Here is a 72,089-nt window from a genome sequence, read left to right as displayed (position 1 = left end):
ACATTTTTAAGCAGCTTTGTGCCATTTGAAAGGAGGTTTTATTTTTATTTTTATTTCAGGCACTGAGCTTGGTTTTTCCAACATGTGAATTCTGAGTCAAGGATAGAAACAGCGAAGAAAAAGTGAGGATGCAGTGGGCAGGCGTTCATTTTCACAAGGTGAATCAAAGTTAAAAAATCTGCAGAGAACACAGGCTACAAGGGCATAAAGCATAACAAATGTGCTCAGTCACTGGAGTGGTGTTAAGCTCGATACAACTGGTTAAGCCTAAAGCCATGGTCTGCTCTCCTTGCCTCTGTACAAGGGTCAAAGTCCCAACTCTTCATTATTAGGAAGCAAATTTTTGGTAAATACTTCCAAACTGGGCTATTATGAGGTACTTCTCTTACCACGCCACATAATATGTTTGTGCATTGAAATCTGTGCTTGGCATTTCTTGTGTCATATCCACAGGGCAAAAGCAGAATTAGACATAGAAGCAGAGGGATCCCTGCGGAGACAGCAGCAATGGCAGAGTGTGAATTCTTTTTGGTATTGCATAGAGATGTGTCATATATAATCTGTAGTTGGAGGCTGTGCTTTTGAGCTCAGATGTTTGATAGCTGATAGCTTCACAAACTGAGAGCTATCAGGATAACATAATAGCTATATGACAGTCATGGTTTTACTGACTTTCAGTCACTGATAAATATTTTTCAGGCTTTGTGGGAATTTTTTCCAACTTTATTATACAGTTAATGAGCACAGAAGTCTATCAAATGTCCATTGTTCTCAAAGGATTTCCTTTGGGAACTCAAGGGATGCTTGCCTGGGTTTTTTTTTTTTTTTGTGGAAGGAAGATAATTAACTTATTGGAAGAAAATCAGGCACATTGGAGCCGGGTATACTTACAGTGTTTCCAACAGTTTGTGGTGGGTTTTCTGAAACATAAATTTTCTTCTCAGCTGCAGGATTGGGTCAGTGACTCCTGATGAAAACAGTGAAGTGACTAGAACATGGTTTTCTTTCTCTAGAAGGTTGTAATAACAAGACAGTATCATCATCTCTATGGCTTGTCTGTCTCACTTGATGTCTGAGGAAAAGGACGGTCCTGGGGCAATAAAAGGGAGGCACTATGAACGAACACAGTGCATGTTTGATCTTTCACATCCATCATGAAACACCATATCCTCTGCACCTCTCTATGTTACCCTGTGTCTAAAGACCTGTAAATGTATGTAAATAATTAGATATCAATCATCTTGGGGAGTTGTTTTTTGGTTTAGTGGCAGAAGAAATGCGGTGCTACCAAAGCATATGGAAAGTAGCAAGTAGGAATGCCTAGGAAGAGCAGGGTCTCCATGATGTGGGAATCCACAGTCCTGATGGGAAAGGGCGTAGGCCAGCCAAGAGTGGATGTCTGGCAGATGTATAAACTGTGTTCTGTGAAAGAGACCTCTCAGTATTTTTAAATACTTCTACACCCACATGAGTTTCTATGCAGAACTGCACTGGAAAGACACTCTGAAGGTCTGAACCAAAGAGCTTCCCCTTTGCTGGGGGAACACTTTCTTTCCATTCTGGTCCCATTGAAGAATTCTATAGAAGCTGCTGATGTGAGTTAAGTATTTATTAGCTTAGAAAAGACTTGTGTAACATAGTCCCTTGTGCTTTCATTGCCTTTTTGAGCTGTTACAATGGATAGCCTTGATACTCAAATCCTTCTTTTGTCTAGAGGAACACTTTAATTCTGCATTACAGAGGACTTACTTTCTAAGAAAGGCTTTGTAAAACGTGGTTTTCAGTCTTCTTTCTACCCTCAGAAGGCTGTTACCATTACTAATACAGATGTCCCAAGTGAAATATCTGCCTGCCTAGCAGCAGCTGATTAAGTTCAAGGACCTATTTGATCCTCCTTTCTACCTTTCTGAGCCTTTGATATATGCTCCAGATAAAGACTTAAACCCCTACTGTGGAGCTCCTGCAGAGGTCAGGAAAGAGTCATGCCATCTAAAGTTTTTGTGAGATGACACGAATGTTCAGCTCCTATTCCTCAGTCTGTGGAAACTGAAAGCCCCAAATGTTGGATTGAATCATCCTTATGGCAGTGCCGTCGGGCAACCTTTGAAGAGTGTGCTTAAGGACCTCCAAATCAAGTTTACTTTCCCTCTTTTCCAGATGTTCATAATCTCAAGTGACTACAAAAGAGTCTGGACAATCACCTTAGTCAGAGATGTCTCCTCTGTTTAATGCTGGGTAAGCAAAGTCCTGCTGCAGAACCTCCTCAAAATCTCAACCTGAGTATGCCTGGTGGTGCTTAGCTCTATTAAATCCCTTTGCCCCTCCGCCCACTCTCCTGAGTGGTGGAAGATATCTTAAACTCTGTGACAGAGTGTTTAGGAAGTTTCCAGCTTCCTAGTTGGAAATAACTCTTTTCTGAAAGCATCCTCTGGTTTTCTCTTTAAAGGATTAGCCACAAAATATGTGTTTATAAGCAACTGGTGCCCAAATACTACAGCCAGGAGAATGGTGGATGACTCCCATGCTGGAATATTTTATGCTAGGAATCCTAGCAGAAATCTCAATTATTTATTCTTAGGAAGACAAGGTTTCTTTAGTTCATTAACTTACATTTTCCTGTGGTATCCATCTATATGAGCTGTGACCCAAAATATTGACCAGAACTGAAAAGAGGTGAAAGAGTCAAAGGTATATATAGTTCATTATCATTATGATACTGAAAGATTTTAATTTTAGTTAGATGGATGAGGCAAATGCATATTACTTGCAGGAAACAGAAAAATTCTAAGTGCTGCTTTATAGAAAGAAATATATGTTTACATTTTTCTCAGGTTCACTCTCAGTTTGGCAAACCTTGATTTGTTTTTAAATGGTTTTTGTATGATGAATATTTTCTGAATTTCTTAAACCTTTCACATACCTTATGATTACAGCCCAGGTAGATCAAAGGAGTGAGTTTTCTTGGGCTGCAGGTCAGGTGTTATAGTTTGAACGCTTTGTTTATAATGCTCCTGTTTGCCCCTTCTCATCATCTTGCTGGTACAGACCCTGGTGAACATGAGCTGCTTTTTCTCTTTTTGTGACCTTCTGATTTGCAGAGTTTTGTTGTTCCTAAACCATAATATGAGAGGGTTGTGAGAGAATTGGATAGTCACTCTATTCTCTCTTCAGAGTCTTACCCAGGTTGGATGGATCAGTATGACAAAGGCTATATAATGTCAGAACTTCTGAATTATTCAGGGATTTTCAAAGGCTTTCCTTTACTGTCTGAATTATTAATCTTGTTCATTTATGTCTTTAAAGAATGATGAAATTAAAAGTTGAGTATGAAAACAGGGACATTCTTTTAATATTTTTCCAACTGCAGGTTTGATTCTGCTTCCTGATAGCTCCAAGTGTATATTTGTACCTCATCCTCAGAATTTCCTGTGGTTTGAAATTCTTTTGCTGACATGAAAACAGTTGTGATTTGAAAAACAGATCAGCATTAAAACTGGTAATACATAAAGCAGTTGAACTTATTAATATGACTCAGAAACAGGATAGAAATAAAAGGTGTCATTTCCTATGTGTAAATGGAAAACCTATGAATCTGAGGTCTGGGAATCTCTTGTGATTGCATTGACAGACTGTGAAAATAGCAGGATCCACTTATATAGGCTGACTTGAAGGACCTGAAGACAAATCCAGTTTCATCCCAGCAGCAAATCTCTGTGAAGTTATTTTGTACAAGGAATTGTTATTGATGTAATGAAATAGTAAAGGCTCCTTCAGGAATTCTCTCTTTGGGAACCTCTTGTTACCTTTAAAGGGATGGATGGCAGAAGAAGGGATATTCCCTTGCTTTTTAGTGAAAGAGTCCTATGACTAAGAAACCTGCATTGAGTGTGCATAGCAAGGTTTTGGTAGCAGGAGGCTGCAGGGGTGGCTTCTGTGAGAAGCTGCCAGAATTTCCCCATGTCTGACACAGCCAATGCCAGCTGGCTCCAGGATGGACCCACAGCTGGTCAAGGCAGAGCCCATCAGTGGTGGTGGTTGTGCCTCTGGGATAATGGACTTAAGGGGGAAAAAACCCTGTTCAACAATCTGTGAGAGAGGAGTGAGCTGTGAGGAACAGCTCTGCAGACACCAAGGTCAGCGAAAAAGGAGGGGATGAGGTGTTTCAGGAGCTGCAGAGACTCTTCTGCAGCCTTTAGGGAAGCCCATAGTGAGGTAGCTCTTTGACTGCAGCCCGTGGAGGGCCATGGGAGAGCAGAAATCCACCTGCAGCCTGTGGAGGATCCCACACCAGAACAGGAGGATGCCCAAAGGAGACTGTCACTCCATGGGAGGTCTACACTGGAGCAGGGTCCTGGCAGGACCTGTGGACCCGCAGATAGAGGAACCCACACTGGAGCAGGTTTGCTGGCAGGACTTGTGACCCCTTGGGGGACTCACACTGTAGCAGCCTGCCCCTGAAGGACTGCACCCTGTGGAAGTTCATGGAGAACTGTAGCCTATTGGAAGGACTCATATAGGAGAAGACTGTGGAAGGATGTCTCCCAAGGGAAGGACCCCACACTGGAGCGGTGGAAGAACATGAGGGGTCTTCCCCCTGAGTAGGAGGGAACGGCAGATGTAATGTGATAAAACTGACCACAACCCTCAGTCCTTGTTCTCCTGCACCACTATGGAGGAGTAGGTAGAAAAAAATGGGTGTGAAATTGAGCCCAGGAAGAAGGGAGGGGGGGGAGAAGGTGTTTTATATGTAGTTTTATTTCTCATTACCCTACTCTGATTTGATTGGTAATAAATCAAACTAATTTCCCCTAGCTGAGTCTGTTTTGCCCATCATGGTAACTGGTGAGTGATCTCTCCTTGCCCTTATCTCAGCCCAGAAGACTTTTATTATATTTTCCCAATCCTGTCCAGCTGAGATGGAGAATGGTAGGGTGGCTTTGGTGGGCACCTGGCAGCCAGCCAGGCTCACCTACTAGAAAATTGTACTGCCTTGAATTTGAACCCTACAAAGACCTGAAGTTTTCTCTGACCACTGGTAAGTATCTCACCCCTTGGAAACCCCTGTTCCCTGTCACAGACAGAGAAGATACTGGACTGGAGACAGCTGAGGCCATGAGAGGCTGCACAATTCAGAGCTCCTCCAAGGGGAGCTACCTCTTCTGCACTTGGGTCCTGGTGCACACTTAATGCTGATCTCTCTGGGGTTTATTTTAGGAGGGAATGGGTATTCCCCTGTGTCCCCAAGCTAGATAGGAGTGCTGATCCACTGGAGAGCAGGAAGGCTCTGCAGAGAGATCTGGACAGGCTGGAGAGATGGGCCTAAGCCAATTTTCTGAGGCTTGACGTGCACAAGGCAAAGTTCTGGGTCCTGTGTTTGGGTCACAGCAACTCTGTGCAGTGCTGCAGGCTTGGAGAAAAGTTCATGTCAGAAAAAGATGAGGGGGCAGTGGTTGGAAGCCAGCTGAACATGACCCAGCAGTGTGTCTGGGTGGCCAAGAAGGCCAATGGCACCTGGCCTGTACCAGCAATAGTGTGGCCAGCAGGACCAGGGCAGTGATTGTCCCTCTCTGCTTGGCACTGGTGAGGCCACGCCTCAAGTGCTGTGTCCAGTTCTGGGCCCCCTCACTACAAGAAGGACATTGAGGTGCTGGAGTATGTCCAGAGAAGGACAAAAAGCTGGGAAGGGGTCTGGAGCACAAGTCCTGTGAGAAGTGGCTGGGGAGCTGGGGTTGCTTGGACTGGAGGAGAGGAGATTCAGGGAGAGCTGTGTGGCTCACTACACCTACCTGAAAGGAGGCTGCAGCCAGTGGATGTCAGTCTCTTCCAGATAACAAATGACAGGGCAAGAAGAAATGGCTTCAAGCTGCACCGGGGTAGGTTTAGGCTGGATATTAGGAAAAATATCCTTGTTGAAAGGGTTGTCAAATATTGGAACAGACTGCCCAGGGAAGTGGTTGAATCACCATCCCTGGAGGTATTTAAAAGATGTGTAGGTGTGACTCTTTGAGACATGGTTTAGTGTTTGGCTTGATAATCTTAAGGGTCTTTTTCCAAGATAAACAATTCTATATTTTATGATTCTATGATTTATGTCCAGAATAAAGCATTTCAGCATTGTGAAAGGAAACAGTGAATTGAAATCTAAACTTTCAGCTGAATCAATTTGTTTCAAAATGCATGTCCAAAGGAAAAATGTTTTTTAAGGGCAAATCAAAGCTTAAAACATATTCAAGGCATACACATTTCCTAAGTTCTTAGGAAATCGGATTTTCTGAGAAAAAACCTTTGCACATCTTTTATGTAGGAGCCTACAGAGCAGCAAATATGAAGATTCCATTGTATTCTCACCTCTGTTGATGTCAGTCAAGTTCAAATCCATTGAGCTTAAGGGATTTAAACTGATATAGAACTTGTTTGAGTACAGAAACTGCCTTAAAGCTTAGAACCATGACAATCTAACTGAGAACCACAATACATTGAAACTGAAAGCAAATCCATGTTTTCAGTAGTAAGGCACAAACATTGCAAAGGCAAACTGTTACAAATAGGCAATACTAATTGTTACATTTACAGAGAAAATGCAACTAACTCTCGTTCAGGGGAGTCAGGATGTATGGTCTCCATTAGTTGTAATACACACAGTTAAAACTAATAAGCAAAGAAACAAACAAATAATTTATCATTGCCATGACTATTTTTTGTGTCATGGCAATCCCCCCACTCCTCCCTTCCCCACCAGTCGTTTATTCCCTTATCATTGCTGGCTTTTTACCTTCTGCATGATGTTCACAGCTTAATAAAAATTGCCTGCCTGGGTTTATTTCCCCAATGAAATGCATAAGTACAAGTAACACAAGTCTAGGACAATATTTGTATTGGTGCAAAATATTTTAAATCACATCTTCTGCCCTCAGTGTCCACTTTTGCACCTAAATATACATGATGTTGTCCTGTTACAGTGGCTTCCGTTTTTCTGATTCTTTGGTGTGGTCCACAAAATTTGTAGCATGGTGTTTGGTCAATATCACAGGATATGCAGCTTAAATCATATAATTCTTCTGTCTTTGGAGGATTATCATTTTAATATTGAATTTGTCTCTCCCACCTTCCTTTTCTTGCTCTCTCTTTCTTGTCCACCTTTGTTTCTTACCTGCTCTTCGCCATTTTTTTCTTCTGATGCTTTGTGGGTGTTTTATTTATGCAAAATTTAATCTTAGAGTCTCTGTTTTTTTACCTGACCTGGTTTGGTATGGTGGGCATAAAACTGGAAGATTTACATCTGTTGTTGTAGGTATGTGTCTGATCTGAATAAAGTTTTTCTTAGTTTTCTTATTGAAAAAATGAGTTGGGTTTTCTTTAAATGGCCTCATACTTCTTATGGTAAACTTTTGCTGCAGGGCCATGGGGAAAGCTGGTGTTTTTGCCCCATTGACTATAACAAGAGGGCAGACATCTGTACATCCCTGTTCTGCCCCCTGCAAGGAAGTCTTTCTAGGTAGGGTTTCTCTTAGGGTAGCTTGCTGCAGCCTGGGGAAAGGTGACAACTGGGGAGAGTCAAACATGAGGAGGTCAGCACCATCTTTATCAAGTTTCCTCTGTGTTGGGGTGTGAATATTGTCATACACCGCCTTCAGAAGGTCTTTAAACCTCATGTCCTGACCAGGCAAAGGACTTCTGGTAATAATTCTATTTTTCACCAGGGACCGTGGAGGTACTTTGCTTGTACTTGGCATTGCTTGGATGTTTGAAAATGGAGATTTCTTATTTGCTGGTGTGGACAGGGATTTCTCATGAAGACATGGTTTTCTGGTCTCTGTCAAGTCTTCAAAGCCATTCTGATTCTTCTGAGATTCCAAATGATAAATGGGCTCACATGGCATACTTTTTCTTGGTGACTTAGGAGGCTCACAGCAGACCAACTCTCTGCCTGCAAACTTGGAAACTAAATAGGATATAGGACAAATCAGATCAGCTTCTGCTGGAATGGTATTTGTAGGAAAACAACATATTATTATCAAATCAGCTTCATCCCACAACAAAATCAGTATTTGTAAAGGCATAAGTAAAAGTAAATCTTGACACAAAATGCAATTTTGCACTGATGATTTCAGGCAGATGGTGATCTGCAGATGGTGATCTGCCAGCAGGTTGTCAGTTTTTTGGTTGGGTGAACAGTCTGAAATGAGCCTCTCCATATAAAAATTGTCTGGCTTAATTTTATTGAGTACAATGTAATCAAGGAATCAAAGAATACTTTGGGTTGGAAGGAACCTTAAAGATCTTATTCCAATCCCCATTCACCATTGTGTAGGTCAGGTTACTCAGAGCTCCATCCTATGTAGCCTTGAGTACTTTTAGGATTGGGGCATCCACAGCTTCTCTGGGTAACAAATGCATGTATGCTTCTGGGGATATTTATCACACCATTTGAAACATAGCACATATCTAAATAGTCATGAGGATGCAATAACTGGAGCAGAAACAAATTCAGATATGGAGTTTGATTGTCCAGTACTGGGCATCTTCTATATTTTTGAGACTGTGGAAAATTATCACATGAATATGAGTACAACCCCTCATTGAGTACAGTGAAGTTGTGACACTTGCACCTTGCTCATGTTCATCCTGAAAATGTAATTAAATGCTCTTTTTTATTCATAAATGTCTGTTCTTGGAAGTGCCTTGGAGGTACTAGTGCTGTCTCAGGGTTACTCATAGAGGAAATAACCTACACATGGACATGGAACAGTTATTTGTGGTCAGTATCTGCAGAGTATGCACTGGATCAGGTGTTCATCTGCTAATTACTTCACCTGATCAAAATTAAATCTATTACCAGATTTGGGCCTGGGAAGCAATTGCTCAAAATACTCATGATTTCAAAACAAAATTCAAAGATATTTCTATAGCATTTTCAGGGATTGTGTTCCCTTTTTTCCTCAGACAGATACCCTTTTGCCCTTTTGAACTAACATGCTGAGACTTATTTCAGAACAGTACCTTTTGACAAGTTATCCTGGTTTTCCAATGCAATTGTGATCTCATCTTCTTGAACAGCATTTGGCACTGCAAGGGTTAATACAGTAGGAAATGCCTTATTGCCATAATTTCTGAGGTTTTCCAGAGTGTCCATTTCAGCCTTCAGGGAAATCTTAGTTTCTGACTCCTTATTCAGCTGTTTATCAGGATTAATACTGTGTTTTTCTGCTTCATGTTCTCTCTGTAAAGTGATCAGGCACCATTTGATATGAAGGGAACAAAAATGCACCTAAACTTTAAAGGAATCACACTATAAGGTGTAATAGGAAATCTTGTCTTCACACAAGCCTTAGTTACACACATCAATATTTCATCTGAACAGACACTAGGCTAGAGGTTCTTCCTGAAACCCAGCTGTACATGGGCTGGCAGACTTTTCCCTTTGCCATGAAGGCTGTAGGGAGAAAGTCTTAATGAAAATCCATTGGGGTCTAGAATGCCATCTTTGGAGTGCCCATGGCACTTCCTTTGAGGCTTATGGCTCACAGAGTCTCCCAAGGTGTGTAAGGAAAGTCAAGGTACCACAGAAACATTACAGAAGGCTGTGAGCCACTCCCTGATCCAGCAGGAAGGTTGTCATGGGCAAGCTGCCATTTGCTGCAAGGGCAAGTAGTCAGCACAGGACTAGAACAGATCTGGGGAGGTTTTGCAGTGGAATTGCAGCAGGAAGACCTCCATGGAGCTGTGGTAACTGGGCCATTCATCCCAACAAGAACATGGGCTTCAGGACACACTCCTTGCTGCAGTGCCACTTCTCTCGCACCTACAAGCATTTTCCATGCATAAGGGATAGGTTCTCACATGGAGGTCACTTGTCTATCCTATGATCTAGGTTTTCAGCTTCCTCACTGTCTCAGCCTCATGCACACTGAGTTTCAGTTATCAAAACCTTGTGAAAATGCGAGGGCTGTGAAATACAATGTTAGATTTAAAATATATTTTTCACAAGGGGAGCATTTTGCAAAGCAAAGAATAGAAGAAAGAAATCCCTTCCTACAGACCCAAGTCCTGTGATGAGTTGACTGCTCTGTGTGCTGCTTCTGTCACAGAACATCTCCCTTAGGTCTGGCAATCCTGAAAAAGAAATTTCTGAAATGTAGGTTTTGAAACCAAGACAACTACCCACATGGATATTCCAGTCCAATACCAAGCTTTTTTTGCTGCTCTCCATATCATCTTCGACAGACCTGCTTTGTTGTTACATGGCTACCACTTTAAGGATTATCTCTAGTGAATTTTGATTTTTTACTGCCATCTCCACATAATACAGACTTATTGCTTCCAGAATCAGAGAGGTAATTAAGTTTACTATGGTGTACTTATCTTTTTCATGGTTTTCTTCTAATATTTGTATTACAAAGTGCTCCCCTTATGAAAAATATGTTTTTAATCTAACATGTCATTTTAAAAAGTGGGTGTAATTTGTGGAGAAAAGGTGCTTTTAATAGGTTGAATTAGCAAAATAGCAAAAATGTTTTGAAAAATTTGAAGGGCCCCAAACCTCAAATTTGTGGGGTCACCCCATCCTTCCTATGTACTTGTAGTACCCAGTCTAAATTAGGGAAATTATTTTAAGATTATTTATAAAAAGAAACAAAATATGTTCAAGTTGACAACATATTGCTAAAACCACACTAGATCAATTGGGAATTTGAGATGTCATAAGTATTTTAGCCTATGCAATCAAATAGTCTCCCAGGATTTTACACACTGCTAGTTAAGAAAACAAATTTTCATCTTACATTTTGCAAGCTGTCACCTTATATACAGTATATCAGAAAACTTGCCATGACTGGTTTTACTGCCAGACCTCTTAAGAGCTAATTGGTTAAGCACCTGGGCAGGAAGCTTTTTGGCAGAAATGCTATTTTCTGCAAGGACTAGCTATAAAGTTCTGGATGGCAAATTGTAATCATTAAGGCTCCCTCTTCTACAGCAGAACACATAAAATGTAAATACATTGCTTGGAGAAACTACGATGCATAAAAGGAGACAGGCTGTGTTTTAAGTTTATCCAATGACTTATGGCTCGAATTTGAACATGGAAAGGATCTTATGCTTTTTTAAGGGTAAAGCTTTCAACAGACTTTTCTAATTGCAGCCAGAAAAATGAGAATCACATCTGTTTGCATCCAACAAAACTATTATTTACATGTTCAACTGTTAACTTCTGTATACAAGGAGAGGGTCCAAATACAATGACTCATACTGGTTTTTCAAATGCAGGGGGTTTGTACATTAAAAGTAATTTCCACAGGCTTTTTTTTTTTTCAGTTTTAGGTTAGAATTTCTACTGAAAATTTTCCCCCACAAAACTGTATGTTTCTTGATATTGTATGAAAAATCATAGCATATTCTGCTGCCTGAAATGGGTTGAATGTACTGTTTTGTGAATATGCATTTGAATTCCAAACAATATCTGGGCTGATTGTGCTGGTAGAATATTTTATTGTATTTTATTCATAGACATTATCATGAATGCAATTACTTTTCTGTTTGTGTTGATATTTGATATGTTTTGTTGATTTGATATGTTTTGTATTCTTTTTGGACAGAATATTCAGAAGAGCCAGATGCCAACTTTTTCTACTAGTCACTTAGAGGAAAAGAGGTTCCTAATTTGCTCAAAAATACCAGAGTATTTTTTTTTACTATAAATTTGCTCTTCTATAGATATTATCTTCCTGTAAATATCTCTTTTCATAGGCAGATAGAAATATGCAATAATCTTTATGGTCCTAGAAAGAAATAGTGTAAATAAATGGCAACTAGTTTTCAGGTTGCTTCATTTTACCTGTGACTCTTAATTATTATTTGTCTGTTTCCATAATTTAGATTTGATTTATATGCAAATTCTAATTTTTTTGCTTTAATTTTATACATGCAAGCTGTCTTGTTGAGCTAAGTGAAACTGTCCATATCCCTAAAGTTAAAGCAGATGCATACATTTGCAAGATCTGGAGAGCTGAAAGGAAATAATGTGATTTAAAGATGGATCACACACTGCTAGTAATAAATAGCAAATAGTTGGCTTTATACAGACTATAGAGAACATCTATCTATGCACTTTGAAATATCCTTGGCATTATTTATAACACAAATATCAAATACCCATGCTGTTGTAATTAAGCTCTAGTAACATCAGAATCTCAAAAAGAAGATGAATAAAAAGTGGGAAATTTGCCCCTTGCATTCAGTTAACAATCTTAACTCTTCTTCCTCAGTTTCAGCTCTCTGTGGCTGGGTGGTCAAAGAAGTGCATTGCAGCCTGCCAAAGAGGTGGTTGAACTTGGCCTCTTTTAGATCAAAGCAGAGAATCCTCCCCACAAGATAATCCCCTGCCAGCTGCAGTGCCAGCACAGCGTGGGCCAGTCTCCAGGGAGGCTGGGGGCTGCTCTTGGCTCTGCCTCTGCCCAAAAACGTCATGCCACCCGTGTGGGGCTCCGCCTTGGCATCCAAGGGATGCATTCTTTTCTTTTCCCTATATACTCTGCATATGCTTAGGGCTAAGTTTTGCCATTGTGCAAGTATGTGCATAAAGTAGCTTTAGCTGAAGAACAGGCCAGAGGATACTGGAAAAATACGAGCATTGATTGAGTAAGAATGCCCAGCTTGATTTCTTAGCCAGCCTTCCTCTGTTTCTTCCCTGTTTTTGCACAAATTCCAGCCTTGCTGGGAAATACGAATATTATTGAAAGTTGGAGAAACTGGTATAAAGCAGTAGCACTGATAGCCATGATTTAAGAGTTCCTGGGGAGGACTGATTGCACAGGTTAATTATCCAAAAGTCTTGAATAAGAAACAATCAAAAGATCATTATTAACTCCAAAAAGTTGCAGAGGCTAACAATTAGAAAGGGAGAAATATTAATTTTCACAATAGAGAAGAATGTAGGAGGGAATAGAGGGACAAAAATAAGAAAAAAAGCTATGTAGAGTGATTTTCTAGGGAAAAAAGTGAGTTTACCACAGTCTTAGATAACAGAATGATCTCTAAACTGTGCTAGTAGAAGGCTTTGTGTTCATGAGTTTAAAGGTAGCATTTACAAAGTTTGTGCTGAGGGAAAAAGGGAAACAAACCTTTAATGACATGAAAAGATGGTATAAATTGGTCTGTTTTAATTTCCTAATTTGTATGTCTTAGTAACAGATATTGGAAGGTGTTATTTGTGGCAGAATCCACTCTGCCAAATTTAGACATTTATCTTGTGCCTGTATTTCAAGTTCTCAGTAAAGATGTCCTACTAAAAGTGAGTCATTTCCCTGTGCAACCATCAAGGGAAGATTCTGTCTGCAATTTTAAGAACTCCCCACATTGAACATGTGAAAATTTGCAGACCGGCATGGTTTTGTGGTGCAGAAGAAAGATCTAGACACCTGGGCGTTATGGGGAAGGTGTAGAAATGGGGAGTTGGGCTATGACACAATTTAATAGACCCCAGGGTGCATATCCAGTTTACAAGCTTAGATGTGTCCCTGCTGAGTTTAGTCCAGCAAGGGAAGTGCAAGTCCTGCTCCTGGGGAAGAGCAACCCCAGGCACCAGCACATGCTGGGGGGCTGGAAAGCAGCTAGAGGTCCTGGTCAACACCACGTCGGCTGTGAGTCAGCAATGTGGCCCTGCCGCAGAGAAGGCTGATATTGTATCCTGGGCTGCAGGAGCAGTTGCCAGCACTGCCAGCAGGTTGAGGGAGGTGATGCTGCCCCTCTGCTCAGCAGTGGTGAGGCCACACCCGGAGCGCTGCACCTGGTTCTGTGCTCCTCAGTAAGAGAGACATGGGTCTACTGTAGAGAGTTCTGGGCCACAGAGATGATTGAGAGAATGAAGCACACACAAGAGTTTCCTTCTGAACATCAAGAAACAGTTTTTCACTGTGAGGGTGACCAAGCACTGCCACAAGTTGCCCAGGGATGCTGATGTTCATCCTTGGAGACAATAGAAAGCTGTCCAGATATGGTTCTGGGCAACCATCTGTAGGTGGCCCTGCTTGAGCAGGAGGGTTAGATCAGATGGCTTCCAGAGATCCCTGCCAACATCAGCCTGTCTGCAATGCTGTGATTTTGTGAAAGTCATTAGTGTTTTGAGCTGGAAGCTGATCAGATTATTTTGCATCGGTACTGGTTTGGTTTTAAACGTTTAACTGAAGAAATGTCAAGGAAGAGAAGAGAAGAGAGAAGAAGAGAGAAGAGAGAAGATGTCACTCACTCCTTCCTTAAACTTCCCCTCTTTTCTCCCTTGCTCTACCAAAAGTTTCATTCTGCCTGGGAAATGTATTTACTAGGACTTCAAACCAATATTTTTTAGCGTTATCAACTTACAATCAGAGCTAATTTAAGGGTCAGTGCTTGAATTCAGTTTGAGTCTCTGCCTTAAGAGGGCTTTTTGGATGTCAGGAGTGGCAGGAAGTATCACAGACCCATAATCAGGTTGCAACTTTATGTACATGATCACTTCCCTCTTCCACCCGGGTAAGATGCTGAAAGAGGTCATACACAACATGAAACACTGCCACTTGCCTGGGAGGCTAGATCTCTGCTGGCTGTAAATCAGCTTGATATCCAGAGGTATTAGAAAGCTGGTCAATAGCCTTCACAATATGGGTCTTTTTGAGTGACTTATGAGTTAGCAGATCCTACTTAAAATCGTAATATGAAAAAATTCGCATATGTGAAGAAAAGCCTCCTCTCCCTAAGCATGCACACACACACTCTCCAACTCATATTTTTGAGTTATGGCTCTGTCTGCAGACACTGCACAGACTGTTGCGACCTTGGGGCTGTGTGCTGGCATGGAGATCTGGATCTGCTCAAGCTCATCTGAATAATTTCTAGAGGAGTCAACTGGACCTTCTCAAAATACAGCTTCTCCAGGGTGAAGGCTTTGAATGGGAGGCTAATCGCTAATGTGTGTGTTTTTGTAGCTGAAACTTTTCCCACTGCACTTGTGTGTTAGAAGCTGGAATTTGGCTTCCTGTCTGCCTAGTTTCTGCCTGAAGCAAAATTTTTATGGCTGAGCTGTGAACCCCTTAGTGGAGACGGTTGTAAAAGAAAAGCTTACAGCCTTTTTGACTAATTGTGGCCTTACCAATGATTACCATAATTTTTTTGAATTTATTTTTAAAATGTTTGTCCCTTCTGATCTCACTCCATGTTCCTCAGTGAGCTGGAGCTGAAGTGTGAGAATAAGGTACGGGGGTAAAAAATATGAAAAAAAAAAAAAGATGCTGGGAAAAGATTTTACAGCTTTCACAGCTTCCCACTCACCTCCCCAGACTTTGGATTAAACCCTCACAGACTGGTCAGAAAGGAAAGGGATGGCGAGGTCACTGGGATGCTAATGCTCCTTTTCCCAATGGAAAAGTAATCTTATATGTAAAACAAAATAATTCTCAATCCCATTACAACCAGCAGCTCATTAAAAAAAATTTCATTAGTCATAAAAAAGATGTATTTATCTCTGGGAATAAAAAAATCTCATAAATTAATCACCTCTGAGAATGCCAGAATGTAGGTTTCTTAAGACTGCACTTGGATCTGCAATTTCATAACTATTTTTTGATGAATTTTTCACTGTTCCTTGGATAACCACCTTTTTAATGTGTGCTGCATAGCTGCTGCTTTGTTCCTTATAAGAATCCAGGGAGCACTTTATGCCTCTTATGACAGTAATATCTTACCTGAACTCTTTTGCAGTCTTTCTGGTACCTGAGCAGTTTCTTCAGCAATAAGCAATAAGAAGACATGGCAGGAGAGGGTCTGTTATTTATTAAACTGTTGATAACTTCTGAAAGACTGAACTCCATAACGTTTGTCATGTAGTTTAAAACGACAGGATTCAACCCACGGGGGCAAAATCTAAAATATTAGGAAGAAGTATTTTAATACAAATGATGCAACCAGGTACAATATCAGAATTTAGAGTAAGCAGACAATACACTTCTTGTGGTGCAGCTGGAGTTGGCTAAGTTGCTTTTACAGGCAAATTATGATACACAGTTGTGCAATAATCTTGTCTGGCTGTGCTAACTTCACTGCTGGGCTGAGGCTCTGTTACTGCATCATTAAACATCCTATTGTTGATATAATTGATTACTCTGAAAGGACACCCACCAGGATTAAGCTTGGAAAATTAAAATCTGGAAAACAGCATTTTCTCATTTTAATCAAGTGTGTGTTTTTCAGTTCTCAGTACAGTAGCCTCCAATGGATAAAAAGGGAGATTTTGTGTGTGTGTGTGTGTATGTAGTAGTAAAGGCAGGAAAAGTTGGAAGGACAAAAGAGAATGAAAGAAAGTACAGAAGGATTCTAATTTTTATATAAATCAGATTCTGAAATAAAGCGTCTTGTTATAAGGATAATGGTTTTACTCACGGGCTTCTGTGAGTAGCAAATCTAGCAAAGGAATTATAGAAATCACCCTTAGATTATAAGACTCCTGAAACATTTTTTCAAACTTCAGTATGAATGAGAGCAGCCAGGTGAGGGAAGAAAGGAGGGCAAAGGCAGGAGCAGTGGGCAATTCTCACAGAAACTGCACATAGGTTTCTAACAGCTCTGGCTGTGACTGGCAGTGGATCACCATGGTAGGAAAACCTGCTAAGTGTCTCTAGACACCAATGCAGATGGTGCAGATAACACAGGCCAAATTGCTCTCTTTTCCAATTACTGTGAAATACTGACCTTTTCAGAACAGTTTGGGAATAAAAGATGTGACCCTTTATAGCTACTTTCAGCTGTGAGTATGATGTAAAAGGTCCATCACTGAATTTAGTCATTTAAAGACACAAAAAGTATGCTTTGCAGCCTCCCAATATGAAAGATGAATAACATCTTTAAAGCTGGCAACATTTATGTGAAGTGTTACATTGCACTTATCTTCAAACTTTTATAATAATCTTAAACCATGAAGTTTTGCTTTAAGAAAAAATGGAGACTAGTTAAAACCAGTTACAAAGATAAATGAGAATAAAAATTATTAGAATAGCAAGAACTTTCATGTAATATAAAAATATTTCTTTAGGTGGGCATGTGAGACCTAGTTTTGTAGGAAAGGATTAGAAGCACACTGAAATTAGTAGCAGCTGTGAAGCATGTTAAGAACAAAAGGATTAATACAAAGGATATAAACCTTTCTATAAGGATGTTTCCTCTTAAATAAATTTTGCCCACAGTTAGAAGTGTTGATGTGGTGTTTTCTGAAGTAAAACTGTCATTTTGGATCAGCACATAGTAGATAACAAAAATCTTCTAAAACAAACAAACAAAAAATCCTAAAAACACTTCTCTCCCAAATCCCCAATCCTGAAATCCCAAGGTAGAAGACACATGTCAAAACTGTTACCTGTTCTTGTTGGCAGCAGCATTCAGCATTTTCCTGGTGGAACCTTCGTTCAGCCATTTGTCTTTTATTGCTTCTTTGACTCCAGGCCTCTTAGCAGGGTCTGGCTCAAGTAGAGACTGCATGAAGTGTACAGCTCCTGTGCAGTATTCCAAGAAAATGGCTTGTTTGCCAGAAATATTTCACTATCTGACCACTGCATAATTTTTCTGTTTCAGAAATGGGGCACTTGCCCTGCTTCCCCACATTGCAAGAGCCTCAGGCAATATTCAGTCTCTAAGGCTTTTCTTTGTGTCTCCTGTTGTCCCATAGGGTGACCCTTTTCCCCCAAGAACAGGGTGGGCAGCAGAGGCCAAACCATGCTGGGATGCCTGTGAGGGACCTTTGGATGCTGCTGTAGATACAGTACTGGAATTCAGTTCCTAATTTTGTTGATTTACCCCAGTGAATGCAGCCAATGATATCAGCAGTAATCTCAGCATTGTGCTCACTCAGCATTTGATCAGCCTCTGAGAAGGGGCACTTCTGTGCCAGCTCATAACACAGTAGTTATGTTCCTCACCCAAAGAAGCCAATTGCATGGATAAAACTCTCTGTAATGAGGGATGGAGATGGACTCCTGTGCCCACAGGATGTGTTGTTCTTTGGCTCCCTGGAGCTGGGGCAGAGAGAGCTCAAACATTCCTGTATGTCAGTCACTCAGCTCCAACATTGCATACAGTCATACAGTCCCTCTCTCTTCTCTCTTTTTTTTTTTTTTTTTTGTCCTTCTTGTGAAAACTTTACTGAATTCTTCCATATTCCTTGGGGAAGTGGGGAAGTTTTGAAAGGAACAAACGGCAAGTGAGTATTAAACTGGGAACATACTGCTCCTTTCCCTTGTAATCTCCTTCAGAAGAATTTAGATCTAAAGTATGCAAAGCCAGTTTATTACTGCTCTCTCACTGAATTCCCAGTGGGTAAGAGAACAATGGAGTTATCCACAATCTTCCACTAACTGTGTGGGCTTTGTAGAAAAGCAGAGATAATGCATTTATTAGTAGAAACTATAACAATAACATAAACAAGAAAAATTAGAAATAAAATAACTGTAACTATGAAGGGATTCTACAGAAATGAAGCTGCTATCTGGCAACTGAACTCCAAAGAAAGAGAAATGAGAGACTAATGCACGGACATTCTTGACAGCTATGGATAGATATCCTTACTCCATTTGCTAGGGGAGAGAGAGAACTTGAATCGCCACATTTTCTTCATACTCCAGACTAGATCCAGCTAGCTTGCTCTGGAACTGCCTGCTGCTTCCCAGTGCCTGGCTGCAGGCTGAAGCAGCAGCCACTGGAGCTAATCCTGGTTCCTAGGATCATTCTTGCCTCACATCACAGCCATGGTGCTCAGCCCCGTGGGGAGATCTGAGCTCCTGCTGGTGGACAGCTGGGCAGGACACGTCTCATTTCCCACCGGGTCAGTGCAGGAAACACCTGTGCCAAGGGGACCTAAGCCTGTGGTGGTCAACAGAGTGGATGCTACTCCAGGTGGAGAGAAAATAGGGATTAAAGCCAGAGGTGGATAAGAATCACTGTAAAGCAGCAGGATTTTGAACTTTGAGGGAGCAAACTTGTACTGCTGACTGAGAGTGAATGCACACCAATGTGAATTCTGGGGTTTAGAGCCGTAGATTGTAATTCAGGCTAGAATTTTCAAGAATTATCTTTCTCAGTTGTCCCAAAAATACTTTGTTGACTGTACCTCATTAAAGTTTGCCAGTAAAAGTAACTGAAAAATGCTAGATTTCAGTTTTTTCTCATGAAAAATATGAACAGGCTCTTCACAAAAATAGCCCTTCCATGTCTTTAATAATCTCAGTGTTGCAGGGTCTGTCAGTAGCCAAAAGATAAGGCCTCCAGGAAAAAATATCTAAGGTTTAGATAACTTATTTGTGGGAAAAACAGGAAAGAATGCCTGGCTGTGACACACAGCATGGAACATACTAAACATGGCAGTGTTCTCATTTATTCTCATTTATTACAGAGCTGCTCCACTTATGTAAAAGCAATGTACATTTTATTCCCCCTGTAAATAAGAACCAAGAATAATGGTATGTTCAAAAGACAACAATGTTATTTTTCTTGTAGCCTGAGATAAAATGATACTGCCACAACCTCAAGAAAGTTGTTTCTAAATGCAAACAAAGCCACTGGAAAAGGTACATCTTAATTTCCAGAAGGCTGTGTTATTGCTAAATTCACATAATTACATGGGTTAAAACTTTTTTGCATTGGTATTTTTTATAAAAACTGAAGTGCTTTACCAGGGGATATATCTGATGGAATAGGGCTGATTTCTCCAATTAACATCTTTTGATGTAGTTGCTTGATATTAAAAGGTTCCACTGTGAAGGGTAATGTGCCAGTTAGCATAGCAAACATGCTCACACCTCTGCAAAAGACAAGACAAACATCAGAGCTCCATATTATGCTAATAAACACTTATTTAAAAATCTCACAAAGCTATGAGTCAGTTTTCAGAGTTGCCTTCAGCATCACAAATGAGGTTACAAATTACCTCCAAGCAGAAATTTGTACTGACTACACATCTCACGCCTTTTTTTCTTTGTGTAAATGCCATTTTATCTAGAAAAGAATGTTGTGGGAAATGTGCATAAAATAGAGTGTACAGTGAGTGACGGGAAAGCCTGCAGTGTTGAAAGTGGAGACCTGCTGTTTATTTTAAAAATAAGCTAATTGGAGTGACAGTGTAATGTACCCAGCCCATCAGAATAAAGCACTTTGGTTTGGAGGCTGAGTGACAACACAGAGCTAGGACTGATGCAATAGATCTTGCTCCAAATAGTAATTCAGTTCTCTTGCTTTGCTCAGATTGCTAAATTAGGTGTGACTTATGCCTAGAAGGCTTTCGTTTGGTAACAGCTTGCTGTTGGCTAAAGACTTAAATCTTTAACTCCTGCAAAAGACTAACAGTCTGCTAGCAGCAATCAGCAAGCTTTGTGAAGGTTTGCCATTCAGTCTGGAAAAGTACCAACATTTGGAAAACTTGCTCAGCTGTCCTGAGTTTGTGAACAGGGAGGCTTCCTTGAACACTCTCCATGGTGCTTCCTTGCTCCAGCTGAACTGCACCACCACAATAGCACTGTTCTTCACCATGGAGTGAGCCCTTGAACCATAGAATGGCCTGGGTTGGAAAGAATCTTAAAGATCATGCAGTTCCAATCCCTCTGCTGAGGACAGTGACACCTTTCTCTAGACCAGATTGCTCAGACCTCCCTCCAACTGTCCTTTACTATTTCTCTACTGTGCTCAGCAGAGACAATAAGTTTAGGAATTCAGGCAATTCTAATTTAATTGACTTGTTGGTACACTAGTGCAGATGATATCTGTAAAACAAATCTGTGATGTGCTCAACTATGATTTTTATTAACGTGTTCAAGCAATTGAAAAACATGAGATGGAGCTGCCGTCTAAAATCTCTTTTAATATGTTACACACAGTTACAGCTAGTAGCCGCTAACACACTTGGTAGTTACTTGTAGATTGAATCTGATGGCAGATTAAACATGAAGGTTTATCAGCCATAACAAACTGCTTCTCCTCTGTCCTATTGAACTATCTGGATTTGTTTGAATACAACAGCTGTTTCCTCAATTCAGCTGTTGCATGAAAGCCAATCACTTTGCAGTCTCCAAAGAACATCCAAAATCTTCTGCACAAAAGCCACGATTAGGCAAACAGGCACTGCAGTTCACTGCTGCATCTCAGGAGCCTTGGCTGTACTGCAGCTGGATCTGGTTGGGTTTGTGAGTGTGCTTTTGACTGACTGGCTTTCTGGTTCCTGTTGTAATGACTCCTTGTCAGCTCTGCTGCATGAAGTCAGTCTATCTGCACTATACTGAAATATTTTGATTCTAGAGCCCCATGAGTTTGTAGTCCTTTGCCTATTTTGTGACAAGAGAAGCAACTTATCTTTTCAACTAATATTTTAGTCCACCAGAATTCCCTTTCCCAGTATGATAATGTGAACAATTACAATTTAAATTTTAAATATGTTTTATGCTTGAGGTGCAGAACCTGTCTGTGTTAAACACCAAGGGCCATATAGATGTTTCATATGGACCTTCACCTGTTATTTGCTGTTTATTAACAGAGTAAGCTCAGTAAATAGTTCTAAGGTTACTGTTTTGCCCTCATTCAGATATCTGAAATGTGAAGTCAGTATTATCCTATTCAAATACTGACAGCATCCTCTAGACCTGATTAGTCTGTGTAAAATAAATTCAGAGTAGCACTCTCAAATGCCAGACATACATTGAAGCAGTTTGGTAGTGTGTGTTCCTTCATCCTTAACTTTGTGTACCATTTACCCTGTAAATTTAGAAAAGCTGCCATATAGGAATCATGGTTATATAAAACCCCAAATACATAGTATGTCTGGCAGAGCAGGTCTTGAGAGGAATAACACACTTCATACATGTATATAAATCCTTTATACCTTTTGAGCATATGGGAAAACTAATCTTCTGTTTTAGGCACCTGAACCAGATGCCTGTATGTAGGTACCAGCAACCCTTTAGAGCAAATTAAAACACTTTGTCCTTTGTGAACACACAGTTTAGTCTTTACTGTTCCTTACACTGTTTACTGAGAACTCCTCAAGGAGCCTCCATATCCTTGCAGATGGACAGGCAAGTGTGACATCCCAGTTCAGAGCAGCTGTGTAAATCCAGGCCCTCCTTTCCTTTTTTGCAGGTGTCCTGAATGAAGTGGTGAAGATCAAATGTAGCATTGTGTGTTAAGCACAATCATGGAATGGTTTGGGTTGGAAGTGACCTTAAACATCATCTCATTCCAACCCCCTGCCATGGGCAGGGACACCTCCCACTAGACCAGGTTGACTAAGGCCCCATACAGCTTGGCCTTGAACACTTCCAGGGATGAGGCATCCACAACTTCTTTAGGAAACCTGTTCCAGAAGCATTGCATTACATCCTTTAAATCAATATGCTTGTGGGGTGGGATGGGAGGGGGCATTTCTAAACCAAAAAGTGCTATTACTCTTAGAAGCCTTGTGAGCTATTTGAAATCCATGGGATTTTATCACTGCCTTCAATAGCTGGATTGTTATTCTAACACTTGTTAGTTGGGATACTGTAAGGAGGTATGGCCATAATTGTATATAAGTGGGAGGAGGTTAGATGAAGGTACATTTGACAGGCCAATTTTTTTCACCCTAATGCTCTAGGCAAAGATTTGGTTTAGTCTATATTACTCATGCTCATTTGCCATGCCCTGAATCATACCTGCTAGAAATTGGCTTAAAAAATATCTCTGAGGTGGAGACCCAGACACCTGGTTACTATCAAAAAGCAGAGGAGAAGCTGATACACTGGTATATATATATATATATATATATATATATATATACACACACACACACAAACGCACATATATGTACAGATAAACATGAACTGCCTTTGGCAAAATGATGAACATGTAGAGCTGTTCTCCTGTCCAGATCCATGAAGATTAAAGAATACAAAAATCAACTAATCGACTTAATAAATCATCATTTTCCCAGCTCCACCTAGGGAAAAAAAGCAAAAAACCCATAACTTGCTTACTAGGACTACAAACTACAAATGCATTTGAAAAATCTAAGATACTTTATGTGAAAAACTGCTCTTCTCCTGGCACCTTCTGCATTCTTGCTTATTACAGGAGATGTATCCTCTAGATGTAATAAAAAAAGGACAATAGAGTCCATGAAGGTTTGTGTCATCTGTGACAGAAAATAACTCCACTTTATTACCATAATTCAGTATGAAGGGCTGCACTAACGTATGGGTGAAGGTCTCATAGCTCTGTTATAGCCACATCCTTGGCCTGTGCATCCCCAAGACTCAATTTTTCTGTATAGATTTCTTTTTTTAGGCAAAATACACCTTGGACAGAAAATGCCCATTTGTCAGTCCAGGGCTTTCAAGGAGTCTGATTCTGACAGAAGTTACTCAGGTCTCAGTTGATACTGCCTGCCAGGACAGGAGGGTAGGGGAGGTCGTTTGAAGGGGCTGATACGCACAATTCTTTCTCTGATTTTTCAGCGCAGGTTCCTATCTACACATGCAGATACCCTACCTTCTGCTGGCTTCTTGTGGCACAGGGTTTCTCCAGAATAGCATGTGTATTGACCATTCATTTTTTTCTCCAGTGTTTTGCAATGGGGGCTCAATTCAAGATACTCTGGATTTTTTTTTGGCAGCCTTTCCCTGACATATCTCTGGTTTTGCCTTTAATGCCCCAAAATTGAATGCCACCAACCCATTTATATCAGTCTTGTCTAAACCAATCCATGCTGAAAGTGTTTCAATAAGTACATTTTTAGATCTACTTACATGGACCAGACATCTACCTTTGGACCATATTTCTTATGAGCAAGGAGTTCTGGGGCAGCATAAGCTGGACTTCCACACTGGGTATGTAACAGCTCCTGGGAGAGACCCTCAAACCTTGCAGTATTGCTCAGTCCAAAATCTGATGGTAACAAAGCCAAAGGCAAAGAAATTTTAGTCTCTTTTCAAATTACTTTAACTTTACCAATTATCTGAAAATAGGAGAAAGACAAAACCAGCAGCTAGTTGTAGCATATATTGATGTCTCAGCTGTGGATGCCAATTTGGGTTTGAATAAACATGCCATGAATTAGCAGGGGCCTTACAGTGAAGTTACCCAGCCATGGACCTGTTTTGGTTGATCTTGGTTTTATTATTTTGGTTTTATTTTAATGATTTTGGTTTGCCTCTGTTGACTGCATGAGCTTAACAACACAGGCACATTAGCATGGCTTAATGAGCTATGACATTGGGCTCAGCTCTGTGTGCTTTAGCCCATGGTAGATGTGGGGGGAAAAGTGCTCACTTAAGCCTTTTTCTCTGTGTATGTGCATGTGTGCAAGGGGGAGGAAAGAGAAAGGTGTGATTGTAAAGGACTGGCTGGCTATAAAACAGGGGTGAAGAGTTGGTGCCTTTTTTTCTCAGAGGTGTTAAGCTTTTAAAAGTTTGGGAAACACTGGGTTAAACATGTGGCTTCTCTAAGATTTAGCATCCCTTGTGGGTTTTTTTCTGTGAGGTTTCCATGGAATAAAATTAATGTTTCTCTGAGCTGTGTTAACTGCTTGGTGCAAATTCTCTCATTTTTATAAATGTTTGCTTCACAGGCCTAGCAAGATTTCTGTTAGTGACCAAACCTTTTTTTTTTTAACACATATGAAATGATGAGGTCTCTAGCTGAAGTAAGACTCAACAGAAACTAATGTGTCCATACCTGTGTTTCACCCCAGAAGATTTATTTCTTTGTCCACAAATCACTTCTGCTAGGAACAGCTTTCTACACATAAAAGCTGTATTTGTTTCTTGGTTCACCAGCAATACACAAGGGAGAACAATATGCAAAGTTGTTTTCCTTGTTCTCCTAAAAATACATTTCAGCCAAACTTCAAATAACCAAACTGTTTAGGTATACTTTGTAACCTGAATTCATTCTAAAAGCTCAAATATATTTACTGAATAATCACAAGCTCACTTGTCAAGTATGGTGTTTGAACAGTAGCTGAAACTGCACATGCACAAAACAAGAGGAAAACAAGTCTCAAAGATAGTGGTGCACATACCAATAATTTTGATGTTGTTGTTCTCATCAAGAAGAAAATTTTCAATTTTTAGGTCCCTGAAATTAAGACAGAAAACAAACTTTAGGATGCCTGATTTCCAAGCTAAACATTTGCAAATAGTTTTGGGAAAAATTTTATCGAAATTATAACAATAGTTCTGCAAAGCTCTACCTACAATTGTAACAAGATCCTTATTCCTTCCTGAAGTTTTCAGTCAGAAAAATGGAAACTGCATCTGTATTTCAGGGAATATTTTATGAATATATATTTTGAATAAAGTATTAAGTTTAGGAAATATCTATTCTACTGATTCAGACTTTTTAAAAATTAATTGCACTTATTTCTTCTTTTGAGAAAAAAAGTTGCATATATTGGACCACAGTTCTTTTGGCTTTTTCAAGTACTGAGCACTGCTGAATATTTCTGATTTCTTTGCAAGTAAATTGTGCCTGGGAAATGTGAAGGATGAGAGAGGAACTGGAAAGTGAGGTTTGCCTCGCTTGAAGAAGAAGGGAGATGTACCAAAGCTGTGTTGGAGACAGCTACCCTGAAAGTGGAGACATCTTCAGTGTTTGTGTAAACAGGATCAACCAGTACCAGCCACCCCCCACCAGGAGGAAGTAATTCAAGCTGCAAGAAGAATGCTGGCTCAGGTACTTGTGTGAACATTTACATATTTCCAAATTAAAAGCAAAAGCCAGAACAGTGCCTCGCTGTGGGGAGTGCCTGCAGTGGTAACTGAAATATTTTTCATCATGGAGGAGTCCTCAGCCAGTGTAATTTCAGAGCTGGGAGCCAGTCAAAGAGCCTGTGATGGATTTGCCTCCCACCTGCTCTGAAGTTGTGAAGAGCTTTTGTGAGCTCTTGGAGAGACCTTGGAGGACAAACCAAAAGAAGTGATGGGAACAAGGAACAAGAACAAGGAACAAGGAACAAGGAACAAGGAACAAGGGCTGGATGGACTGGTGCTGTATGATCAGCACTGCATTGCTGGAGGGGATCAAACCTGGAGGTGGTCAGGATGGGTGGGTTTAGGGCAGCATCCTTTTAACTCTGTGGCTCTGGATGGGACAGCATTGCATTCAAAACCCTCTGCTGCCCCAGGCCGAGAATGGGAATGGGGATGGTTTTAATGATATCTCTTTAATACTTTTTAATTTGAGTAGCATGTTTTCTGGAGTGGCAAATTAGCCAGTGCCTAAAAGCTGGGAGGTAGAATTAAAGTAAATTTGTTCATAGCCTACTTGTGTCATAACCCTTTGCACTGAAATGCTGCAGTTTAAATCTATTTGTGTTTCAGGCTTCTGCAAATCTGATGTCTCTATCAGATTTAGCACCCTACAGTACACTCTGATGATTTTTACTCACTGCCATTAAATAATGTTATGTTGGATTGCTACAACTGCTGTTCTATAGGCTGAGCTGACTGCTCACAGAGTTAATAAAAATGTAGATTTTCTCGCCTGAAAAACCTGATAATGGTCACTATGAAAGTTTACATAATGTCAAAAGTTATTTTACATGAAAGATACATCATGTTCTCTTTTTTTCCCAAAGGAAACTTTCCAAGGAATGCTATAAATTTCAGCAACACCATGATTTCTTTCCTCCTCATTCCCATGGGGACTTCAGAGAGAGAGAGCCTAGAGGGCAGCTTGTGATGTTTCTCCAGGACTTTGGTTCAGTAGGGATTCAAAGGGATATATGACATTTTTATATGAGGGAAGGGAAAATATCCAGGAAAAACAGCCAGGAAAAATTAGGAACTGTACAAACAAGTGAGTTACTGTCACCTGGCAAGCGCCAGCTGCAGGGGTTGGTGGCTGCCTGCGCACGCGCTGCCCCAGTCCAGTTGCAAGGCAGTGGGATTTAGCTTACACATCTTTATTTGAGGTTTCTAAGCTCAGATGCATTACCTCACCACTTGGCCGTGTCCAGAGGAGGCACAGGGATAGTAAGCAGAACTCAGTTGATGAGTGTTAGCTTGTGGAGCTGTTGAGCCAGATCTTGTGCCTGAGACTTCTTATATCTGGCACAGTAAAGTGCTGGGGGTTGATCCTCTGTCTTCTGGGTCATTTTGGTGACTGTGAGAAAAGATCAGCCATGGTCTTGCATGGACAAGAAAGGTTACTACCTTTACTCTGAAATTTAACTCGATTTGATGAACTCAAACTCGATTTAACCTGTAAGGATTTGTTGCATCAGTGCTGATTTAAGTGATCAGTTGGAGAAGCAAAGGTTAAGAAACCAAATAGCTGTCAGAATACAGTGTCAAATTTCTGTTGAGATATATCAATTTGGACGAAAAACAGCTACAAACTTGGCCAATTTTTCATCAAGTATATTGCTAAGACAGTAGAAAGCATTGTTTTTCTGAGATACATGCAGGGTTAAAAGTCAGGAATGCCCATAAGACACTTTTGAGAAAAGTGAATTAAATTAGCACATTCCTAAGTGATGAGTTTGGGGATGAGACCCTACAATCCGCAGACACCTCAGTTATTGGCATAGACCCAAGCATTGGCACACAATTATCCACCTCATGAACTCATAGCTGGTGTCGTTCTACCAGGATCCTCCCCATGGATCAGCAGCTGCTCCCAACAGACAGCTTGAGAACCCTCCTTTCCTTGTGTTAAAGCAGTGCAAGGAGTTGAGCTTTGCTCAATGCTTAGATGGGAAAACCAGACTGGGTTTTTAAGGTAACTTTCCTACTTCTTCACTCATCTTTCTGGAAACATTGATGCCTTCTTTTCAGAAGAGGATACACCCAAAATTATCCTTGCTGGTTTCACCTCTGCAGCGAGTTGCGATAAATCACTGCAGCTGGAGCTGAGCAGGGAAGCCCTTCCAGATCCTTCCCATTCTGCTTCTGGTAAGAGGTCAAGGCCACAGCTCTGAATCTCAAAGCTAGCAGCAGGTCATGAGTTGTAGTACTGCTGACTGAACCTACACCTGTGACTGGGCTCCTGCCAGACCATGGAACTTCATAAACCCTACAACAAAGTGCTGGAGAGCCAGGGATGAATTTTCCTTTGGTAAGGGCAGTTTGATAGTAAATCCAGTCACCAGAGGAGCTCACAATACTTTGTACCTGCCTAATTCCTCTCTTTTGTACCAGCAAAATTCCTCTCTCTTTGCTTTTCCAGCAAAGCCTGAACAACAGAAAGGAAGAAGTAGGGCAAGAAGTCAGGCTAGTCTCCAGCTCACTGTGAAGAATTATTCCAAACAAAAAGATGAGAATGAGACTTCAGAAATTAATGGTGAATGTCATCATGGGAAGAACATGTCATCATCATAAATGTTATGATCATGAGCATTGAAGAAATGCTGTAAAATAGATTCGTTAGGGAACCAGCAAGTCAGGGATGTCAGCCTGGACTAAATGGGTGAAGATCCTTGGGTTTGTTTTCTAGGGTTTTTTGTTGTTTGTTTAAATTCTCTAGGTCAGATACTGACTATTTCTTCCTTGACTATTCCTTGTTAATTGACAAACGCAGTGTAATGAAGTGCTGGATTGCAAGCATTTTGAGTCACAAAGCACTTGTAAATGCTGAGACATCACATTTACAGCATATTTGTTTCATGGTTGCTGTAACGATGGAGTCAACTGGATTACTTTTTAGGTCCTCTGGGCTTTCTTGGTGAGTGCATTTACCATTTAAAATTAGGAATCTGATTGACTGTGAATCATTAAGTAAAACAGAAAAACAGTGGGAAAAACTGTGTCTTGCCTATTCTTCCAGCTAAAATGGAAGTCTCATTCTGCTGCTCTTGGCTTATGTGCCAAGATCCCTGATAGAGGGGAAGATCAACTCTCCTTGTGTGGGCTGCTCAGGTTCCTCTAGCAGTGCCTGAAGTCATGATCTGTTCTCATAATGCAAAAGCCAAAAGGGAGAGTCATCAGCCTGTCACAGACCCAGATCTGCAGGACATGTCCTCATGACAAGCAGTGGGCTGTGATTGCTTGGATTTCTGTTCTGAGTGATGTATGGTTATTTCAATATGTTGTGGCTAACCAAAGGACAACAATATTTATATGCATAGCCACACTGAAATATTTGAATTAGATACACATTTGTCATTAACTAATTCCAAGATAATTGTGGCAAAGTATTGGTTTGTTGTGCTCATCAGTTCTTGTCCCTGGGATAAGTATCTTTTCTACTTTACTGCCCAAGGAGTTCATAACAACTCATAACAGTACTAACCACTACTGAGAATAAAATGTTTTGTTAATATGAGCTGAGAGAACATAGTCTTCTTCGTAATCCCTGTTTTTATGATGGAAAAATAAAGAAGTGCTCTTGGTGAAGAAAAGCACTCTATGTTCTTGCAAGCTTCCTTTTCTTACTGTTGGAAAGAAGAGAAACATTTTACCTGTGAACAATTCCCTGGCAATGCAGGTGCTCTACTGCAGACAGAATTTGCCTGGTGTATCTCCTTACTTCCTGTTCCACCAGCCTCTTTTTGTCACAAATTCTGTCCAGGAGGTCCCCACCGAGGCAGAGCTCCATCACCATGTAATAGGAGTTGTCAGTCTCCAAGGTCTCATATAGCTGAACAATGTTGGGGTGCTGAATCATCTGGTGTATCCGCGGCTCACGCTTCATGTTTTTTAAAACATAGTAATCCTGCTTGGCTTTCCTCTTGTCAATGACTTTTATAGCTACCTAAATGGTGGGACATTTGCAAATTAGCAACAAACTTTGCAACAAGAATTAGTTTTCAGGGGGATAAGGTGACATGGGGGAGAGGCTTTTTTGGACATGGGGTTGATAATCAGAATCACAGAGGGATATGTTCCTGATGGAAGAATATGCTTTTTATTTCTCTTTAAGGCCAAAACAAGAAGGTTCAAGTCTGTCATATCCATCATTCTCATTGCATTAATAAAGATGCATATATAAAATATTCTGAAAAACTAAAATCCCTTCATGTTTGACTTGTAACTGCATCAGAAATGCACCACATTTCTTTCCTAACATGCTCCCTTCTGACTTAGTATAAAAGCCATTTGAGATACTGGCTCTTATGGGCTGGGGTTGGACTCTGCAGTCTGGGGAGCTAGTCAGACAGTGTAGTTACTGAAGCCACAAGAAAAGTAAAAGTCAAAAAGTCACTGAGAGTAACCCACCTTTCCACACTGTGTCTAGTGGTGTGTTATTTTATCCCAACTGAGATATCTGGAGATAACTAATGCTCTCCATGTCCTGCCATATAAATTGCTGTTGGAATGGTTGGCTTTTCAGTCAGTGTTGTCCATAACTTCCATAACTTTTAAGATGCATGGCACTAATTGCTCAATGAGGAGTATTAGGCAAAGCAGATTTGAAATTGTCTTTATGCCAGCATTTTCTCTTTCAGCAGGAGGATATCTTTGTTGTCTATATTTTATAATTGTGAAAATAGTTGCACTCAGTACATATTCACACATGTGATTGATTATACTCAATAAACTGAATTTATGAGGTTAATTTATGAGGATAAGGTTCAGAGGATAATTCACTGAGTAGATTGTGGTTTTCAGATTAAACAGTTTGAATTTTTCTGCTGTAAATTAGTGTGAGGTTACTTGTGATTCCATTCCCCTCTCCTTACAAGCTTACCTTCTCCCCTGTGGGGATGTGCAGTCCCTCCATCACCTTGGCAAAGGAGCCCTTGTTGATCATTTTGCCTACTAGGTAATTCCCGACTTGTTTGGAGTGAGGGAAAGTCTTCCCAGTCTCTTGGAGCATCTCATTAAAAAAAGCAGGTATTTTTATATCCTTTAAGGTTTTCTCCCATTCTGATAATATCTCATCCCAGTTGCCAGTGTCTGTCATTTTGTCATCCAAGCCTGCTTTCATTGCCATGGGCATCCCTGGAGAGCTGGACTTGTACTGCTGTTTTCCAGATGTAGCTTCTGATTCACGGCAGATCCAGGCATTAGGTCTGAACATCTCGTGGTGCAAGTGCCATCCCGCTGATCACAAAGCAACTAATCCTTTTCCCCTGAGACTCCAGGTTTGTCAACTGATCCCTAGTTTGAGCACACAGATCTGCTCAAGCAGAATTCAGTGGTGGATTATTAATCTAACCTGATATGTGATGCCAGTTAATGCCCCAGAGCTGCCAAGTCAGATGATACATAATCCCAGCCTTAGCCTGGAATATAAGGCTCTCTTCCTCCTGCAACTGCTCCCTAAACACATGTTCATTGCAAGTTGCACCAAAATAAACTGAATCACAATTTTCCTGACACGCACATGGCTGGTGCACAAGGACACATGTTTACTCTAAAAACACTGTGGTAGCATGAATGCAAAGCTGCAAAGCTGAGTTATGTACCTGATGCTGCCAAGCACTTATATATTTGCTGTGTAAAACATATAACTATTTATGCACTTGTAGCACATTGAAGTTCTGGTCCAGGTTGCATAGAGGTCTTTTGTGTTTCATGGGATATAATTCTTGTTCTCTCTCCAGAGGGGACTCTATGTGTCTGTGTGTATATGTGTGTGTGAGCTTTTTCCCCTGTACAGCAATGATTGATTAAAAAAAAAAAGAAAAAGAAAAGTATTTTTTCCCCCTACAGCTGTTGTCTATCTATATCTGTCTTCGTCACCTGGGTTCTTTCCAAAGTCATGGAGAGAGAAGAGATCTTTTCCAAAGAGTGCTTTCACATACCTGCAATTTGAGATGGGAGTTGCCATCTCTCTCCACTGACTACAATGTTTGGGACCCAAAGCCCTTCCCAGAACTTAGTGCGATGACAAATCCTTTCTCCACCGTTCATCATTTGGAGTTGAAAAATAAGCAGTGTCCTGCTTGACTGATTTGACTTCTGAAGCTCACTAAGGGCAAAAATTTCCCAGGATGAGTGAAAATTAGAAGGAATTAAAAAAAAAAAAACGTGTTTGTACTCCCAAATGGATTTACTGTTTGCTTTGCAACTCAAACTGTCCTGGGTGGGTTCAGTGCATCACCATCTGTACGCAGCTGCTTGCAGGCACAGGCACTTGTCTTCTAGTGTCTAACTAAAAGATAAAGTCCCACTAGGTTGAACAGGTTGTCACACTTCAAGATATATCTGTTGGATATATGCTTTTAGCATATATCTGTTGTATAGGATGCTTTTAGCTATTTGTTACAGAAAGCCTGAAACAAATAAGACTTATTTTTTAAGGGAAGACAAAGGAAATCATCCCTGATTTGTGCTTACTATTTGCTCTGCCTCTTTCCTGTCTTCCTAAATCTACTGAAAACAGGACAATAAAACTGAGGGGAACCACTGATTAGAACAGAAACCCCATATTTCTGGCACATTTCAGAAGAAAGGAAAAAACCTCTTAAAAATATAACAAACATTTAAAACATGATAGCTAGCTAACTTAACTATTGCTATTTTTGGGGAAAGTCCCAGCCCAACACCTTTAAAAATGTTGAAATCAAAAAGCTTCCTTTCAAAGTTTGGGGTTTTTTTTGGCACAGTGGAAGATTTAAAAAAGGGGAGTAGGGCAGAAGTAGCATAAGAGAGTCCATCTCTCTGTTAGGGAGTCAATGGCTACTGATCACAAGGCAAGTGCAGCTGAAATGCTGGATGAGAAGGGAGCCACCCCCCAGTGCTGATTGTGTCTCTGCTCTCTGGTTCAGCTGTTATGTGATGTGCTGCAATGCAAAGTGAAAAAAGTGTGAGGAGACACCAAACAGAACAGATCTCTGACAGAAGAAAGGTGCCAATAAGGAATAATCTCCAACAAGGAGAAGGAAAAAGGAAGGAATGACCACAGAAGGAATGACAACTTCAGTGGCTTGAATATACAAGCAGCCTTTCTCCCCAAACAAGCCCTGTGGAGTAACCACCTTGCATTCATTTAGGGGTGTGGTGGGAGAGGAAAAAATTCTGTTTCCTTGAGAAATAAAACAAACCAAAGCAACAAACCTGCAGACCTGCAGATCTGCAGTTTTGCTATCAACAAGTAGAAAAAATAAATTTTTTTATAAATTGGAGACTATCTCCATGTTTAAGAAGAAAACTTTTGCTTTATCATTCCATATTCTTTCTACCTTCTACAGAAACTGAAGAGTGATTCTCATGGTACCTGTGCTATGGATCCAAAAACATGAGGCCATCTGGGTGCAAGAGGCCACTTTATGTTAAAGCCAGGCTCATTAAACAGGCTCATTTGGTTCAGCAGAAATTAAACAGCACAAGCAGGAATGTGTCACTTTGCAGCCACCATCTTGGATTTCCTCCAGCAAAGCAAAATCCTGCCTGCAGCTTTTTCCAAATCTCTTCTTGGTTTACATTAGAGATCAGAAAAAGTGGTCCTGGCTTCTGGATTTTGCTGTTGCAAGATGGAGCCTTGGCTTGATGAAAGATTGGGCTTTATTTCTTGGAGGAATTCTTTTTGAAGTCCTAATGTATACTCTAGTGAATACTGCCAGTTTTGTAAGATCTAGTGTGAGATTTTTTGAAAGGGCCAAAAAGTCAGATTCTTAGAGCTGTGAAGTCCCTCTGAATTGATTCAAGAGTTCCCCCAAAACCTGGACTTTGGGGATTGCAGAGCATATGCCCTACCTAGAGATGTGCTTTCCACAGGTACTGAGGTGCGCCAACTTGGTGGAGTCCATATTGCTGCACAGGAGTGATGATGCAGGGGTCTGGGAAACAAGGTTCATTAGTCAGGGGGCAGCATCCTACTGGAGACAGGTCTGGTTAACTGGGAGGCAGCATCCTGCTCACAGGACAAAGTCAGCATCTCCTGGATCAACACTGTTGTGGAGATGTACCAGCATGTGCAGAACTAATGTGAGCATCTCTTTTCCAAGAGTGCTGCTATAATGCACACCAATTCTTTGGTGCTTTGGCAATGGTCCCCACTTCCTTGACTTCCTACTTCCCCACTAACTGGTGCTGTCTGCTGCTTGAGGTATTAATGGTGCTGGCTCAGGTTTTGAGCTTGGCCCACTGTGAAGGTCTTGAAGGTTGTGAACGGTTCGTATTTCCATGTGGCTTAAGTTACCTGGCTGTAAGATGTCAGCTCAGCAGCTCCTTCTAAGACTGAAAGCTTTTCAGGTTTTGTGCTGAGAAGTGGGGATTTCCTCTACTGAGAAGGAAATCCAAGATGGTGGCACCTAAATGTGGTGAATGGAGCAAATAAAGGGGAAAAAATTGGTTTGAAGACATGGTAGGAGGAATTTAATCTAAATAGCAACCGCACAGTCTGTATCATAATAACTCTTATATCCTGGAACCACTTCAGTCTGCGTTTTATAATGTACCTAAGATATGCCCTTATTGCACTGTAACACCTGCCATATTGTAAGTTATTCCTGACTTCTCATACACTTTTTGGCAGCCATGTAGTTTACTTTAGAAGTTACTGCATGTGCAAGTTCAGCAGCTTTTCTGCAGGATTTACTTAGTGCCATGTGTTAAGGAGTTAAGAAAGCATGCACTCAAGGGCAGGTCACACTCTCCCCCAGAATGGAGTAAATCAGGGATTGCTCTCTTTGAGAGTCCTAGTACTTCCTTAGTCAAAGAAGTGTCTGTTCTTCACACCCAAAGACCAGTGGAATCAGAAACATATGGTCTGTTATTTTCTCTGTATCAATCTGGTCCAGCATTCACACAAGTGAATGGGAATATTTCTTTTGTCTTCAGGGCTTGGATCAGGTTGCTAACGTGCAAAAGACTTTATTCTCCATAATATATTAAATTTTACTTCATGTATTTCCAAGATGTCACTTGTCGACATATTTCACTCACACCATCCATACCACTACTAAATTTACATCTGATTCTGCGTGGATTCCTTAGGGTAGTGGTTAAATTTAAAGATGAATAGATTTACTTTGCAGATAGTCTTTGTCATCTGCAATGCAATATATGCCTATCAGATTTACAAAAATTTTGTCATGCATGTTGGTATTTCTTGTAAGATCATTTTCCATTTCAAGGAAAGAAATCTTGCACAATTCATTAATTGCCCTTGAGTACTGCCTCATGGTATATTTTAGATGAACTATTTATGTCAGACGTGTATTTTCTCCAAGTGTGGGTGTCTGTTTTCCAAACATATTGGCGACTTTGGTCTAGTAATCCTCACTTTATTCCTGTAGATAGCCTTGCATTTTCTTTCATGTTTCAGTATTGTGTCAGGCTCTTGCATGTATACATGAATATGAAATACAAAAAGCATCCCTAAGCCTTTGAGCAAGGCCAAAACCAGGTACCTGGAGTTGAGCATGTCAGGTGAAGCATATGTGTCCCCTCTCAAAACACATCCCAGCCTCCAACCACTTGCCACTCCAGGGCTTCCTGTGCCAAAGGTGAATTCTGTGGATTATTTGCAACACTGTTTACAACAGTATCTTTAAACCCCCTTCAAACCCAAACCAACCCTTTTATCCTTAAATTCAACATATTCTTCAGTGTTATGCTATGATGAGAAGTGCTAGTCCTTCATTTGTGTGTGGACCAGGAATGGCAAAAGTATCTCTGCGATCTACTTCCAATTTGGTTTGAAGGGAACACAAGTAGTAGAGACAAGAGTAATTTTCCCAAATTTCCAAAGAAACTCAAATTGTATTTGGCATCTGCCACCAAAAGTGCCCATAGATATGTTTATATTAATCTTTTGGAAATTGAACTGAGACATTCTGCTCTTTTCACTAAGGTATTAAGAATGTGTGGTCAGAGGCATAAGGTGGACTCAGATTGCTGATAGAAGTAGAGAGTATCGAAGATTTTGCTGAAACTGGAGGAGGTTTTTTTTCAGCTGTATCAATTTTTTTCCTGTTATATGAATTTATTTCTACTCCCCAAATAATAAGCATTTAGTGAAGATTGTGAAGGGCTGGTCTGTTGAGGCTTTTTTGTCACTGGGACAAGATACCAAGGTGACAGCAAATACTATAGCATCTGGGTTGTTTTACTTGTTTACCTGATGAAGGGAAGGACCAATTGTTATGCATTCAGAAATGGGGTTATTTAGTTATTAATAACCCTAATAACCCTAGTTATTGGCTAGGATTATTGACTTTTTGACCTGTGGTAATTCCATCTAACTTTGGTGGAAAAAAGTTCAAGAATAAGACAGCTTAACTTGATCATTTACAGTTATGTGTCCTCATGGACACCAGTAAAGGGGGTCTGTTGGTTAACTTTAGTTACTTAGTGGTGCTTGAATTGCTCACAGATATCCTGCCAGCTTTCAGATTCTGCTTAAGACAGACTTGGCTATCCCCAGAGTCCCATGTACATCTGCCAGCCCCAGGGGGTGTCTTGGATACCATGCAGTGTCTTAAGTGGAGCTAGACAGCTATGTTAGACAATGGGACTGATCTTTCAGTGCCAAGATAAGGATAAGATTAATCACTGCTTGGGCTTCTCCAGCTGTACTGGGATCTCCATGGGGTACAGCACAAACTCTGAGCCTCTTCTTGCATGTAGGAATTTCCATGTAGGAAATCTGATCTCAGACAGTAACCACTCCTCAGTCTACTAAGTGTGTGTGTGTGTGTGTGTGTGTGTGTGTGTGTGTGTGTGTGTGAAGATAATCCCTTGCCCTTGATAACCTGCTAATTTAAAGGTGGTTTTCATCACTGCAGCATTGTGAAGTTTTACATGCAACATTAAGATTGTCAGCAGCTTGATGACTTCAGGAGATGAAGTTGCATTGCTGGGGCTATTTATTCACTGATTAGATAAAGTCAGATCTCATTATTACCTTTCCTCATTCATGTCCTTTGGAAAAAGATAACTATGTTCTTTTTTTTGTGAGTTTGTCTTTATTGAACTCAGGGGAAATCAACAGTATCAAGCTGTAACTCTTAATGAACTGAACTTAGAATGAACTCCCCTTTATTTGTCATTTTTTTGTTTCTTGTTTTATATTTGCTTTACTTCTCTGAATATAAGAAAGTGATACTATTATTGTCTGGAGCCTGTTGTAATCAGCTATTTTTTTTTTTCTCCCTTAGAACTCTCAGTGTAGACCTAACATTGTCCTTGCTCAAGTAAAAGAAAAACAACCTCTCACTGAAATGGGAGCAGAATCATGGTGATAAAAAGCCATGAAATCCCACTGAAGATGGGTGGAGATCATACCATTTTCTGATAGACTTTAATGCAAACATATGTTGGACTTTCAATTAATAATGGTCGCTGGAGACCAAGAGGAGGGTGGACAATTAAATAAAAATTCTTAGATATTTTGTTTATGTTCAGAGGTTTAATATCTTGCTGGCAGAAAAGAGGCAAATGGGAGCCATTAGTTCATACATTTGGGAGATTTCTCCTTGTTTTCCTTCTCTCTGAGTCCTCACCATCCAGAGATTTCAGGCATGCAGGAGTAGGAATGATGCCCTCTGCCCAGCACCCAAGATTACTGACATCCGGTACATGTAAAGGTACCAAATTGTACAAGATCAATGCATGTTTTTGTGATGCCAACAATACAAAGAATTACATTACAGTATCCATGTTCTCGGCTGTCCATCTGCTGCTGAGTTCTGTATTGAATTGCATCTTCTGTTTGTTGAATTGTAGTTTGTAAGAAATGTGATATGCTGTTTACAGGTTGCTTTTCTACAGCAGCATTGTTTTGAGGCCAGATGGCCACCACTTTCATGGTCATTGAGAGCAGGGAAAAATGAAAGCTGCAGAGATCCTTGCCTTTGCAAGCTCCACAATTTCTGCCAGGGTGAGTTCCCTGCTGTGATCTTGCAAATTATGAAATCATGCTCAGGTGATAGCCAGGCTTCCACAGTGGTATGATTTTTCAACCAAGCTAGTCTAGTCCCTTTTACCTGGCTGAAGGGTAAGAAGATAGGAGAAAGGATGTATCCCTTGATCTTTCAAGGTTCCTGCAATGGGAAAAGAGTGAGCATCTTTCATGTTTTCTTCTTTCCGAAGGATTAATCATTCCTGAGGGAGACAACTCTTATTGTTGCACCTGCCCTTGCTCCCAGATGAGAAAAGGAGAGATGTCAATACTGCCTGGGTGGTTGGGGGAAAACGTAATACCCCAAATAGCAGCATGAGACTAAACTCTTTATGAATGTTGTGGAGGACACAGCCTTAGTGGAACTCTCCATCCTCCATCCTCTCACTTCTTCAACTGTTGTACAGGATCCTTTTCCTCATTTTGCAAGATCCTTTGTACTGTGCTCTAAGCTTCACATGCATGGATTTGTAATCTCTGAACAATACTAAAATGGTAAAAAAAAGGAAAAATATTAACCCATTCTCTATGTTTTACATGGGTTATCCCCTTAATGCTTTTCCATTAAATTGATTTGGTTTGGATTTCTAAAGTAATAATAAGGATTACAGACCATGTTTACAAGTAAGTTATTTAATTTATTTCTTTATATGAATATCTGCAGATTTTGTACTACAAAGTGAACAACAGGAATGGGCTGCAGAGTAAGGTCTATTGTGCAAACCAATTGACAAGCTGTCAGGTTTAAACTGACTTGGAAGTTTTTATACCATGACAATACAGTGACAACATGACAGAGATGCCCATTTTCAGAAATAGTTACAAGAAAGAAGAGGAACTAAAACCCATTTCTTCAAAAGAACCTGTGCAGAATGAAGTTTGTACTGCCTTCAGGTTCTCATTCCTCTGTGGATCAATAAATTAAGAAGCCCATCAATACCAGATAGGAAATGAATCTCTTCAAAGGACAGCTTCCCACTGTGGCTTTCTGTCTTGCCATGAGAAGTGCTTGATCTGGGTGTGCTGTCAGGAATAAAAAAAAATCTATTTCATCGTCTTTGGGGATTTTTGATTTACCAGCTAAAATTGATGGGATACTTGTTTCTCAGCCTTAATCTGAGATGGTTTGTTTTTATTAATTTATTCCTTCATTAGAGGGTTTGCCTTCAGGTGGAGAATAAATAACACACTAAGTAAATAGTTGGAGTACTTGACTGTCTCTGAGCAGGCAGTGCTAAGCTGGCAGGCAAAAGGCAGATGAGGGCAGGGCAATAACTCCTGTAAGCCTTCCTTGTGCTAGCAGCATTTGCCAGACCCAGACTGCTAAATCAACACTGGATGCAGGATTTTGGAAATGGTTAATTCTCCTCATGGACCCCTCTGTATGGCCTCAAGGAGAGCTGGGGAGCTCTGCTGGGTGTGTGGGGTGCTCCCTGCTGGGCCATGGCAGGAGCCTCCTTTGTTAAACTACAGCACAAGGTTTTTACACACAGTAAGGTAATTCCCCACTGATTTATATCAGGAATCCAGTCTGGGCAATGTCTGGGTGGGGTGGGAGTGCTTTCATGCACATGCACGTGGTTTTGCCTCCTGGAACACCTTTCCTCTGTGCATCCGGAGCTGTGCTGTATTCCTGGCTGCTCCCTGGAGTACATCCCCTGTGCTGTGGAGTTTCCTAGGGGTCTGCACTGTCACAAAAAGGAGGGCAGTGGCTGGGGAGGGCATGGGGACACAGCACACCCCACAGCTCAGGGCATCTCTTTTTCAGGACAGTGAGGCAGAGGCGTGTTAAGCCCACAACCTCTTCTAGAAGGATAATTTTGCACGCTACCTCTGTCAGACAAACAACATGTGCATGTAACACATGCAACAGGGTTGCTTATAAATCAGATAATTAAAGATGTAGCTGACTATAATGTCTTGAAGGGAGCTTAGTATTGGGCAGTGACTTTTATTTACAATTTAACAGTTAAACGTATTATACCACATAAACCTTGAAATGGCTTGATTATAAAATGTGTTTTGGAAAGTCCATGTGCCTTCCCCACAGAGTGCTAAATCTGGTGAAAAATGGGTAGCATCAATAAACACCAAACCTTGTACCAATAAATGTGTTCCCTTCATTACTCAAAGAGCCCAGAGCTATGGAGGTATAAAGGGCCCCATTCTCCCCTCCAGGGGAATAACACATGCAGGGTAGAGGAAACTCAATGAATTTCAGCATGCAGCTTCCTGCTCATTTCTCCATGGGAGGGGGATGGGTAAGGACTTAGTGCATGCATTCTCCTTGGAACAAATTAAATATCTGCCTTCCTAACTTACAGATGCAACATCTTTTCTAGTTAGCTGTCCTGCTTTTGCAGCCATCATTAGATGCCCCTCAGAAAACATCAGGCAAATAAGCTGAGTGTTCCAGTCTTGCCATTAGCACAAGAGGGGTGGCAGCTCTGTGTCCATGCAGCACTCCAGACACCCTGGCAGACCTTCACACCAGCACAGTGTTTGGCTGTAAATTGCAGCCTTTGAGTTCTTGCAGTCCTAGCATGCAGTGTGAGGTCTGCTGTGTTTTTGAATAAAATAAAATTGCATTCTTGCCATAAAGTTATGCCAGATAGGTTAAATGCTCCTGATATTATGTGTGTTTTATGCCTATATAGAGAAAATACACAAAGACAGGCGATGTGTAATTTCTCTCAAGTATCTACTCTACCTGTTAATCTGGTGCAGGTATTGTGGCATTTGTTGATTCATATCACAGCAGCATCTCCCTTTTTCAGCCCATGAACTGAGCTTGGGGACTGTCCCAGACCCATTCCTGTGCACATGAAGGTGTCTGATGGGAGGCAGATGCTGGCTCTGTGGGGGGAAAAGGAGAAGACTGACAATTCAGTCCATGATTTTTGCCCTGATTTGAGGTGTATGTGTGTGGGGGTTGTGTTTTCTACCCTCTCCTCCTCTCTCTTACACTCTGCAAAGATGGATTCCTGAAAGGCCAGGAAAAAATTGTGCTACACTACAGTGACTGTTTCCAAATGCCATTTTTTTGCAGCAAATAGGTATATACATTTTCTGTGTATGTCTGTTGAATGCTTTAAAGTATCTGCAAAGTTATGGCAACCTTACTCTTTTTAGATTATTCCCTTTAGGTGAGGTTTTTTTACACAATGCATATATTGAATAAGGCTTCTCCCATGCAGCTTTAGCCTTGGTCTGGAAGAAAAGGTTGAATTTGATTCAGTTTTTTTGTTTTGTTTTGTTTTGTTGGGGTTTTTTTGTTTGATTGATTGGGTTTTTTTGTTTAATAAGCTTTCTTTTTTGCACCTGACTTTCTGAAACATAAATCCCAAACCAAGCATGAAGACAAAAGTGCTCCCCTCCATGTGTCTCTGCAACCTCTCTAAAAAGGCAAAGTGGGAGCCTCCCCAGACATGACTGTTGTTGCAGATGTATTGCCCCTGTGTGGCAGATGAGAGAATAATCAACATGTGGGAGCAGCGAAATGCTGCTCCAATGCTGTAGCAATGAGCACAGGATGAGAGCCCTGCTAAAACAAAATAGACTTTTTGCCCTGATCTCTTTCCAAGTGCCATAAAATTGCATTTATTTCAGGCACATTTCCTTAACTCTTGCTTTCATTATGCTGTTCTCGAAGATTTAAGCCACTGTATCTGAGCACAGACTCTATGCAGTCCCTTGGATAATCAGAAAGATGCTTATCCTGAAAATTCAGTTGAGCTGCTGAATTTCACAAACTGGCTTTTCCTTTTCCATACCAGGGGTTTCTTTCCCTGTGCTATGGTGGAAGCCAGCAGCTGCTAGCCATAGCTCATGTGTGTTCCCCAAATATGCCAGGAGTCTCTGCAGACCCCCATGCTGCCTCTGCCCCGAGCCCCCCACCCATGCCAGGAGTGTGCTCAATCCAGAGCACACTGTAGTGGCTGTTTCATCCAGGCAGGACAAACCTTCTCCTGTAAGCACTTCAACACAAGTGTGGTACCTCCAGGAAAGGTGCTTTTGTTGCTAAATATCTGACAAAGATCAAAGAACTTATAATTTTGGACTCTGAATCTACTTTGCTAGTGAAAGCACAAGTTGTTATTTTCCCTTGCTGTAGACAGCTGTAACAGTTATAACAACTTCTTTCTTTTGTTTTCCCCACTTGGAGAAATCCTCATTACCTAAACATCACCTCTGACCTTCTTCTGTACTTTCAGCATGCATTTTATTAACTCCTTTTTCACATGGGGCATGTGGTGTCTGCCACTAGGTACAAAGAAGACAAAGTTTGCACTTCAGATGCGAAGAGTGACAGTGGGAAAGCTGGATCCTTCCCAATTGTTTACACAAAAAACCCTAAAAAATTGTGGGGATGGGTGAATTCAATCTGTGCATATGCAGCCAGATTTTCTTTGGGCTTCCTGCTGGAACAAATGTATTGGACTTAATGGGATTCAGCTAGGGAGAGTGCAGAGCATCCTCATCCCACCCTCTGCATGCACTTTATGCAGCGATGATAAATTTCAATCAGTTGCCTGAGGAATTTATTTTCACAGCACCTCTTTACTTCCCAGGCTCAGAAACAAGGCATCCAGCCCTTCTCTGCCAGTAACACTGGAGGTTTTGCATTTATTATACATTTGGTGAAACAGTATACGACAGTGAAAATTTACTAGATGTTGCAGAAAGAAGCAAGGGAAAGTTAAAGCACAGCCTAGAAATAAAAAATGAGTACTGTTTGCATGTACTTTTATTGATTTCTGACAGCCATGCTATTTTCAGGGACAACAGAAGGGAAAAGAATTCCAGTCTTTGAATGGATGAGTGATATACTACCCTCTCCTTTTTAACTAGTCTTATATATTTATTTTTTTGTGCTAGTGTGTGCATGTGCAGAAGAGTGTCTACCTAATTGGCCTCAAGAGGGGATTAAACTAAATAAAATCACGGCCCACAGGGGGCCTCTAAATATGGAATTTTAATTTGAAAATTTTTGTGGGTTCCAGTGTAATTCAAGCTTTTCAAGCTTTATTAGTGCAGAGTCGTTTGTGCAGCTTGCAAGGCTCCCATCTCGGCCAGTTTGATACGCCCGCCCGTGCCGGAGCAGAGCACGGAGCGCTGCCTGCAGCGGGGAAAGGCTCAGCCGCGCAGCCAAAGCCGCGCTGCCAATAAAGCACACGCTCCCTGCAGGGACAGGCCCGGCGCGCCCGGGCAGCGATGCCACTTGAAAGAGGCACTGGAGAGAGGCAATGACAGTCAGCAAACATCCCTGGCCTGCCTGCCTCGGAGGTGCTGTGAGCAGATAGGAGTAAAAACCAGCGATTTTACATGTTCGCTTGTAGTAAAAGTCAAAATATGCAGCTTGGTGTAACTAATTGCTGTGGAAGGAGAATGAACCAATGGTGCTCGTTGCTGTGAAACTGTTAATGGAGAACTTATGGAGAGAAAGTCCAAGTTCTCTCGTCCAAATTGGAATGTGAAAGAAATCTGTTGGAAGGTGATGACAGAAATGAAGTAAAACAGTTGTTTCCTGATCCATGCGCCAGATGTGTCACATACTGTGATAAATAAGATCTGCATCTTGCACTCCAGAAATTGGGGAATATTACAAGCGTTTATTATAGTGAGGTACAAAAAAATGTACTTGAAATGCTTTGTTTCTCCTGGCACCAAGCAGTGAGAAGTTATTGCACAATGCCTGGAGCTGCTAATTCTTTTGTTTAGGTTCAATCCAACACAGCCTATTAAAAGCTTAAATTCAATTTTATTGTTAAGGTATTTATTAACTGATTATGAAAAGACATTAAAGGGCTCATAATTAAACTATTAAAATGTTCCTTACCTTGACGAATCCTCAATTTTCCAAGACTGACTTCCACAGTATAAAATATCAGAGTTTTAATTTGGAGAAGAATGCCTCTCACAGGAAAACCCCTTCTCTTGCTTCAGCCCTTGAGTTGATCCCAGGCTGCCTTGCTGCTTCTCATAAGCCCAGAATATCATGGCAGACAGCCTAATGCATTGGTGGCATTTCTTGGGAAGACTGCTCTGTATGTTTGTGGCATGTTGTCACACATTTGCAGAAATAGCTGCATGTTGATATTGGATAACCCAGTCCTATTACTCAGGAAAGAAGTCTCACTGACTTTCGGCCCATATGCTTTTGAAACTGTGTGCTGTGAACAGCTTGCTAGCCCTGCTGGGACTGAGGGCATGTGCTTCCAGGCAAAGCTGATTCCCAGAATAAGAGGCAGTCCCCCTCAATTCAAAGCCTGGGAAGACAGTGGAAGCTGAGTGACTGGATCTCCCACAGCAGTTCAGCATAGGACCTCAAAGAATCTGCAGACCCTCTGAGTCAATGATTTTATATAGGCAACTGCATTATGGCTTCATCCAGATGGCTGATATTTGGGTAGGGTGAGATGGGTGCAGGAGCCAGATAAGGGAGCTGAGTCTCTTTGTGGTTTCCCTTTGGCAATTGCTCTATTCTTCACAAAGACCATATGTCCAGCACCTGCACCAGGGATAAAAGATTGACTGGGTTGTCCTCTCAGAGCTCTTACAGCTCTCAGCTCTCTCTAGCTGCCTGTGTCCTCGCATAGTTTACCTGCAGAGCTGAAATACTCTTTTTATACAGACTCCACCAGGAGGCTTTTGCCATGAGAACAAACAGAAAATACACGTCTGATTATCACAAGTAGAGATGAAAACTTGAAACCCCTCACAAGTGTGATTTGGGTGAACTTCTGCAGTCCCAGGAAGCTGATGATGAACAGTAATTCCCAGAATAGGGGAGCTGTGTTTAAAAGAGAAAAAAAGCAAGTTGGTCTGTCCCACCTTGATGAGCTGACATCACCTATGACCTTTACTCACATTTCAGAGAAAAAAAAACCTCTGCACCAGTTTTATAATTCTTAGAAACAAATTTGTTCTTAGTTTATGTCTTTGCTGCTGGATGAGTGCTTGCTCACCCCATTGTTTTACCCAATGGTAAAACCCCAATTCAGAGCAGCACAGGTAGCATTTACTTTGAGATAGGTCTTCACTCCTCCTGGGATTTGCCTTCATTAGTCATATGCTCTTTTACCCTCCTTTCCATTGAAATTTCCCAGTGAGATGCTGAATTTAGCAACCCTATTGGAAAACCCACCCTTTATTTTTGGCAGGGAAGCTGCAGCTGTAAGTGTTTATGGGAAATAAAGATATCTGATTAGGATTTTTTTTACACACTAAGCTGCATACCCTCTGGTAACCTTATTGTTTGTTATACTGTTGGAGGCTGTGAAAGAATGGAAAGACTGTTGTCTCTCAGCAGCACAGCTAGAGCTGGCTCACCTTCGAAAATAGAGGTGCTGCTGCTTTTCAAAGATACTTTACTGAAGAAAGTGATACTGTTTTTGACAAAACCAGGCAGAGCCTTACAGAAAGGGCTGGTTAGGAGCCTCAGCAAAATGTTATTTTCATCTGGAGTCATATTTAGCCTTAGGGGACACATTAGAAAAGACAATGGACAGTGGGCCACACTGACAGTTTATGGGAGGAAATAAATGAAAGAAATAAAGCTGCCCATACTTTTGTGAAGCTGACACAAAGAGGGCTGACAAAGGTCAGTACTTTATGGCTTTGCAAGTGGCAAAACTATCGGCTGTCCTGACTTGTCATGGAAAGTGAAAACACCTATGGTGCAGGCTGAGTATATGAAAAAAGAGATGATACTGCAGTGAATGGTCAGTGATGAATGTGGTGACTAACACGTGATGCACATTGCCTAAGCCAGCGAGCAGATCCCCTTGAGGAAGGCAATATTTTTGTGTTGCTTCTTTATACAGTGTATGATTTGTTTCTCCTAAATAGAGAACTTAATACCTAAAGAGTTTAGTCCAGCCACTTTTCCAACTTCACAGGAAGCTAAATTCCCTAGGTTCTTCCCCCCTTAGGCTGAAGGATGCCAGAGAAATGAATGTGGTCAGAAATATCAGTTCTGGGAATGGGATGCTCATCTCCCCACACACACCATCCCAGAAGTCTGCTGTGACCCAGAGATGACTGGAGAAGAGCCTCAGCTTCACCTGAGCAGAATCCAAGCACAGAGATGCAGTGGGGATGAGGGGAGCTCCATCTGCTACCCGAGACAGGGATCAAAACCTGAAATTTGGACACATTCAAGTCAGAATCCAAAGGACTGGATGCACAGGATTCCTTCCAGTGTAACCAGTGACACTATGATTCCAGTCAGGTTCACAGAGAATCTGTGCCACAGGGCTCACAGGTAACAACTGGGATTATTTACATGTTCAAAATTTACATGACAGATTTCTTGGTCTAGCACGTATTTGATCTAGCACAGGTCCAGCATTGCCAAATAAGGTACATTCCCAACACTGGCTAGATAATCCAACTTCACTCTTTCAATCAGAATTCACTGGGAAAACAACATGACTTGGGTTTTCAACAATGCCTGTCTTAACACCAGGTTTATACAGGAGACTGGAGCAGCTCACTCAGGCTGTGGTGGCTTTGAGGCTCTTTTCACCTAAGTCAGGGAAAATGGAGCAGAAAGCTTTAGGGTCCAGGAAACTTGTGAGAACTCTTTAGAATTCTGTCCTTTACTGAGTTCTATGTGGCTCAGTGGCCATACAGTGCCTGCAGCTGCAAGAGGTGCCCAGGGTGACCCAGGGATGGATGTGGGACCCCATCCAGTCCGGAGGGTACCTGGGGTAGTTTTCCTTCTGAATCCATGCCACGGTTCGTCCATTCCTATTTCACAGTTTGTACTGCACTTGGCACTTAGGGAATAAAAGCTGGTCCTGTCTTTGCAAACAGAGCACTGAATGTGGTTTGAGTGATCCCTCAGTGAGAGGAGGGCAGCATGGGGTGCATGAAAAGTGCAGTGTCTCTTGTGCAAGCCTGGGCCTGCTGTCAGCCTGGCTGAAGAAATGTGTGCTGGCAGTTCCTGTCCATATGTGTTACTGACTGACAGATAGTGATGGAGGCAGAAAAATGTCAAAGTGTTAGAAAAGTCAATATTATTAAGACCTTGCTCCCCTTGCTTCCCTGTTCTGAGTAGTTTCTTGAGTATGACCAATTACATTCTTTTTTTATGACCAGTCAGAAAAGCAGTTTTTATTAGCTAGTTTGCTCAATGATTCAAATGTATAGACTTTATTTCAGTCTCATTTGAGTTGGAGGAAAGCATACAAAGATTTTTGCTGGCTTAAATTAGTGGAACTGCCCCTTTGGCTGAATGACAGGGCCCTCGCCTTGCAGAGCACAGCTCCAGCCCTGTCTCTGACTTTTGCCTGTAAATTAGTTTGTGAAGTGGTGTTTATTGCTACATTGGGAGGTTAAGACAGCCTAATTGTATGTTTGTACAGGAGAAAACATCACGCCAGAGCCTTAAGCAATTATTCTTTCCATGTCCTTTCACTGTTTAATCTTGACACTGTTCAGAGGGGAAAGGAGACAATTTGTCTTCACCCTACAGCCAATTAGCAGTAAAAGTGCAGAATGGCTAATGCAATATCCACTGAAGTGCCATCATCCATTCATCAAGATAAGATCCTGAAATAACATGCATCTAGAACCCCTTGTTGGGAATTGTTCTGAGTCCAAGCCTCATCACAGCCAAGGATATCTCTGTGATTTATAACCAGCATGTGGTTTCAACATCTGACAGCACTCTGCACCTCTCCTCCTACTTTTCCTCTCCAGTGGCCACCTTCTCTTTATGGAAAAGCTATTCTCCAGTGGATAGGTCTTTTTAAAAGGCCATTGCTCACTGAAATGTTTTGTCTTTTCTAAGACAAAGCCAGTTCACAGCACACTTTTTCTAAGCTATGGTGAGTCATAGGGAATTACCTTTCTTTTGCAAGGAGGACATGCCAAATATAAGCCAGACATGTAGTGTCCTCTCTGAGTTGTCTAAAAGGCATGACACAGCAAAATTAGTCCTTTGATATGAAAGCCACTCTGTTAGAAAGAAGAAATCTCTCTTACACACTATATAATTTACAGAAATGGCAAATGACTTAAAACCATCCAGGTCTTGAGCCCCACATTTACATGCAAGGATCTTACAGGGACACCGTCAGACCCAAGGTAAATGATGGACACCAGTGGAGTTCTGGTCATGTACAAATGATCTATATTTTGTTCTGAATGTCCAGGATTCAATTTTCTGGAGCGTGTCTGCAGGCAGGTTTTCTAGTTGGTTTTTTGTTGTTTTTGTTCACAAAATACTTCCCCTTAAATTTTTAAAAAACCCACCAGGTCTATCTTTCCTGGGGCCAGCTCAAGAGGGCCCCAAGTATTTTTCACTGAATGCTTAGGTATATACCTGATTTTGCTTTCAGTTGGCAGGGCAGAAATTTTCTGGGCTCTTGCCTAAGAGTGATCCAGTCCTATATGTTTTAAGAGGTTGAATTCAGCCCCTGACTGTTGGTCCAGGTAATTGCATTCCATTGGGAATGGGCATGACCCCTAATTTCACTGTTCACCCATTCCTTAGTGTGCTTCATTATCCTGACCCATTTCGCTGGAGCAAACAAAGTTTTCTCTAAAAGGTGCTGAGTTTTGATACAGGAAAACTGCTGTTTCAAAGAGACTTTATTTTCTGGATGGAATAAAAGGGAGGTGCCAAGAACATTTTAATCAAATGCTCGTTATGGAGAGGATCCAAGAAAAAAAGCACTGCCTGCCCTATTCCTTTCCAAGTCAACAGACTATTTTGAAGGCTTCAGCATCTTTCTAGCTATGTGTACATGCACAAGATGTTCTTAAGCTTCCAACAAAGGATGAGGTGGAGGAGGACTAGTGGTTAGCAAGATGGGAACAGGACTATGTGTCAGACAGATCTGGGAAACATGTTAGACTGTTCCAAAAGCTTCAATTCTGACCTTTCTTCAGGGGGGAAAAAAGTGCTTTCTGTAAAAACCCTCAGATCTTTAGCTTCTCAGAGAAATTTTCTTTTGCCAAGTAACACAGTCACTTAAATTCCATACATCTCTGCTAGAGGGTATGTCCCAGCCTGATGTGCTAATAAAATGGGGAGTGTAAATCTGGCCTGGATGCTCACGCCAGCCTTGTGGATGAGAGAGGACGAGAGACCGGCTTTAAAAGTGCCACTGCCTAAGGACGCGCCCAAGAAGGCGCTCCTGGGTGCTGCAGTGCGAGTGGAAATTCTGCTTCCCAGTGCCCCAGGGACAGGAGAAATGACATCACAATGATGTCATGCTCATCCTGAGCTTCCCTAATGTTAAACACAGCAGCATCTGCCTCAGGGGAGCATTTCTGAGAGAAAGGTGTAAAAAACATGACACTTTCCAACTCCAGTCAGAGTGGGGAGCTCCAGGCAGCAGAGCGCTGATGCTGTGTCCCCCGGGGCCTGAACCAACTTCTCTTCTAGGTGTCTGACTGTCAAATGGGCCGTGGCACGTTTTTCCTCTCTTTCATTTGCTTTATTGAGAACGGCATTGGTTACAGCTGCTTAAAAAATATCTGAGTAGGTTATTATGGGAAAGGACAGAAGAAGTTTTTGCTGCCCAAATGCAAAACTCAGATGGCTTTCTTTGCAAGAGTGAAGATCATTAGTGGTTTTTCTTCCTGGGATGTTTCTGGGGAGGGGAGGCATCTTTGGTGTGAGAGAGCTAGCAGAATGGGCAGTTGGGGATTTTGAAGAGCTGACTGCAGCTCTGGCACTGATTCCCTCTGAAACTTAGCTAAAAATTTCAAACTGGAGTCTCTGAAAGGTCAATAATAATAAGTAATGGGGCTGGCCAGAAAACAAGAATTCTGTTTTGTGAAAAATGTTGCGGTTTCAAAATTTGTTTTCATTCCAGTGTAGAAAGAATATGAGATCTTTCTTCCTTTTTTTTTTATTTTTCAAGGGAGAGCAGAGAAAATAAAACAATGGGCATATTAAAAAGAAGCTTAGTAGTCTAGTAGGGTAGGGCAATGGTTCAGATGAGGAACTTGACCTGACATCTCCCCATCCAAGGTGAGATGGGGAATCTTGGCTTTACAAAGGTGGTTTTCTCACAGAGTAATTCTATCCTAGAGAATAAAAATTTTCTTGAAAACTTTTTTGAAAACATTTGTGTTTCTTTAAAAAGTTTTAATACTATGACTTTATATTTCTTATATAGAAAGAGATTTGGGATATTTCTTGATAATTTCTAAAAGCCCCTTGCAAAAGTATTTTTATTTTTTATAACAAATGTCAGAGCAGAGAGAGTCCTTCATCTCACAGACACTATTCAAATGCTTGTTGAAATTAGGGGAGATACATAATGGCAACACTATTTTGCCATTTACATATAAGTTGTTAAAAATTCTGTTTGTGTGTCTTGTTCTGCAATTTCAGACAGATGTGTTAGAAATACAGGCCTTAGCATCTCTGACTTCACCTCTGCCCCTCTGAGATGTTGATGGTAATACAAGGATTTTTTCCCAGCTGACATAGGTGTTGATAAGTTCATTTAAATCTGCACAGCTCTATGAATATGAATGTGATGAATATGCAGTCCTAACAGCAGTTTAGAATACCTCACCTCAGATAACTTCTGTGGACAAGACAGAGGTGTAATAACAGACACTGTCGTGCAAAAATATCAGAGGAGCTCCAGACTGTCCAGAACAACCCTGCCCAAACAAAGGTCTGGTTGACAGGCCAGCTAATGGCTGTTCTCAGTTTTGGATGTGGTACAACAACAAGGTTGGTTTTAAACAGTCTTTTTTTTTTTTTTAACATTTTATCCAAATTTTTTCATGGGAAATCTTTAGGGGACTCTAGGTAAAGTGAGCCATTATGAAGTACAATGGGGATGAAGTGCAGCTGCAGCTACTACTTTACTTGTTATAGCTAATATCAAGTGCATTAGTGGTGCTAGAGGAGATGAGATTGCAATTGTAGGAAACTGACACAAGAAACAGACTTCTCTGCAAAGCACTGCAGATATTAGACTGACAAAAGCAGCCTGTGAACTTGTAAAGTAATTCCAAAATTCAACTGGGGCTTTTGCAAAGCAGAATAAATTTTCTGTAGGCAAAGTAGATTTAGCACCTATTCTTGCATAGCTGTGAGTCTCCTTTAACTACCACCAATTCAATTAAAAAAAAATCACACTATTGGTATATAATAGTCTGTACTAATTCTCAAATCACAATATTTTTAGCCCAGCAGAAAAAAATCCTTGACAGGCCCATCAATTCCCTACGTAGGGAGTGTGAGATGCCTCTTTGTATTTCTGTAATATGGCAGAGACTCTAGCAAGTTAATCTTTAAAAAACAACCTCCAAAGTAGCTTAAATGGGTTGAAATGGGAAGATGGGGTTAAAAGACTCAAATTTGGGTTTACATGGAAAAGCAACTAAATATGAGAATCTGCAATTTTTTCCCTTAAAAGGCAGCATGCTCTGAGCTGCTTTACTTGGTGGTGTCCAGGTTCAGAATTGGTTTACAGGACACAGGATTTACTCTCTGATCTTTCTTGAGGAGGCCCAATGTGTGTTTTTCCCAACATGAGCACTTCCTCAGTTGCCTGGGGACAGGCCTTGGTTCAGCCCTCTGTTTAGACCTGAGAACAGAAACATACATCTTTTCTTTTGGTGGTCAATAAGACAATAGGTAAAATTAAATAAATATTATTATTTTACAACATCAAGATTTGGGGAAAAAAGTCTGTGCCTATCTTCTACATTTGGAAATTCCTGGACATTTTATGGGCGTTGCAGAAACAGAAGCAGCCGGTCCATAATGCAGGACACACAATTATGCTGTTGAATAAGGGAAGTACATAGAATAATACCCGGACCACAAGCAATAATTGTTCTATTAATACTGTGCTGCACTGAATTAATCCTATTTAGCAGCTGAAGCTGGTCTAGCTGGTATTTAGAATGTGCTGCTATGTCAGGTTTAGGTGCACATCATGATTACAACTTTAATATCATCATTGGCTCAGAAATCTAACAAACAGACTATTTGAACTGTTAATGCTGCAAGAAATAAGCCAAAGGGCTAGGAAAAATCACCACATTCAAGGCAAGCCCCTCCCCACAATACCTATTCTGAGGCCTGGATCTGTGTTGCTGTATGGAAAGTGTGTGTAACTGGGAGCCTCGGAGGGAGCTGCAGGGGATGGGTGGCCCCAGGCAAAGAGCTCTCACAAACTTCTTGTGACGTTATTCTTGCTGCCTTTCTCACAAATATGGTCAGACAAATAAATACATGTATCCATGTGCTAGTAGAGCTGTGCCTCAGGACATATCTTACAGGTTTGACAGGGCACTCAGATATAAACAAAAAATCCGCCACAATCCTTTTCATAAACACAGGAAAGTAACTGAAGGTTCTCTGCAGGGGTAGGGATCTATTGAGGGTGGATACTTACCCCAGGAAACAGAAGATTTGGCTGTTGCCACAGATCCTTTTTCCCAAGATTAAAAATAACACAGAGGAAGAGTTTGTGGAACCAGCTCCTGAGACATTAGGTTTTTGGAATTTGGAATCAAAAAATGATTCTTTTGGCCCACGTTTGGTGAAAACAGTGGAAAGACTAGATTTATTTGAAAGAGAAATTAAAAAAACATGAGTAGTAATAAAAAATAGTACTGACTATGACAGTAGAACAATTTATAATTGGGGGTCAAGTATCCTATTAGTTTGGGGCTATTTCTCTTTAAATAGAAGACCAGTCACAAAGGATTCCTGAGAGATGATATAATCTGAAACTATATTGGAAAAAAGTTTGCTCCTCTCTTAAATTACCAGGGCCTTTTGTATCCTAGTAAAATACTTTATTACTTGATCTGGCTCTAGAGAAACAGTGATTCCATAACAAACCTTTCCCAGGACTTTAATTATTTCCTTTATTATATCCTGAAAAAGGACTAGGTCACTTCTGAAGGCCACAGAAAGAGTACAATTTTTTTTCCTGGGCAAAGTAACAAAAAAAAAAAAGGAATGTGTCTATCACAATACCAAATTGAAGTTAGGTTGGTAGATACCAAGAGTGTAATAGTTCTGCTCCCAGAAACACGTCTCAGATTATATTTCAAAGAATCATCTGAGAATCTTCCAGTGAATCTCTTAAAAACAGCCCTACCCCAACACAACTGTGACTCTTCTTTTCCACTATAAAAATAAGGAGGGCTTTCAAATGAAAGCCCATGTGGCTGTGAATCATTGAGGTGCTTCTATAAAGGCCCTGACATTTGAAGTTCCAGTGATGGACCCTCCTGTGCATCACAGCACATGTTCATGCTTTCAAGAGACTGAGGGGACACCTCATTGCAGTTACAGCTTCCTCCTGAGGGAAAGAGGAGGGGCAGGCACTGATCTCTTGCCCTTGGTAACCAGTGAGAGGACCCAAGGGAACGGCCTGAAGTTGTGTCAGGAAGGTTTAGTTTGGATTTTAGCAAAAGTTTATTCTCCCAGAGGGTGGTTGGGGACTCAATGGGCTCCCCAGGGAAGGGGTCACAGCACCAACCATGACAGAGTTCAGGAAGCATTTGGACAATGCTCCCAGGCACCTGGTGTGACCCTTGGGGATGGTGCTGTGCAGGGCCAGGAGCTGGATTTGATGATCCTTGTGGATCCCTTCCAACTCAGCATTTCCTGTGATTCTGTGAAGTATCTGACAGCACTCGACCAGTTCCCTCTATGACAGCCCATTGCATATATTGGCCCCCTGAAATCTGCCTGCTGACGTGGGCACTCAGCACAGAGCAGCCAGTGAATACCAGAAAGATGTGCAAAAATGTTTGTCACTTTGAACAATAAACAGGCAGCTCAGGGCCCTCCTGTTTGTAATTCTACTGAGGTTTTTTTGTAACAGAAAACTAGAGATTAATTCACATCTCAATTGCTAATTTTTCCTTCCTCCTTCCCTCCTTCCTTTCTTTCTTCATTCTTTTCTTCCTTTCTCTGCTAATTCCTTCCTCGATAGTGAACTGAGAAGCATTTGCTTATCTGCAAGATATGATTTCTGTATGTGCAGGTCATGATTCACTTCCCTGAGAAGAAAAGGAAAAAAGAAAAACCACAAGCCATGCAACAGTCTAATTAAACATATAAAAAGTGACCATCTTCATTATGACTCACATCCTATTCCTCTATCACTGTATTTCAGGGCATTCAAAACCTGTTGTTTATAAAAATACCCTGATTAATGTGTGGTCACGATCTTCTTCTGATAGGGGGAACCACCAAGGTACAACTTGAGGCTTTTTGAATGGCAGAAAAGTTCCAAGACTGAATAATAACCCGGTTATTCAATCTGAGAATATGTTTTGTTATTTATAGCATAGAGAAAATTAATATAGGTTTTTTTCAGGTGAAAAATGACTGAGCAACAAAATAATCACTTCTAATTTCAAATGAAAAATCTGTGGAGTAAGTACAGAAAGAAAGATTAATATGCACATGATGCAAAATTATTAGGGTTTGATTGGAAGGGCCGAGGATGGTTTACAAGGAAATCAAAGGGAAAATTTAACTGGAAACTAAGCTCTTTCTGTGAAAGATATTAGATGACCAACTACTATAGCTAGTCCTAAAACCATAGTAACAAAACCCAAACAGAAAGACGGATTTCACCAATGGCTTCTCCCTCCCAAACCACTTCAGGTCTGTTTTACTTTCAAGCATGTTGTTTATAGAGTTGTCAGAGGCAGTACCCTTCAATATCTCCTGTACTTGTTGCTCTGGGAGTACTTGCAAGTCTGCTTATGCCAACAGGCCTGGCATCTCAAGGGAAAGCCAACAAAGCACTGGTCTGACAGGCAGAAATGCCTGCAGACTTCTGACAACATGAACTCATATGTATTTTTTCTTTGTTCCTTTCAGTGTGTTTTATGGTGGGAAGAAAAAAAGAAGTCAAATGGTCATTACTGGTTATTACTGGTTAGTTGTGAGGACTTTTATAGCCAGTGGTGATTCTCGGTTATTGATTCTCAGCCTGATTCTTCAGTGGACCAATTTAAACTTGTCTGGAGTGGCTTTGCAATCTGTTTACCTGATCCTGCTCTCCCACCATCTTTTCAATACTTTGAGCCTCATTTCCTATATAACAGTTAATAAAAACACACTGGCAAGAAACCGTCTTTCCAAATTTATGAAACTGTTGTCTTGCTGTTATTTCACTTTTTTTTCTTTTTTCTTTCTTTTTTTTTTTTTCCAGGTTTTTCTTGCCTGTCAAACTCATAGAATACAAATATTTTTGAATATTTTAAAAACCTAAGTTCACACAGTAATTGGAAGAACAGTCCCATAATTTCCAACTCCAGGGGGAAGCTATCTTGGAACACAACAGCAAAAAGAAATCCTTGGGTGAAAGAAGAAACCTGGTCAAGATAAAATCACAGGTCATTGATTGAAAATGTAGATGCGATTACTTCTAATAAGCAATGAAGGAAGGCAATTAGAAGAAACTGTTTCCATTTCTGGAACCTTGCTGAGTAGTAATTTTTAGAGTGATGAAGATTTATCCGGCTTAAAGAAATAAATGCAAATATTATGGGGACCTATTCTTTATGTTATCCTTTAGGCATGTGCTTAATGTTGCATCACTGGGGTTTAACTAGTGGGTAGAGCTGAAGGGCTCCCTGATGACTCTGTTTTTACTCCTTCTATGCCACCCTGAACAAGGTGGCATAGTTGCCACCTTGTGGGGTGGGAGAGTTGCTCTCACAGGAAGCCCCACCAACCTTATTGGCAGGTAGTGTGTTTATTGCTCTGATCAGGAAAGCTGACAAAACAAGTGTGGTCCAGTGTTTCCCTTGACAGTGCCTTGCTGGGAATACTGACATTATTCATTCGTAACCTGTCAGGTGAACATCAGTGCTCTTCTCAGCCCTTGAAGTGGCTCTCAGTCACTTCTGCTGATGCCTTAGGATTGTAGCTTTTATATTTTTCAAATCCTGTGTTGCATTAGTGTATAACTCCAAACTCCATATAGAATGTTAGTTAACTGTCTTCACATTTTGGTCAGACAAAACAATCCCTCTAGGCCTGAAATTCAAGGGCACCCTACAGCCTCAGGCCCTGAAAAATAGAAACAAAAGTGAATTGGGAGGAGCAAACTGGCAATATATACCTTCATTACCTGAAGATGTAATTGGGGGATACCTGAATGAGGTAGGGAATGTTAAGGCTCACTCTGTATTTTCTGTACTCAGGAAAGCCAGGGATGTTTTATCCCACATCATCTCTGCCTTCACTAAATGCAGCTTCTCATCTCCAGTCCGTGCTCTGCAGCAGGTAGTGATGAGGTGTTTCCCTGCCTGCAGGCAGTTCAGGATACATTTTCTCTGGCAGAAAGAGGCAACAAAAGCAGTTCCTGGCTGCTCTCTTCTGCTCCCCATTTGAAACTTGTTGCCCTGGCAGTGGGGCTGGCCTGGGGAGCCATGCTGTAACCAAAATAACAATAACAATCCAGCTTAAAAAAAATACCAACACATCTTTTCCAGGAGAAGGTCATTTTTGTTTTCAGTCTAAAACACGCATAGTCCCCACATGCATACTTGCCTCCTCAGGTAAGGGCTGGCAAACAGGCTGCAGAAATGAACAGTTGCACGTAGAGGGGAGCAGGAAAAATGTGACTTGACTGCCAAAGGAAGTGTATCATGCATCAGCTTGGCTACTGAAATTAGACAGAGCAAGTCCTCGCAGTGCGCTCGCCAGGCCTGACTCAAGCGCAAACAAAGGCAGCAGCCCTGGCTCTCCCTGGTCTAGGCTCTATTTTCATATCCCTGAAAAATAAATAACATAACACATACTTCCTACAGAAGGTAGCCAAGGACTTTTCCACACTGCATTGCACATTGTCATATAATCTCCACGTCCAAGGAAAATTATTCCTCAAATTATTCCTCTTTTTTCAATATATGAAATATATCTAGCATATCCATAGATGGGCACAACAATTAGGAAGTACATTCCTATTTGTGAATTACCCTGAGATCCTGTCACACTGTCTGTCATATATAAAGTAAAAGTTTGGAAATTCAATTTAGAGCCCTGAGTTTATTCATTGGCGTAATTCCCCTCCTGCTTGGCAGGACCAGGATTTCACCCAAAGCATTGCTAATACCCAATTAATCAGCTGACACAAAGTCAACAAATGCAGAACTTTGTGAGCACAGGAAAGCAAAATGCCACAAGAATAAAAATTTATAGTGGTCAAGCTCTCTGTGGAGCAGACCAGGAGGCTCACTCCATTCCCCATTGCAATTAGGATCATGTCACTGTTCCCTGTCAAAGGAATGGACCTTCCCATGGCTTTTTCATTTCACAGAGCTGTTCTGGGGATGCAGGAGCTGCTAACAGGCTTTGCTCCAGGTGTTCTCTCCTATTAAGCTGGTCTTAATCTCTGCTCTCTGTCTTGAGTTAAACAGGCAGCTGCAAACTAGAAGAAAGGAAGTGGTTACTCCAGTGCCTATGGGAAAGGCATTGATGTTGCAAGAGGGCTTATCAACAACTTCTATATGTACAAAATTCATGGAACAGCTCCCTCCCCAGGGGCTGGCAAAAGCGAGTTCCCACTTCTGCTGCTTCTGAGACTGACTCTGTGCAGAGACTTCTGCTGATGCTGAAATGTCAGTGTGCAGTGTGGTAGCTTTTAGGAAATGTATATATTGATAAAACCCTCAGTGGAACTACAGCTTGCAACAGCAAAGACAGACATTTGTTTTACAAATGTTGTAGACTGCTTTCTTATTTCAATTCCACCTTCCAAGACAACTATAAGATCAGGGGTGGGGAGATGTTTCTGCACTAACTCCTGCAAACAGGGACATTTGCAAAGTGGCAGCTGCCCTAATAGTGCTAACAGCTGTATCTGCCACGAGTTTATACATATTATAAGCTCATAAGCGATTTAGGATTTTGAGTAGTAGAAGTAGAGAGAGGAAAAAAGCAATCTGCCTTCTCTCAGGTTTTGAGTAATTGTTGCAGCTTTTAACTAATTTTTTTCCACCACAACTCAATTTTCTGGGGTCACTGAAAAGCTCCAGCTTAATATTGAAATATGCAACACTACATTTTCCATGGAGCAGTGCTGGAGATAGCCTTTCTGTTTTCAGATGAGAAGTTTGACAACTTCTGCCCCTCATGGTGAGAAGACTCAGTAGCTGCAGGTTCAGCTGCTCAGCCCAGTTAGCAGCTCTTTGTGGGCTTCTGGTGTAGGTGCTACACACTCTGCCTGCCAGCATCTCACATTAGAGAGAAACATTCCTGCCTTCTGGTCATACAACAGTTTTAGGGGGGATATCTGCATCCCCCAACACAGATGGGTGAGAAATCTTTCATGGATGGGGACAAATTTGGGACTGTTCTTATTTCCCACTACCTTTAGCAGCAGGCTCTTGGATGCCCAGGGATTTTAACTGCAGGAAATACTGGGACACATGGACTTCATGGTCTCTAAGGGGATGGATGGGCAGTCAAGTGCAGTTCACAGGGAATGAATTTTGGGCTCAGACCTCCAGAATCAAATAATGGGATGGTTGTGTACTTAAGCTATTGTGTGGCTCTGGCCTTTCTGTGCATTTGCACATAAAAACATGCCAGAGTCAACAACACAGCTGGTCCTAGAACCACTAGAGATGTGCCTGTGGATTCCCTGACCTCAGCAGAGTCATAAGGGTTTGACCAAGGCCAGGGGGAATTGTGCAGTCAAGTCCTGTGGCATCAGGTCAGATCACAGGAGGCCCAGCACTTTCCTGATAGTATTCCAAAGTTATCCAGAGAGATAACTGACCAGCCCCATTTTTGGCACACAAGTCAGGAGACACAAGACTTCTTTAACATAAAGGAGTATGTCTGCCGATGAATTCGGGCAGAGTGCCCTTAGACAATCTCACTGGCCTCTCATCTGTTGGCAAATCACAACTGACTTGGAAAATTTCTTTCTGGAGTGGTAAAGGGCAGGTGACAAGGGTGTCATGGACATATTTTATGAAAAATCCTTTTGACAGGATTTTTCGACTGAGAAGCTGAGAGGCCTCAGAAATGAAATGTAAACAATAATGATCTGCTGCTGTGGAATGCAACAGGTGCATCTTTGATTGGTCTCATGTGGTTGTTTTTAATTAATGGCCAATCACAGCCCAGCTGTCTCAAACTCTCTGGTCAGTCACAAGATTCTATTATCATTCCATTCCCTTCCTGACTAGCCTTCTGATGAATCCTTTCTCTATTCTTTAGTGTAGTTTTAATATATAATTTTCTTTTAATATAATATATATCATAAAATAATAAATCAGCCTTCTGAAACATGGAGTCAAGATTCTCATCTCTTCCCTCGTCCTGGGACCCTGCAAACACCACCACACAAGGGCACAAGTGATTGCTGACTCAGCAGGGAAGATGGTATGTTTTATCCTGGGCAAGGCTGGCCCCTGTGACTGCCACAGTATGGGGGAAAGGACGAGGGGGCCATTTCAGCTGGCAGCCAGCCACCCCTTCACCCACCACATCCTGCAGGGCACAGGGGCACAGAGGGAGGGGTAGCAGAGCCATGGCCAATTTGCTGTCACAAAGTGGTTTCACCACTTCCCTGTGCCTGTGCCCTCCTCTCCTTTCTGTTTGGCTTATGACAAGGTATTCATTGTCAGTGAAGAAACACAAGAAAATGTTTGAAGGATGCACATTTGCACTAGCAACCAGCCCACTGCAACTATACCAGCTCTTGCTTATCCAAAAATTGATACACTAACTGCAGTTTATTAGGGTCATCTGTATTACACATTGAGTCTGTCAGGGTTGGGTCCACACAGAGATAAAAACTGAATGATGAGGTGGTCAGGCTCAACAGATACTGTGTGACAGCTTTCCTACAACAAATTGTATGGGGAAGAAATATGAAAACCTTTTTGTGGTAATGTGATGTGTCTTCTATCTCCTCAGTTCTAAAGGACCCCATATGAAATATATTTATTGCTAAAAAGGTATCATTTTTTTTTAGTTCCAGAGTCCTTTAGTAGGAAGAAAAGTCACACCGTATTTTTTCAAGGATGAAAAATGGTATTTTCTCAAGGTATTTATATATTGAGATATTTTCTCAAGGATGAAATTCTGCCGTTCTAGAAGTTAACACGAATTTCCAAAAGGAAAACTCCTACTGATTTCAGTAGGACCAAGTTTTCACTCTATGAGTTGTTTCATTTATCCCACAATACACAAATATTTAAAATATTTAAAAGCATGGTAGAATTTTATTCTTTGAAATTTAATTAGAACCTGCTAAAACAGAGAGTTCAGTGAAATACCTAATCCACCAAAATAATCTAAAGCCATGTGCTTTTCAAATCACCCTAGAAAGGGTCAGCTCTGCACACAGGTTCCAACATATTTGGACAGTAAAATGTTTCTCAATTTATGTTCTTTGGCTTGTCTCCAGCAGCTCAAGCCTTCACTATTGTATTGATGCCACCCTCAAGACATCCAGTGCTTTGTTCTCCACAGGAATGGCTGTGGTCTGAAGTTACAGGTCCGTGTGGTTTTGAGTACACATTCCTATGCCAAGGTGCAGGAAATTAATCCACAGTTCTACCAATAGTTTCAGTGAGGCAGACTGTACTTTGTGTTCAAATGCAAAATTCTATGTGCATTACCATAAATAATCCTTGAATCTGCTTTAGCTCTACTTTGGGAAACACATTTATGATGATTTTATCTATTAAAGGTCTTAGGCTTTTTCTAAGCATGCAGAATTGGCTAGTCTAAAATAGCAGTTCTGCTTGGGCACTTCCATTAGTTTAACAATAGCAGGATAACTCCTTTATTCTCTCAGAGGATAAGACTAACTTATAGGATACAACTATTTACCTTGCAAGATAAATACAACTTTGTTAAAAATAATGAATATTCAACATGCAAAGTTGGAGTTTATTACTTTTACTTTGGCAGAGAGAGTTTCCCTGAGGAGCTGGAAAGTGCCATGCCAGGCAGCTTCAGGAAGGGAGTGATGGGGAGGGAGGCTGGGGTGATTTTCTTGATTGTACCTGGAGACATGAACCCCCGGGAACACATTAGGGCAATTCTACACCTTTTCTTGGACCCACTTCCTCATGCTCTTCCCTGTGTCATTTCCATTATAAAGCCCAGCCTGTTTATGCAACGTTTTTTTGTGGGGGCTTTTTATTGGACCCATCCCAGGTCATTCCCCACATGCGTTTGCTGAGGATGTGAGCTCACTGGCTGCAGTGTGTGAAAGTTTATTTAGGTGCCTCATCTCTGAGCCCAGCCCAATGCCATTCCACATGCAGCTGATGCTGCTTTAGCATCAGATTACTCTCCTTTAATAACCTGAAGCTCTGCCCCCAGTGTCTTCCAGGAACCTGCTCCTCAGTATTCCATCTGAGCATCTGCAAACCTGTCCTCTTGCAGAAAGCCTAAGAATGTGTGAGACAGAAAAGATAAAGAAATCCAGACAAGTTTTTCTGCTTCAACACTAAGAGAGGATCCCCCTTCCCTGCAGCTAAAGAACTGAGTAAAAATGAGGATTTTTTTTATTTTCTGATAGATTGACAGATCAAAAGAATGACTAATTGACCAAGTCTGAGTGGGTCTAATTGACTTCAGCCCTAGACTAACTCACTGTTATGCACCTGTTTTGAAGAGCTGATTCACAGCTTGATCCAAAGATCTCTATTGACTTTAGTTTTTATTAGGACTCACAATTGCAACTGAAAAGGAGAATTTCTTGCTGATTTTGGTGAATTCTATTGCAGTGCCTTGGCTGTTTGATAGGGTTTAAAATAATTTCTTAAACTTCCCAGTGAAGCATTATAAAGCATTATTGAGTACATCTGAGTATTAGCAAGACACTGAAGAATATACTGTAGGCCATATGTAGAACATGGGTATCACAGAGAACAAGGCTACTTTGAAGTAAATAAATGTCTAAAATTCCCATTTTACTTTTTTCCCCCTCAATGTGGAGAAACAGCTGCATTCCATTCTCTGCTTCAGAAGTGTTCAGTTTGCAGTAGCCAAATAATTTTATCAGCCTTTTGTGTTTTAATATTTCTAGACTTGTAGCTGAAAATGAGAAACTATTTTGGTCCTATGATGATTTCATAGGATGTGCTGATGGCCTGAGAGCTTTCATCAACCATTTATTCTCTTAACCTTATTCCACATGATGCATCCCAGTCTGTGGATTCTCAGTACACAGAGGGACTTTTGTGTCCACCCTCACAAGAAGTATGTGACTGATTTTAGGGAAACTTTCAGATTTGTTTGTGTTCCATCATCCACTTGAACCTGCTGTTCTGTCCTCCAGGTTCTGGGTGTAACAGGAAGTCTGCAGCATCCCTTAGGTGGGCAGAGTGCCTCAGGGAAGGAGTCCTCCCCTCCTTCTCTAGCATACCACAGTCCCACGAGGTGTCCAGGCTCCCATTTCCTGCTGAATGAAGGGTAAGAGAATCTTGATCTTCCAGGACAACAGCCTTGTCTGCGGTAGATGCTCTTCATACCACTGAAATTCTTTGTAAATTCCACACTTGAAATTGTGTCAAGTCCCTGCATATATGGTGTTCCTTTCCTTTCCTTTCCTTTCCTTTCCTTTCCTTTCCTTTCCTTTCCTTTCCTTTCCTTTCCTTTCCTTTCCTTTCCTTTCCTTTCCTTTCCTTTCCTTTCCTTTCCTTTCCTTTCCTTTCCTTTCCTTTCCTTTCCTTTCCTTTCCTTTCCTTCTTATTATTCTGTTTTCTTCTTATTTTTCTTCTTCTTTTCCATCTTCTTTGTTTTTCCTATCACTGCAGTATTTTAACACTTCTATGCACTCACAGAAAACCAAGTCATGGTCTGGTCTTCAAGATTCTGTGAGAACTGACAGATTTGGTCAAGGGTGAGATTTTGCAAATGCTGTTAAAAACACAGCTTTTCATGTGGCAACATGTTCTTTTATACTGGAACACATCCTAAATTTTCACACATGTGCAGGAAGTGAAATCACACCTTTTTTATGGCAGAAACAGCTTAGCACAGTGAAATGACAGCTTTTGCCTATAAAAAATGCCTTTAGTTTTTGTGGAAACCAGTGAATTACTTGAGGCAAAACCACAGTGTTTCATCAGCAGCACAATGGATTTTAATGCAGCTCCTCCTTGAAAAGAGCTTGAGGAAGGCAGAGATCAGGAGATGCCACCACCAGGTGTATCGGCCTCGCAGCCCAAATGTGCTGTACAAGGTCTGAGTGCTTGTTCAAAGACTTTAACGGTGTCTTCTAAATCTTCCTTTCTCTCTTTCCTCATCTTCAAAGTCTGTTATTTCCTCTCCTTTGATCCCAAAACTTCATCCCATGGTATTTTTAACTCTCCCTGCCCCCCCAGACTGACTCCCATCCCCAGTCCCCTCCACATGTGGCTGCCCAGCTGCTCTGTCTGCCTCCCACTACCAGCCAGGGAGGCCAAGGGCCATGCAAGCTGTAGGCATGGCTGGAGCTCCCTGATGTGCTTTAGTGGGACCTGCACACCTTGCGCTATGTCCTGTCCAGCAGGACATTTGATAACCCTGCCATCATAATCTTATTGCCTTCAGTGGGAACAAGAGCTGCAACAACTGGAAGAGCAAAGAAATAACTTTTTGTTGGGAAGATCATTCTGTAGAGCTCACAGCTGGATATACAACCAGGAGGAAAATGTATTTTAATTTTGCTTCTTCATGGGGCAGGAGTTGCAGTGAGGCAAGATGGGTTGCCATGAATGCTATGTTCTCTCCCAAATGACACCACTCTCAGACATATTTTCCTTTCCCTCTCCCTCCTCTTTAACATCTGTGTGTGCTTCTTTTCCTTAGGCTGCATAAAAACCTGTAGATTTGGAGGAGGCTTACCATTGCCACTCATGGGGGAGCTCTCAAAGTGGACTGTTTAGAAGCCCTCCAGATGCTTTCAGCAGGAGCCACAAAGAGTCACGGCATGACCTCAGTGAGATGCAGAGTAATTCCAGTTACTGAGAGCCTAAACTGTGGCACAAGAGCAAGGAGAGGTGAAGCATAATTTGCAGTAGTTGAAATACAAAAGTAAATCAGTGAGTAGTCAACAAAATGCATGCATCCTTTGTCCTGCGTTTGCAGGTACATCCATGTGTGTGGGAAAGGGTACAAGTGAAATAGGCATTTGTTCAAGTTTCTAGGCAGGCTGAATGTGCTGGAGCTGAACTCCCTGTTTGTTGAAGGAGAGGTTTTAAACCTGCCTCTAAGTCCAATAATCAGATTTCTAACCACACACATCCCACACCTACATTTTTGTGTTCTGCAGCTTTCATGTTGGTCAAATAAAAAGCATCAGCACCACATCTACTTGTTTGCATTGAGGACCAATATGTTTTCTTTGCACTTTAAATACTGTTTAGAGCTCTCTTTATGAGCTTCAATTAGGAGTTTGCTATGGAGGGCTTATTAGAGCAGTTTTATTGGTACTTTGACACATTTTCTTTGTTAAAAGCTAGTTTAGAAGCTAGTTTAAGAAGCTTGTAAATGGGAGCCACAGTGAGCTGTCTGTTCCACTGACAAACACTTATCAACAGGCCTCCCAAAGCTTCCTCACATCACCTGGTCCACCCCTGTGTGAGCATCTGCAGTGAACCCCAGCATCTGCCAAGCACTCAGGAAAGGGAGTTGCATGGGACCTCAGGGAATAAATATTAATTATGAGGAAAAAACAACTCCAAAGCTGCAATTTTTGCATTTGATATAAACTTAGGATGCATGAGACATCCAGCCAATATGGAATCCAGAGCAATCAGGTAAAAAACCCACAAAGACATTACCCAGACTGATTTCACCAGCAGAAGCAGAGGTTAGGACTGAGAGTGAGCAAGCTTTTCTGCTGCCCAGCTATTCCTTCTGGAGCTTAGGCTGGAGGAAACCACAGCACTGGGCCACCTTCTTTCCTAGCTGTGACCTGGGGAAAGTCTCCTCCCTTTTGTCTCTGGCTACTCCACACCAGGGAGAAGGTCCCTTCCCTGGACAAAGGACAGTGGAGAGCAGCCAAGAGCCTTGTCCATCCTCATTGTCACACACATGTCTGCTTGCCTCTAGAGCAGAAACCATGTGCTAGTTTCTGTTTTCTTTTTCAGTATACTTCCTGATTTAAAGTCACCTATATCTGAATTGTAGCTACTGAGGACTGTAGCTCTGGAACAGGGAAAGATGCTGCAGCAGAGGAAAGGCTGTGCAGGTTTGTCCAAGAGCACTGCCCACCTTGAAAGGCACCAACAGCCCCTCTCAGGTGGCAGGACAATGGAAACTAATTCATGCTTTGGATTCCCCTTCATGCTGTAGCTCTGTTTGGATGTGGACACGCCATCCCCGCTGGCTCCCTGCAGCTCCTGGCTCCCTCAGGCAGGGTCCCCCATGAGCTGGATTCCCGGCTGAGCAGCTGCCCTGGCAAACATCAGGGGCTGCCACGTCGCCATCCTCCAGCCCCAAAGGCACTGTCAGTCCCTCAAATACAGCTTTCTGCAAACCCCTGCCCATGAGGGTCTCACCCCAGAACCCCAGCCACGACTGCTGAAGCGAGTTTAGGAGTAGGTGGAAAGCATCTCCCACAGATCCCTCCGGGAGTGCTACGGAGTATCTAAACCAGCCTGTTTCATTAGCTGCATTTCTGTTTTCCTAGGAAAAGTATGCAAGTAAATATTTTCTCCAGATTTTTTCTTTTCTCTCCTCTTTTTCTTGGCTCCATTTTTCTCTCTAAGCCTATAGTACATCACTCATGATGACTTAAATAGTGAAAACTGTCTACAGTTTATCTAAGGATCAAACAGCTGTTGTCTTCACAGGCCTTTTTTATTAATATGAATTAATGTTTTCCAACTTATTTCCTACATTTCTGCTGGGAAGAAAAACCCTTCCCAGAAGCATTCTTTGGCAGATAGCAAAATAATTTGAGTAGCAGATATATGATCTCATTTTTTTCTGGACAGATTACAAATTGGAGATTGGCTGAAAGCGGATGAACACAATAAGTATTTTAATCTTGCAGTGATTTCATGTGCCTAAATGCTTCAGCTGCCTACACTTTCCAAGTTATGAGCTGCATCCTTAAGCACTTAAAGTGTCTCTAATTATGGAGGATACCTTGGTCTGTTTCTATTGAAATGGAAGAGGGAGTTGGTTGTTTCCATTCGTAGGTCACTGCAGAGGTCTCTGAGCATTAACCACTTGCCTGACCAGCATTTCTCAGATGAAGTGCTTTGGAAACGTCAATGTCCATGTTCTGCTCCAGCCCAACAGTCACAAAATAGGTTGCTTTTGACAAGATGGGCTGGTCCTTCTCTGCAGCTGGATCCTGCAAAGTGGGTCTGGAGGTAAAGACCTAAGAACACTGCCTTAGACAATTCTAGTATTATCTCCAGACACAGTCTTTACCACTTAAAATTTTCTTTAAACAGCTATATGGAGAGTCAGTCCTGCTAAAAGGTTACAGTTGGGCCTGAGAACCTTCCTAGGTTTATTCATGTGAGCTACACGTGTGTCACGGAGACTTTTGTCACTTGATGTACAGGCTTTTGGAACATATATAGTTATAGCAGTGACACATGGGCCAGCACACTCCCACATCTCACTATTTCTGAAGCAGGTAATTTTGCACATCTCTTACACAGAGAACTTTGCACCCAGGGGAGTGATGGTCATCAGAGACACAGCAGATGCAAGAGAAACAGCTGACTCTCAAATCCAATTATATCTCCTTCTGGAGAAGGTTTAGAATTTTCAGTTGCATTTCCTCAGTGTAAATATGCTGTTGGCTGTAGGCAGTCTTTACATGTAAGATCTGTGTTCCTTACTAGTCCTTGTTTTTTCAGTGCTTCTCTCATCAACTCCAGAATAATAAATAACTAGGAACACAGTCTCCTCTGCATCTCAAATTATATTTCAGTATAATGCTTGGAAATCATAGAGCAGGTAGTTCCCTATCCTTCAGTGATGTTTGATAAGCAGTGTATATGAACTGATAAGTTGATGGGAAAACTCTCAGTGGTCTCTTGGAGCCTTGCACTGGAACTCTGCTCTCCCAAACCATGCAGAAAGGCTGACAAAATATATGAAAGCTGCTCTTTTCCTTCTGAAAAATGACTGAATGGAGAATTCTGTTCAGGTATAACAGAACTGGTGCAGCTGGGAGGCCTTGGCACTTGTGGCAGGTCTGTTACTGAACCCAGGCTGGACATGCTGCATGTCATGACCAGCACTGCACTGTAGCAATTTAAACTTGAGTGATTTACTTAAATCTGTACCAATTTTGCACCTCGGTTCCTTTTTCTTTCTTTTCATTTGATATAATTCTCTCTGTTTTCCTACTTGCCTTCTTGATTATTTTCTTCCTTCAAGATGGCTTTTCTATAGGTAGGTGGTAGGAGCAGCTGAAGGAAACAACACAGGATTCTGTGTCATAAGAGACCCATCGTATTCAAGGGACCTCCACAAAACCGATTTCTTGGCGCCTCAATCTCCTTCAGGCCTTGCACATAGCTGCAAACCAGTGGGCAGGTTTTCATCAGTATCTTTAATCAGGTTTCAAGACACTATAAAAACACAACAAAAATCATAAAAATTCCTTTTGTCTCAAACACATACCTTAGCAGTAAGGGATGTATCCCTAAATATTTCCTCAGGAAAAATTAATGAAGCAAATTAAAAGAAAAAATCTTTCAAGCTGTTCCAAACAAACTCATTTCACAGCCTTTTATCATACTTCCTTGCTGTTTGGGAAATTTATTTAAGTTATTAAAAAATTCCCTAAAATTCTCAGCTGAAAAGTTGGCTTCTGTTTTTTCTACAAAGCTAACTCACCTGATTTGTCAGAACAGCTCGAAAATGAAGTGCTAACTGGTGGGTTTTATTGAAAGGAAACCAAGTGGAACAACATATGTATTTTCTTAGGAAACTAAAAAGCTCACAGTCCTGTGGTGTTCCTTGGGGTAAATTCTTTGTTATGAATTACAACCTGCTTACTGATGAGTTGTTAATAAAAAGTAGACCTGCTGGGCCATTATTTTTTTCCACACAGTATACCCAGTTTAGCTTTTTTTTTACGTTTTCATTAATACACTGAGTGTGAATAAATCTGTTTCCAATTTGTAATTGTTTTCCCTTCATCTGGACATTAATTTATTGCCAAATCTAACACTCTTCTATTTTTAATATCCCTCCAAACTGAAGAGTTGTTTTAAAAAGAAAAAGAAAGTGGGAAGGATCCCTCTTTCTTTCCTCTTTCTTCTTTTTTTCTTTCTTCTCTCTTCTCTCTTTCTTTTTCTCTCTCTTTCATCTTTTGCTCTTTCCCCCTCTCATTATCTTCTTCCTTCTTTCTCTCTTTCTCTCCTAGATCATGTCCCAGGATCTGGGACTGGGAGAATGGGGCACTGTGGTTCTCCTGGGGCCCCACTGTGTTTAGAAACAACAGCCGCCAGCTGAACTCATAAGTAGCAGACAAAATGGTTGAAAGAAGCACTGGAATCAAAGTAGAAACAGATGGTAAACCTGAGGTGGCAGTACAACTTCATCTAATGTGGGATGGTGTTTTATTTATTTGACTAGTTTGTTTATTTTCTGGCTAAGCCTCTCGTTGCATGTGGGAGCTTCCTTCCTCACTCATTACTGCTCTGCAATCTGGGCTACAGCAACAAATCTCATTTGTGGAAGAAAATGAAAGGATTAAGCAGAGGGCAGTCAAATGCCAGTGTATTTCAATGCCTATTATTAGCAAGTGGCTCTCTTCCTATTTTGGTTCTACACATTTGAAAGTATTCACATGAACTAGGGGTGTGAGTCCAGCCCCTAATGATGGAGCACTACTGTGGCAGGCAGGAACACCTGTGGAATCAGCATCAAAAATGAGTCTGGTTTTCCAGCCTGTTTCTTGCTGTGAGGAGAAGGACGATGTATAGAGGAGAGAAAGGGTAAGGGAGGGTTAGTGGTTCCTGGGATGTTTTCAGAAGGAGCAGCTACTGGGGTGGCAAACCTCTTGGCAGGCTTTAAGCCGTGCTTGTTCATGGAAGGAGAGATGCCAGGAGAGGGATGGAGATGCATAAATTAAAAGCAGCTGAAGCAGTCCTGCTTACGTGCGGAGGGTCCAGCCAACAGCTCAGGCGTGGTGGCTTTGAGGGATGCTGCACACAGTCAGCAGCAAAGTCACTACCAGGAGCACCTGGCACCTCTGTGCTGCTCCCTCAGGGTCCATCTGCCTTGCCCAGGAGAGCTTCTGCCAGAGAAGAGGATGTTCATGTGTGATTTTGCTGTGGCCTTCTGCCTACCACCCATTCAGCTTCATAAAGGCCTTTTCCTTAGCATTTCATCTCCCCCAAGAGCACAGGCCATGGTTTTGAGGGGCAAAGAGCCACCAGTGGCCCTCAGGCTCCCTCACAGTCAGAGGAACTCACAGAACTACAGAATCATTAGGTTTGGAAGAAACCTCTGGAGATCACGCAGCCTAACCTCCCTGCCAAGGCAGGGTCACAGGTTATGCAGGAATGTGTCCAGGTAGGTTTTGAATGTTTCCAGAGAGAAGATCCATGATCTCTCTGGGCAGCCTGTTCCAGGGCTGTGACACATCAACATAAAGAAATTCTTCCTAAAGTTGAGGGGTGGAACTTCTTGTGGTTTAGATTATGGCCATTGCTCCTCACCCTCTCACTGGGCACCACTGAAAAGAGTCTGGCACCATCCTCTTGGCACCCATCTTTGAGATATTTATATTTTGATGAGATCCCTTCTCAGTCTTCTCCTCTCTAAACAGTCCCAACTTCCTCAGGCTTTCTTCATGAGAGATGTTCCAGATCCCTAATCATTTTTATGGCCTCCACTGGGCCCTTTCCAGTAGCTCCTTGTCTTTCTTGTACAGAGGAGTCCAGAACTGGACACAGCACTCCAGAGGGGGCTCACCAGGGCCGAGTGGAGGAGGGAGGATCACCTCTCTTGACCTGCTGGCCACACTCTTCCTGGGCACCCCAGGGTCCCACTGGCCCTCCTGGCTACAAGGACACACTGCCAGCTCATGGTTAACTTGCCATCCACCAAGACTCCCAGGTCCTTCTCAGCAGAGCTGCTCTCCAGCAGGTCAGCCCTCAGTCTGTACTGGTACTTGGGGTTATTCCTCCACAGGTATAGTACCCTGGGGAGGGACAGCAGTTCTGCTTTTCCCCTTTGAAAACCCCCAGGTTTCCAGGGAAGAGGACAGAGACTGAAATCCAAACCTTTCTGGGCACTTAAGCTGACATTACTCAAGGTTAATTTTTAGGCTGTAGCAAGCAGACACTCTCTGGGCCCTTGGACTCACCCCTGCTGCAAAAGCCAGGGGGCTCTGATGTTACTGACATTGTTTTGTTATGCACTAAACACAGTCAGGACATGGATGAAAGTGCCAAAATAGATTAGCACACGCATGGTGTTTGTGCAGCAATTGCACCCACTACACATACCAAAGCCAGATGCAGTTCTGGGATGGACTGGATGTGCTTATCCTAAAACTCCTGGCAGCAGTTGCAGGTACTTTAACCACTCAGATACTAGCATGGAAGCACAGGCTACAAGACATAAAATAAAGAGAAAGGAAAAAGAAATAAGCTTTTCCCTTACTCCCACATGGCGCCAGTATTCAGTTCCCTGCTGTGGGGAGCAGTGGGGACCCAGCACATTGCAGAGAGCAGTTGCAGAGTTTCTTTGTCTCCAATGATTTTGACAGCAACTCCTGTTGCCTCTGCTCCCCAAAGAAGCTGGTTTTCTCACTGTGTGAACTGTACATTTTGGCAAGCCAGAAAAACTGATGCAGACACATTTTATATCTCAAATATTTTTCTTTTGTTTTTTTTTTAAACCACAGTTAATTCTTCCCTTTTGCCCTGGGTTATAGGACTTGTGTCCGGAAACAATAGGAGCCTAGCACCTTCCCATATGATCTCTTTCTTCGTTTTAGCTGCTTGTAAAAACCTATCTTGGTCCCTTGAGTCCTAAAGAGTAATAAGTCCATTGCCTCCACAACTGCCTACTCCATCTGGGACTCTCATTGGGATTCAGTCCACACATTCAGTTCAGGTGGGATCTTCAGAAAAATCAATAACCAACATGTCTGGCAGCACTTTACTGCATGGTATCTGTGTCCTGCTTCCTGGCTGGGATTCTCAAAATACTGATGTTCTGTTGAATTGGGTTTTTTTCCAAGGTTTCCAGCCACCTCTCTGTTGCTCTGTGATTTTTTTTTTTTCCAGTTGACTGTAATCTATCTCTCATAATCTGTACAAAGATGGTCATTCTTCCTGCTTCGCTGTTTCCCTTCTAGCTGAGGCCCTGCAGTTTGCAGTGTTCAAATTACAGCCTTTGGCATCACGGAATGATGCTGCTACTTGGGAAAGCTGCGGGTGACTGCAAGCTGACAGTGACACCCTCTGCTGCTGCCAGCACGCTCCTGCCACAGCACAGTGGACTCTGATGCCAGCAGGGGAGCATGGCCGTGCAGGGCCTGTGCCCCAAGGTCACCTGGGCGGTGGGGGAGATGGGAGGAGTTGTTTTCCCCGGGTCATGTTTGTACTGAAGCAGTAGGACAGGGTGGTACTGTCACCCACAAATTCTAAGCCACAAAAGCTTCTAATTTGCTTGCTTGGGTACAGGTAACAGCCTGCCTGAGGCAGCATGGAGCTATAAAACAGCACAAGCTGTAAAACTGCTGAAGGACCTGGAGCTGCTCCATACTGAGCTTTTGGATACTGCTGCTAGCTCGGGGTTGAGGGCTGATAATGTAGGTCTGTGAGGCTGCAGCTAATGTAAGGAGCTGCTGTGCAGCTGTTTCCCTAGGGAAAGGAACAGAGCTCCATGCTGGACTGAAATGGCCCTTTTCACCCCATTCATGTGAATTTAGCCATTCATGCTTGGGGAAATATCACTGCTGCTTTTAGTGTGGGGAAGGTGAGGCGCAAGGAGATAATTGCCTGATTTTCAGCCATGCTGGCCATTTATACCTCTTGCTAATGGATATATAATGAAACCTGGCCATCACTGCTGAACAAATCAAGCCTTAGCTGACTTACTTAAAGTCACAGAGGCAGTACCTGGAGAAGTACTGACCCTATAAATGCTTAGTCCCTTGCCGGTGGCCAGCTGGGAGAGCATATTTCCACTCTTCAAAAGCATCTTCCTTGAGCAAGCACTAACAAAGCTTTGCCAGTGTTGAAAATGGCCTGGTTTTGTGTAATTAATCATTCTGCTGAGGCCAGCCTGACTCAGTGCTTCTGAATACTTTGGAACATGAAGCCTGCAGAAAGCTGCTGGTCTGTGCAATAGAGAGTTAATGTTGCTGCTTCTGCAGAGCTCCAGCTTTGTAAGG

This window comes from Agelaius phoeniceus, chromosome 3 (genome assembly GCF_051311805.1).
Source record: "Agelaius phoeniceus isolate bAgePho1 chromosome 3, bAgePho1.hap1, whole genome shotgun sequence".
NCBI classification, from domain to species: domain Eukaryota; kingdom Metazoa; phylum Chordata; class Aves; order Passeriformes; family Icteridae; genus Agelaius; species Agelaius phoeniceus.
This window is presented reverse-complemented; position numbering follows the sequence as displayed.